A 72,089-nucleotide genomic window follows, 5' to 3' on the forward strand; every position below is an offset into this window, starting at 1 on the left:
CTCCAATTAAGTTGTGGAGATTGCCCCAACCTTGTTTGTAAAGGTCCGGTCGCCGCCTCCAAGGGCACCAATAGTGGAATCACGTCATCTCATATTGTGTGAGGGCGTGAGGAGAATACAATGGCCCTAGTGGCTTCTTGGGGAGCATTGTGCCTCCACACCGCTCCAACGGAGACGTACTTCCCCTCAAAAGGAAGGAACTTCGGTAACACATCCTCGTCCTCACCGGCTCCACTCTTGGTTATCTCATACCTTTACTTGTGCAAGCTTATATTGTGGTGTATCCTTTGCTTGCTTGTGTGCTTTTCGTTGTTGCATCATATAGGTTGCTCACCTAGTTTCATATCTAGACAACCTACTTTGATGCAAAGTTTAAATTGGTAAAGAAAAGCTAAAAATTGTTAGTTGCCTATTCTTCCCCCTCTAGTCAACTATATCGATCCTTTCATTCTCCTCGTAAGTTAGTTCAGAGCCATCAATGTAGTAGGTTTTGTCTACTACCTTCCGTACATTTTTTGAAGAATGGAAGTAAGTTGTCAATGGAAATAATCCATCAATGATTTTTAAATAAACCATATAAATTACTGAACAAATTTATTTGACAAACTCACAAAGAGGGAGAATTGGAAGCGTGTACACATCCACCCAAATGTCGATATTATCTTCAATTTCATCTTCGGGCCGAATATCGAAGGTTATTTTCATATCACTGGTACAACGAGCTGCTATACAGACGGTTTTTAATCCCTTTCCGCGACGACATTTTAAACCGTTGCCTACTGAGTGTGGACGATAAGGGGTCCGTCCCACAAAATCCAGAAACCATCGGGGATAGGCCCTCCAGTCACACACGCTGCGCAAAATGAGCTCGTGTGCGATAGGGCTAGCCATCGCATACAATTATACATGCCCAATCATTTCCACTCATAAGTACATTCCACATAATGAATCCCAGAGAAACGTTTCCCTTCGTATGTACATCCCACACGATCAATCCACAGAACACGTTTCCGTTTGTATGTACATCCCACACAGTCAATCTAAGAAGATCATTTCCGTTCGTATGTACATCTCACATGATGAATCCCAGACAAATGTTTCTGTTCGCACGTACATCACACACAATTTTCCCCATCAAATCATCTGTGATAGTGTTGCCATTACAGACGATATTAACAATTTTATCGTTTGTGTTCTTGAATGCATCACGCACTGTGTGTAGAAGAAACTGTGTGGCATAGGCTGTCCATCACACACGCTTTTTATGTGGAAAAGATTTGCATAAGATGGCCTAACACAAATAGTTTTCAAGAGGAAGTCGTGTGTGATTGTTCATTGATCCAACATGTTTTCTTCCCAAAAACTGTTTGCGTTGTCTTAGGTCATCGCCCATGGTGATTTCTCAATAATTGTTTGCAATAGAAAATCCCAGTTAGCAGGCTAATTGGCCTATTATTAACTATATATTTATTAATCAAATTGACATTTCATATTAAGCACACAATATATTTCATTTTCGTATTACGGAACTAGGATTTCGTAATGGAAATACATCATAGTACAACATCATATAGCTTAAGCACTCAGTTACACCATATAGGCATATAGCTAGCTACCCCATTACACAACTGCACCAGCACCAAGTTTCACATGCAACATTTATAACCTTTGAAATTAGCATCATAGACGATAGATAGACAGATGAATCTCCTGGAAAACTACTGAAGCAGAAGGAGAATATTGAGCCTTCATTGATGTTGAAGGTCTTTACAACTTTAGGCCAGTGTCTGTGGATGATTGACCGTCCATCCTTCATCCCCTTCAGGAAGACTTCAACATTGTACCGTGGGTGTTGTATGAATACTTTCCTCGTCTCCTGACCATATAGGTGGTTTGAGAGATAATCATCAGTGAACTGCGTTGGAAAGGCATGAAAACAAGGATATGCATAATATCTTCTCTAGATTTGAAATGGCGCAAAGGAATAAAAAGACATGGTATAATAGTTAGTACCATCATGTAGTGCAATGATGTCTTCTTCATTGTGTAGACAAAGATCTTGTTGTTTTTTGTCACTGGTTTCTTTATCCTAACAATCTTTGTGAGATTTCTTGACTTGACTGATATTCATGGACAACTCATTCCCCATATGCAAAAAGGGTCAAACAGTGGGTCAAAACCTCTCACAACAGGACCTACATGTGCAAGACCAAATTATTAAAAACCTAAATATTAGAATGGTTCCTGCAATTGCACAATAATGTGCTATTAGACAAAGGACCATGCATGTGCAAACCTCGATTGTACACCTTAGTGCTTCTCGTTGTTTCCTTGCAACACATATAAGGTAGTTATTGATTAGGTTAAGTGAGGGTTGACATACTATCAGTAAAATATGTTGATGAAAAATAAACACATTGCAGATTCAACAGATTAATTCGAGCCACATGGAAAAGCCATTTATCCAAACCAGGCATGATTAAGAACTAGGAAATATAGCAATTGATATGTTTCTCATGTATTAAGTGCAGCCGAATTCGATTTATTCCTCACATGCATAACAATACAAAATTGTACCCACAACAATTGGACATCACATTGTAGAATTGAACCAAGCAGTTCTAAACACAACAACAAATGAACCAAACATTAACTGAGCACCACATTGCACAATATAACATACTCCTAATAGAAGGTCAGACAGTTAACCAAACCAAGCATGCTTAACAACTTGGAAATATAGCAATTGTATTTGTTTCTCATGTATTTAGTATAGCCAAATTCAATTTATTTCTCACATGGCAGACAATAAAAAAAATGCACCCACAACAATTGAACATCACATTGCGGAATTGAACGAAACAGTTAACTAAACACCACAACAAATGAACCAAACATTAACTGGGCATAATATATAACATACTAGAAGATCAGACAGTTAACCAAACCAAGCATGCTTGACAACTTGGAAATATAGCAATTGTATTTGTTTCTCATGTATTTTGTACAGCCAAATTCGATTTATTTCTCACATGGAAGACAATACAAAATTGCACCCAAAAAAATTGAACATCACAGTGCAGAATTGAACCAAACAGTTAACTGAACACGATAACAAATTAATCAAACAATTAATAAGTGAGCACCACATTGCACGACATACACAACATATACACCAGAGGATCAGATTGCATGGTAAAAGTACATAGGACAATTCACTAGAATTTGTTAAGGAAAGGCAGGAGCATCACATGCAACCGGTAAAACCGAACATGCTTAACCGGCGTAGCTAGCTAACTAAACATAGGCCCTTATAGTGAGCTAATAAGACAAGCTACTCCTCATCGTCGGAGATATCGATGATGATTGGCTCCTTGGACATGGAAGAGGGTGAGGCCTCCACATCGTGGGTGACCTCCTCATAGTGGTGAGTTTCCTGAGCCGCTCTGTGCACCAACCTACTGGCTCTCAAGTTGAGGTAAGCACATGCACGCTAAGAAAACACCTCGTAGTCTTCGTTGAAGGCACCGACAGTAGCCTCGAGAAAATGCCACGAGCTATCATTTAAAGCAGCCAACCATGTCACAGCATTGGCGCGCGAGGCATTGATGGTGGCCTCAACGGCGAGGTGCTCCTCCAAGATTTGGGGGTTGGCACGAATGGCAGCCATCGTGACCTCATCCGCACGTGCGGCCGTGATTTGCTTCTCCGCTGCCAAATGCTCCTTGTGCTCCTGGCTATACTACGTGCACCATGTCTTAGGGCGTCGCTTATTTGGAGTAGGGTTGATGATTTGGGTGGAAGGTGTCCCACCGGTGGTCGGGCCATGTGGGATGTAGAAGGAGGAGGAGGATGGGGGTCGGTTGTGGATTACCTGTCTGGATCAACGAGGCCGAGCACCGTGAAGGACAGTCGCCAGCGAGGAGGCGCTGCAAGCAAGGAGTGAAGGTTTGAACTTGAAAAGGAAGGCGGAAATAGGGGAAATGTGGCTTTTGTTAAGGGGGAGGGGGCGGGGAGGTAGATATTTCTGCGGAGGCCAATTTTTTTGGCTCGATGCTGTGAAAAGCTGGCGCGCAAAGTGTCATTAGACATGGTCCCTTATTCAGCATTATGTATGATATGTGAACATCAGAAACAATTCATATAGCTTACCCCGTGTGTCATGAGTTTGAACGTGCAAATTTTGGTCTGAATTTCCCTGGTTACAGTGGTCATCCATGTCATTGCATAATTTGGGTACACAAAGGAGCCTACAACACACCGACACTTCTTAATCAAGCAACACTACTGCAGGATGCTGCTAACGCGACACTAGGATCAGAGACCCTTCGACGAAACTGTGTGCGATGCATTAATCGCAAAAGGTGGTGTAAAAAACCGTAAAAAAGGTGCAAAATGTTTGCGATGACGGATGCATCAAACACGGTTCAGATTTTAGTTGTGTGCGATGCAGGGCATACGGTTCAGTTCACTTAACTGTTTGCGATGAGGAGGAACAAAAGAAACGGGCGGCTAGATGAAGGTGTGTGCGATATACAACATAAGGTTCACTCGGATGAACTGTTTGTGATTAGGCAACACAAAAGAAACGGTCAGCCAGATCAAGGTGTGTGCGATATACGGCATACGGTTCACTTGGATGAACTGTTTGCTTTGAGCCAAGAGAACAAAACAGTTCAATTTAATAGGATGTGTGTGATACGCGGCAAATAGGTCTGTAATCAGAAATGTGTGTAAGTCGTGTGGGTTCTGGGCAAACGCTTGGTGGTATACAATTGTCAGCGATTGATGAAATCATCACCGACGGGTTCCCTAGTATGGTCCGTGTGTGATGTCATTGCACACAAAACAATATCATATATACTTATAACTTATAAGGACTTGATTCCATAAACAGATTGAACATCCAATTACATATGTGGCTAGTACACACATGCCTTTGCACACACCAAAGTATGTTCCAAAATGCCTAGAAAACTCAAATAATGTATAAAAAGGCAAAACGAACTGTGAATAATTTCATAATACTATAGTTTCATGTTGCCTCTGTAAAATAAATCAAGGCGGGAAGAGACAGCGTATGTTGTTTCGCAAATATAGGTGACAAGGTCCCTCTCAGAAGCATGAGCCTTTTTGAGAGAAGCTCCGATTTGTAAGAAGTTTGTACGAAAACTTGTCCCATATTGGACTAATTTTTTACCACAACATGTTGGTGCTATGTCATAACACCATGCCAAGTTTCATGATTTTGAGGAGATTTTTGGATTTACAGTAATTTTAAAACCAGGTTTCTCAATGTTTACTGTCGAGTCGGCACCGCCCTGGCTTTTTCCTCGTGGGTCCCAAATGATAAATACAAATCTGTCACTACCATGCATCTTTTCTTATTAAGAATTACAGCCCATTTGGTGTGCTAGCTGAAAATAAGTTTTTGGGTGCTGGTGGGCGCTAAGAACTTGCGGTTCTGTAATGAACAAAGATCTCAAGGATCCCACGAGAGTGAGGTTCTTTCCCTGTGTTGTGAATGCTTATAATATTTTTGTCTTAATTAAAGAAATGGCAAGCCATTGGCCTAGTATGAAAGAAAATGTGGGTCAAACCCTAGTTGAAAAGGTCAACAATGTCTAACTCCACCTTACAAAAGGTACAAAAGCATGCGGATTAATTATTCATCAGGTTCACACATAACCCGGATTGAACATGACAATGACATCTAACTCAACCAAAGTTTTCGGCAGTTACAATCAAATGGATCAGTCTGATCCATAAAATCAAGATCCCAGTACAATAATTCTACTGCTCCATGATGACCACAAGCTATTGTAAATAGAAGCTGAACACGATCAGAAGCCCTTAGGTCCACCTGAAACTTCTTTTTATGCTCTTCAACACTTGCAGCCGTGAGTAATTTCTGGTTGAAAAACTTAATCCTCACGGACAATAGTGCCCTCGCATTCAACATGAAGAATGTGACAAAGCTAGTGTTTGCACTGTTGGATGAATATCGTTCCAGTGTTACTGTCTTCAAACGAATATCATGAGGTCTGAGAAAATCCCCGTGCTTCATCAACCATCGATTGGTTATATCTTTTTCTCCATGTGTTGTTGCCTAAATAGAGATGAAAATTGAAAACAGTTAATGTCTAAAAAAGATTATGTTGAAAGAGTGATAGTTGAATGATTAATTATAGTACATTATATATGGGCTTTCAATGTGCATAAAATCAGCACCTTTAAATACAAATTCTAAAGACATGGAAAGCATTGCAGCAAGGCAATAATGATGTTGAGATCAAAACACCACATACTGATATATAAGCTCTTGACAGAATCCACCACCATTGATAGGATGTGTTGGGGATATAACTATTAGGTATGACCCGCCCAGGAGGGGCCAGGTTATACCAATGGTGATTCATCATCATGAAGCCCATGAAGATGTGGAAGATGGCGGTTCAGGATGAAGACATACTAAAGGGCCTAAAGCCTAGAGGCGGCTTAGGGCCCATAAGTGTAAACCGCCATATATATGTGGTTTGTATGTAAGGCAAGTATAATTATTCACAGGGCCAGACACGTTGTTTATGAGCCGGCCAGGACTCTGTAAGCCGCTGGGCGTCAACCCGTGTATAAAAAGGGATGACCGGGCGGCGGCTTAGGGCAAGAGACAACAGATCGAAAGCTAGGTCAAGCGTATTCGCTCCCTGGTAATCGAAACCCAAGCAATACCACCTCAAACTGGACTAGGCCTTTACCTTCACCGCAAGGGGCTGAACCAGTATAAACTCCTGTGTCCTTTGTCCCGCTTAACCCCTTTAAGCTAACCTAGTTGTGATGGCTCCACGACTAAGTCCTTTTGCTAGGACATCTGTCGTGATAATTCCATGACAGGATGGACAAGCGCTTCATTGAGCATAGAACATAATATTAGCACTGAAAGTGTACTCCAAGATGATACTTAACTTATGCGCACAAATAAAAAAAATGCAAATTACAAAAGTGTACGTGAATAATATACAGTACCTCAATAGGTCTGGAGGCAAACACCATCTCGAACCATTTAAACGGATCACAAATTTCACCCAAGGTCTCCAGTTTAGGCGTAGAGACCACAATTATTTGCTTAGGTTTATAACAACAATCAAGGACCAACCTTTGAAGTGAAGGGGCATCTTCGATGATGAGCTCATGTCCTTCAAAACTAATTCCAATGCTTACAAGGTGAGGCGACTTTATTTTGGGACAAGGGATATCGATTCTTGCTCCAAGAACAAGCACCAGACGCTCCACTGCAAGGTAGCTGGAGTGGATGATGCTGTGAAGTAAGGCCTCCGACAGATGAACCAACACAAGCGCAAGTTTTTTCAGCAGTGGTAGTCGAAGCATTTGTACCAGATTGTCTACTAGATGGCACCAGGTCAAGGTGGTGGTGTGGAGGGAGGACGAAAACCATGAGATGGGCATCGGTGGTGAGGGCACAAATGCAACTATTAGTGGAAACCTATCGCTGTAGTAATGGTAGAACTCAAGCTGCTAGAGTTTATCGAATTGACGGGATGTCAGCCAGGCGGCCACCATGTAGGGTATGTCCAGCAGGTAGCATGCCGGATGCAGATGCGTTGAACGGAGCCCTCATAGGAGGAGATGATGGCTCCGGGTAGTTCAGAATCATCATCAACAGATAGCTGATGACAGTCGAGATTAAGAGGCACGGTGTGCCATAGAGTGCGCCACCGAGATGCGAGGACTTGTGTGCGGCAGCCATCCTTGGTGGGGAGAAGGAAGATGATCTCCCCAAGGATGTCGTCCGGGAGATCACTGATGCAGTCCGCCAGAGATTCTACTAGTTCCTCAGGTCCAGGGGGCGCTTCTGGCCGCACAGCCGGGTCTAAGATCTACATCCGGCGGCGGCGCTGGCCGGAGCCTCATCTGTGTATACCAATCTGAAATAAAAAAATGGCACAAACATACATGTAGGACATTCAAAATCAATTCTTAAGATCTAGAAGAAAAAAGGCACAAACATATATGTAGGACATACAAAATCAATTCTGAAGATTTGGCCACGAATTATTAGCACGCAAGTTAACCCTAGTCGGATTATTAGCAAAAATCATTTGTACAGAAAAAACAATTAATCACTAATTCCATACGGATAACATTCAAACAATCAATACACCACGTGCATCTAACGGATCTTAATTACTCTGATTTCATGGACTGAGAGAACATAACATAGGATTTGTATTCCAGAAAAATTATAGAGGGGGGGAGTAACGAGAGAAAACACATGATATGTTTGCCACACAAATGGGTATATAGATGACTAACCGGTTTTCCGTCGGAGTCGCAGTCATTGCCGGAGTTGCTGTTGACCTCCGGCTCCGCCTGGGGGGGGGCACGACGGCGCCGACGAAGTCAAGGTCGTGCTGCTGCCTGCACGAGACCTCCTCGGCGGTGATGGCAACCTCAGTGCCCAGCTTCACGCGTTGCGTGGGTGCTTCACCAGCCCCGGCGTCGCCACTCCCTCTGTTGGTGCGCTTCGGCGGCATCCTCATACACTTCAGAGTCCAGACGTTGGTGACCACTATGGACCGGGGGTGTGGCCGCCTATTATGGCCGAAGGCTCGGGCGCGCAATTAATACCGACCAGTGGGAGCGAGGCAGGCTGCGGTTAAAAGCTGTTTCGCCTCCCGGTGAGCTTGTGCGGTGGACTTCTGCCATTCCTACCATCATTTCACACAGCTACTCGCACGCCTACTGTCAATACACACACCTGCACGCACACCTTCCGATATGCTTGCGCGGCGGACTGCTCGCATGCGTCCCGTCAACTCACGCCCGCTCGCATGGCAAACGGGCGTGTGGTAGCACATATATATTTTGGTTTATTGATGATTCATTCTGCCACTTTACTGCTTAACTGAAGCATGACACAGTCTAATGCACACGGTCTAAATAAATAATCTGTATGAGATATTGGTTGCCAATTTTTAATAATCTCTTGTTTGTAAGAAGATTATATCAAAACGGATCTAATTGACGAAAAAAATACAATATCATAGTCTACTAGTGTCCATATATGACACCATGATAAGTTTCATGAATTTCAACTAAGTTTTGGATTTATTGAATTTAAAAACAATATATTCTCAATTTTTTGAAATCTCTTGCATAGGGAAACATGCACCTAGGGACACATGATTTTGCAACCCATTTTGGTGCACATGTAGCTCAAATTTGATTTCTGCACATTAAATCCCTAGGAAATCAATCAATGTATAAAAACGGTCGAATGATGTCTGCTTTTTACAAAAAATTAACACGACACTCCGCCTTTCATCACATGTTCACTGCGGAAAAAGTTTGACATGCCTCAGAGTGGCTGTGGTGGTGCGGGATGTGTGTGTCTGTGTGTGGGGTGGTGGGGTCTGGCAGTACACTACGAGTCGTGAGCCTTCGTGTGGGATTATTGATCATTTTGTGAGTCATATATGCGACATCAAAGTCATGAATTGGTTATTTAAAGAATTATGCAGCCCTTTCATACATAATGTTTGGGCCACATGCATGCATTGGTGGTCCTCTCGGACACTCCCTCATGCGGTTATCAGCGACGTGCCCATTTGTTAGCCCGCAAAGGTTTTCAGTTTCCACCGACAACGAGAGGCATTTGACCAAAAGGTGGATTCATCTTAGCATGTGTGTGGTGTGGATCATGGTGGGATTCCATATCAAAGTTCGAGCACGTGCGTACACACTCCTACCGGCTTGAAGTGAGGGGGCTACACGCATCGTGGTGTAGTGCATTTCTGGTTTGTGAAGCATGTGCCACGTCAAAGTTGTGCATTGGGTATTCAAACATCACATAACACACGGGCACATGTACGCGGTGGTCTTGTCCTATGACATCACTCGTGTGTGCCTCTCTCTATGGGCCCACGAGGTCGTCGTCAACTAGTTGAACGTACAATGAAAGAGTGGTTAATTTGACCAACAAGGATGGTTCTTTTTTGGTTTGTGTTACATACGTATATGCACAGTATAGGAGTATGTACATATGTCAAAGAGGGGGCAACATGAATACTCTATATATATGTGTGTCATATCCTTGCTCCATGTGGGGACTTTTTGGTTCCCGAGGCAGGTTCCAAATCATAGTTGTACATTATATTGGTATTCAAACATCACGCAATACCATGCAGGCGGTGGTTGCCCTCTATATAGGAGCTCACTCGCGTGTGGCGTTTCCATCCGTGGGCATGCGAAGTTGTCCTCCATCACTTTGACCCAATGAGAGCGAGGTTAATTTGATCATCAAGGAATGATTCTTTTTTGTTTGTGCTATACAGTAGAAGTACATACATACCACGCGTCGAATGGGGCGTACATATAGCACATACCACACGTCATGAACCTCATGATACGTCCATTTTGCATCATGTTTTTATATCGATATTTATTGCATTATGGGCTATTATTACACATTATTTCACAATACGTATGCCTTTTCTCTCTTATTTTACAAGGTTTACATGAAGAGGGAGAATGCCGGCAGCTGGAATTCCAGGCTGGAAAAAGAGCAAATATTAGAGACCTATTCTGCATAGCTCCAAAACACCTGAAACTTCACGGAGGCAGTTTTTGGAATTAATAAAAAATATTGGCGAAAGAATCAACCAGAGGGGGCCACCCACCATCCACGAGGGTGGGCGGCGCGCCCTACCCCCTGGACGCGCCCCCTGCCTCGTCGGCTCCCTGGCAGGCCTCCGGTGCCCATCTTCTGCTATATGAAGTCTTTTACCCTGAAAAAAATCATAAGCAAGCTTTCGGGACGAAACACCGCCGCCACGAGGCGGAACCTCGGAACCAATCTAGGGCTTCGACGGAGCTGTTATGCCGGGGAAATATCCCTCCGGGAGGGGGAAATCATCACCATCAATCCTCTCAGCTGGAGGGGGTCAATCTCCATCAACATCTTCACCAGCACCATCTCTTCTCAAACCCTAGTTCATCTCTTGTATCCAATCTTTATCCAATCTTTTTCTCAAAACCTCAGATTGGTACCTGCGGGTTGCTAGTAGTGTTGATTACTCCTTGTAGTTGATGCTAGTTGGTTTATTTGGTGGACGATCATATGTTCAGATCCTTTATGCATATTAATACCCCTCTGATTATGAACATGAATATGATTTGTGAGTAGTTACGTTTGTTCCTAAGGACATGGGAGAAGTCTTGCTATAAGTAGTCATGTGAATTTGGTATTCGTTCGATATTTTGATGAGATGTATGTTGTCTTTCCCCTAGTGGTGTTATGTGAACGTCGACTACATGACACTTCACCATTATTTGGGCCTAGGTGAAGGCATTGGGAAGTAATAAGTAGATGATGGGTTGCTAGAGTGAAAGAAGCTTAAACCCTAGTTTATGCGTTGCTTCGTAAGGGGCTGATTTGGATCCATATGTTTCATGCTATGGTTAGGTTTACCTTAATACTTCTTTTGTATTTGCGGATGCTTGCAATAGGGGTTAATCATAAGTGGGATGCTTGTCCAAGGAAGGACAATACCCAAACACCGGTCCACCTACATATCAAATTATCAAAGTAACGAACGCGAATCATATGAGCGTGATGAAAACTAGCTTGACGATAATTCCCATGTGTCCTCGGGAGCATTTTCCTTCATATAAGAGTTTGTCCAGGCTTGTCCTTTTCTACAAAAAGGATTGGGTCATCTTGCTGCACCTTATTCACTTTCATTACTTGTTGCCTATTACAAATTACATTATCACAAAACTATCTATTACCAATAATTTCAGTGCTTGCAGAGAATACCTTACTGAAAACCGCTTGTCATTTCCTTTTGCTCCTCATTGGGTTCGACACTCTTACTTATCGAAAGGACTACGATAGATCCCCTATACTTGTGGGCCACCAAGATTCTTTTCTGGCGCCATTGCCGGTGAGTGAAGCGCCTTTGGTAAGTGGAAATCGGTAAGGAAAGATTTATATAGTATGCTGAAATTTACTGTCACTTGTTACTATGGAAACTAATCCTTTAAGGGGGTTGTCCGGGGTATCTTCACCGTGACCAGTAGAGTAAAGAGTTGCTCCTCAACCTACTGAACCTACTGAAAATGTTTACTTCGGAATTCCTTTGGGTATGACAGAGAAACTGCTAGCTAATCCTTTTACAGGAGATGGAACATTGCATCCCGATTTACACCTAATCTATGTGGATGAAGTTTGTGGACTATTTAAGCTTGCAGGTATGCCCGAGGATGTTATCAAGAAGAAGGTCTTCCCTTTATCTTTGAAGGGAAAGGCATTGACATGGTTTAGGCTATGTGATGATATGGGATCATGGAACTACAACCGATTGGAATTGGAATTTCATTAGAAGTTTTATCCTATGCATCTTGTTCATCGTGATCGCAATTATATATATAACTTTTGGCCTCGCGAAGGAGAAAGCATCGCTCAAGCTTGGGGGAGGCTTAATTCAATGTTATATTCATGCCCCAATCATGAGCTCTCAAGACAAATTATTATTCAAAAAATTTATGCTCGGCTTTCTCTCAATATTCGCTCGATGCTCGATACTTCTTGTACTGGTTCTTTTATGATGAAGACTATTGAATTCAAATGGGATTTATTGGACAGAATTAAACGCATCTCTGAAGATTGGGATCTCGACGAAGGTAAGGAGTCAGGTATAACATCTAAGTTTGATTGTGTTAAATCTTTTATGGATACCGATGTTTTTCGTGAATTTAGCACTAAATATGGACTTGACTCTGAGATAGTAGCTTCTTTCTGTGAATCCTTTGCTACTCATGTTGATCTCCCTAAGGAGAAGTGGTTTAAATATAATGCTCCCATTGAAGTAAAATTAGTTGCACCTATTAAAGTTGAAGAAAATACTATCACTTATAATGATCATGTTGTTCCTACTGCTTATATTGAGAAACCACCTTTCCTTGTTGGAATAAAGGATCATGCTAAAGCTTCAACTGTGGTTCGTAAGAGTAATACTAGAATACCTACACCCCCCTGAGAAAATTAAAGTTGAACCTAGTATTTCTATGGTTAAAGATCTCTTGGCCGATAATATTGATGGGCATGTTATTTACTTCTGTGATGAAACTGCTAGAATTGCTAGACCCGATACTAAAAATAAACATAGACCTGTTGTAGGCATGCCTGTTATTTCTATTAAAATAGGAGATACTTGTTATCATGTCTTGTGTGACATGGGGGCTAGTGATAGTGCAATACCTCATTCCTTATACAAAGGAATTATGCATGATATTGCACCTGCTGAGATAGAAGAAATTGATATTACAAGTAAGCTTGCCAATAGAGATACTATTTCACCAGTTGGGATTGTTAGAGATGTTGAAGTCTTGTGTGGGAAAGTTAAATATCCTGCTAATTTTTTGTTCTTGGTTCCCCACAAGATAAGTTTTGTCCCATTATATTTGGTAGACCCTTCTTGAACACTGTTAATGCTAGGATAGACTGCAAAAAGGATGTTGTTACTATTGGCTTGGGTGATATGTTTCATGAGTTTAACTTTGCTAAGTTTCGTAGACAACCCCATGAGGAAGAATTGCCTAGTAAAGATGAAATTATTGGTATTGCTTCTATTGCCATGCCTCCTAATGATCCTTTAGAACAATATTTGCTAGACCATGAAAATGATATGTTTATGAATGAAAGAAGGGAAATAGATGAAGTATTATTTAAACAGGGACCCATTTTGAAACACAACTTGCCTGTTGAAATCCTACGGGATCCTCCTCCACCCAAGGGTGATCCCGTGTTTGAGCTTAAACTATTACCTGATACTCTTAAATATGCTTATCCTGATGAGAAAAGGATATATCATGTTATTATTAGTGCTAACCTTTTAGAGCAGGAAGAAAAGAAATTATTGGAAACTCTGAAGAAGCACCGTGCTAATATTGGATATACGCTTGATGATCTTAAGGGCATTAGTCCCACTCTATGCTAGCACAAAATAAAATTGGAGAAAGATGCTAAAGCTAGACTCATTAGATGGGTTCTCCAACTACAAGAATTTGATTTGCGTATTATTGATAGAAGGGGAGCTGAGAACCCCGTTGCAGACAACTTGTCTAGGTTAGACTATGTTCTTGATGACCCACTACCTATTGATGATAGCTTCCCTGATGAACAATTAGCTGTCATAAATGCTTCTCGTACTGCTCCATCGTATGCTGATTATGATAATTAAATTGTTGCTAAATTTATACCACCTAGTTTCACATACCAGCAAAAGAAAAAGTTTTTCTATGATTTAAGACATTACTTCTGGGATGACCCATACCTTTATAAAGAAGGAGTAGATGGTGTTATTAGACGTTGTGTACCTGAGCATGAACAGGAACATATCCTATGCAAGTGTCACTCCGAAGCTTATGGAGGACACCACGCTGGAGATAGAACTACGCATAAGGTATCGCAATCCGGTTTTTATTGGCCTACTCTTTTCAAGGATGCTCGTAAGTTTGTCTTGTCTTGTGATGAATGTCAAAGAAGTGGTAATAATAGTAGACGTCAAGAAATTCCTATGAACTATTCACTTGCTATTGAACCATTTGATGTTTGGGGCTTTGATTATATGGGACCGTTTCCTTCCTCCAATGGGTATACACATATTTTAGTTGCTGTTGATTACGTTACTAAGTGGGTAGAAGCTATTCCAACCAGTAGTGCTGATCATAATACCTCTATTAATATGCTTAAAGAAGTTATTTTTCAGAGGTTTGGAGTCCCTAGATACTTAACGACTGATGGTGGTTCACATTTCATTCATGGTGCTTTTTGTAAAATGCTTGCTAAGTATGATGTTAATCATAGAATTGCATCTCCATATCACCCGCAGTCTAGTGGTCAAGTAGAACTTAGTAATAGAGAGATCAAATTAATTTTGCAAAAGACTGTTAATAGATCTAGAAAGAATTGGTCCAAGAAACTCGATGATGCATTATGGGCCTATAGAACTGCATATAAAAATCATACGGGTATGTCTCTGTATAAAATGGTCTATGGAAAAGCATGTCACTTACCTCTCAAACTAGAAAATAAGGCATATTGGGCCATTAAAGAGCTCAATTATGATTTCAAACTTGCCGGTGAGAAGAGACTATTTGACATTAGCTCACTTGATGAATGGAGAACCCAGGCCTATGAGAACGCCAAACTGTTTAAAGAAAAAGTTAAAATATGGCATGCCAAAAGGATACAAAAGCGTGAGTTTAATGTAGGTGATTATGTGTTGCTATTCAACTCTCGTCTAAGATTTTTTGCAGGAAAACTTCTCTCTAAATGGGAAGGTCCTGACGTTATCGAGGAGGTCTATCGTTTCGATGCCATAAAGATCAACAACTTCGAAGGCACAAATCCAAAGGTGGTGAACGGTCAAAGAATCAAACATTATGTCTCAGGTAATCCTATACATGTTGAAACTAATGTTACTGAAACCGTAACCCCGGAGGAAAACATAAGGGACACTTTCCAGAACGTTCAGACTCTGAAAAGGAATAGGTATGTGGTACGGTAAGTAAACCGACTCCAAAACAGTTCCAATGGTATTTTTTCTCCGTTTTGGAATATTTAAGAAAATAGGAAAAATAAAAAGTAGTCCGAGAAGGACACGAGGCGTCCACGAGGGTGGAGGGCGCACCCTACCCCCCTGGGCGTGCCCCCTGCCTCGTGGGCAACTCGTGTGCTCTTCGGACTCCGTTTTCTTGCATGATACTTCTTTTGGTCGGTAAAAATTCATTATATAATCCCCTGAAGGTTTTGACCCTCGTATCACGCAAATATCCTCTATTTTTGTTTCGAGCTACTTTCTGCCAAAGTTGTCAAGGCCAGGCATCATGTCGTCCCCCTCCTCCAACAATCTGGGCAACGATGCTTGGCTAATGAAGATAGAGCTGAAGAGAGAAGAACCCGGGGAGATCAACAAGGATGATGGAATCAAGAAGGCCATGGAGGATCAAGCTCCGGCAGCAAAAGAAGAAGACATCCGTCAACCTCATCACAATCTTCTTACCCCAACTGAGATTGAAGCTTTCAAGATGATTGAGTTAGCTCGTATACAAAACAAGTATCTCACACGTGAAAATATTTTGTTGCAGGAGCATATCACCGCACTCAAGGGCATTATCCACAAATTGGAGGATCTCCTACGCTCGATGTGCGACTATCCATCATCACCACCATCTTCTTCACCAGCAAAAGAGACATAATCACATGGGTATGGGCACTCCCCTTGGCAACTGCCAAGCTTGGGGGAGGTGCCCCGGTATCGTATCACCATCACACTCATATCTTTACCATTTTTCTTAGTTCGATCCTTTTAGTAATATCTTGATCTAGTAGAATAAAGTTTTGGTATGATCTAGTTTTGAGTTTTGCTTTATGATCCTTCTATGTAATCGAGTCCGTGAGTTATATATAATAAAGATTAGTTTTGAATCAAGGGCTTGATTATCTTGCTATGATCTTGAGGGAATAAAAGAAAAAGAAAGAACAAAAAGAATTAAAGAGATCATATTGATCTTATGGAGAGTAATGACTTCACATATAAAGAGTATGATGAATAAAAGTTGTTGAGAGTTGACAAACATAGTTTTGGTCATCGTTGCAATTAATAGGAAGTAATAAAGAAAGAGAGGTTTTCACATATAAATATACTATCTTGGACATCTTTTATGATTGTGAGCACTCATTAAAAGATGACATGCTAAAGAGTTGATGTTGAACAAGGAAGACAATGTAATGGGTTATGTTTTCTTATATCTGAAATAAAGTATATTGTCATGGATCATCCAACATGTTGAGCTTGCCTTTCCCCCTCATGCTATCCAAATTCTTTGCACCAAGTATAGATACTACTTGTGCTTCCAATTATCCTTAAACCCAGTTTTGCCATGAGAGTCCACCATACCTACCTTTGGATTGAATAAGATCCCTCAAGTAAGTTGTCATTGTTGCATGCAATAAAAATTGCTCTCTAAATATGTAGGATTTATTAGTGTGGAGAAAATAAGCTTTATACGATCTTGTGATGTGGAACAATAAAAGTGACGGACTGCATAATAAAGGTCCATATCACAAGTGGCAATATAAAGTGACGTTATTTTGCATTACCATAAAAGCACATGAAAACCTCTGCTTCCCTCTGCGAAGGGCATGTGTTTTACTTTTGTCTTATACCTTATGCAAGAGTCATGGTGATCTTCACCTTTCCTTTTTTACATTTTATCCTTTGGAAAGCACCTTGTGTTGGAAAGATCCTGATATATATATCCAATTGGATGTAAGTCATCACGAACTATTATTGTTGACATTACCCTTGAGGTAAAAGGTTGGGAGGCAACACTATAAGCCCCTATCTTTCTCTGTGTCCGATTAAAACTCCATACCCATAAGTATTGCATGAGTGTTAGCAATTGTGAAAGACTAAATGATAGTTGAGTATGTGGACTTGCTGAAAAGCTCTTATATTGACTGTTTCCGATGTTATGATAAATTGCAATTGGTTCAATGACCGAGATTATAGTTTGTTAGTTTTCAATGAGGTTTCTGATTCACACTTTACATTGTGAATATATTATTTACTTGAGCATAAGAAATCATATGACGATATTTATATATGTTGTTGTTATAAGACTAATCATGATGCCCTCATGTCCGTATTTTATTTTATCGACACCTCTGTCTCTAAACATGTGGACATATTTTTCGTTATCAGCTTTCGCTTGAGGACAAGTGAGGTCTAAGCTTGGGGAGTTGATACGTCCATTTTTCATCATGCTTTTATATCGATATTTATTGCATTATGGGCTGTTATTACACATTATGTCACAATACATATGCCTTTTCTCTCTTATTTTACAAGGTTTACATGAAGAGGGAGAATGCCGGCAACTGGAATTCCGGGCTGGAAAAGGAGCAGATATTAGAGACCTATTCTGCACAGCTCCAAAAGTCCTGAAACTTCACAGAGGCAGTTTTCGGAATTAATAAAAACTATTGGCGAAAGAATGTACCAGAGGGGGGGCACCCACCATCCACGGGGGTGGGGGCGCGCCCCCTGCCTCGTGGGCTCCCTCGCAGGCCTCTGGTGCCATTCTTCAACTATATGAAGTCATTTACCCTGAAAAAAATCATAAGCAAGCTTTCGGGACGAAACACCGCCGCCACGAGGTGGAACCTTAGCGGAATCAATCTAGGGCTCCGGCGGAGCTGTTCTGCCAGGGAAACTCCCTTTGGGAGGGGGAAATCATCACCATCGATCCTCTCAGCGGGAGGGGGTCAATCTCCATCAACATATTCACTAGCACCATCTCTTCTCAAACCCTAGTTCATCTCTTGTATCCAATATTTGTCTCAAAACCTCAGATTGGTACCTGTGGATTGCTAGTAATGTTGATTACTCCTTGTAGTTGATGCTAGTTGGTTTATTCGGTGGAAGATCATATGTTCAGATCCTTTATGCATATTAATAACCCTCTAATTATGAACATGAATATGATTTGTGAGTAGTTACGTTTGTTCCTGAGGACATGGGAGAAGTCTTGCTATAAGTAGTCATGTGAATTTGGTATTCGTTCGATATTTTGATGAGATATATGTTGTCTTTCCTCTAGTGGTGTTATGTGAATGTCGACTACATGACACTTCACCATTATTTGGCCCTAGGGGAAGGCATTGGGAAGTAATAAGTAGATGATGGGTTGCTAGAGTGACAGAAGCTTAAACCCTAGTTTATGCGTTGCTTCATAAGGGGCTGATTTGGATCCACATGTTTCATGCTATGGTTAGGTTTACCTTAATACTTCTTTTGTAGTTGCGGATGCTTGCAATAGGGGTTAATCATAAGTGGGATGCTTGTCCAAGGAAGGACAATACCCAAGCACCGATCCACCTACATATCAAATTATCAAAGTAACGAACGCGAATCATATGAGCGTGATGAAAACTAGCTTGACGATAATTCCCATGCGTCCTCGGGAGTGTTTTCCTTCATATAAGAGTTTGTCCAGGCTTGTCCTTTGCTACAAAAAGGATTGGTCCATCTTGCTGCACCTTATTCACTTTCATTAATTGTTGCCCGTTACAAATTACCTTATCACAAAACTATTTGTTACTGATAATTTCAGTGCTTGCAGAGAATACCTTACTGAAAACCGCTTGTCATTTCTTTCTGCTCCTCGTTGGGTTCGACACTCTTACTTATCGAAAGGACTACGATAGATCCCCTATACTTGTGGGTACGTAGTCCTATATAGGATAATCACTGGCGTGCGATGCACGCTTCGCTTCTGTGTTGGGCCCGCAAGTTCGTCGTCCATCACTTTGACGCAACGAGAGAGAGGTACGCGTTTGACGAACAAGGAGGATTAATTCTTTTAGGGTTGTGTTACTAGGTGTATATATAGTACGTGTCGAGGGGGGGGACCAGCTGGGTAAATCACTTTCACCGACAGCGTGAGAGAGCTTAACTAATTTGACTAACGAGGGGATTAATTTTTTGTTTTGTCTTGATATAGATCATGATGTGAGATTACATATATATATATATAATAGCGCATCTGTACACATGAATCCATCCCGCTGGATCGAAAGGGGTGGGGGCGAGCACACGACACGTCATGAACAACATCTTGCTCTGTGTGGGGACCTATGTGATTTTCAACGCATGCACCACATCAATGTTGTGCATTGGGTTGGGTATTCAACACATATGCATGCATCATACACCTCCGTAAATATGTTTGGGACACACACATGCAATAATGGTTGTCTTTGGACACACTCTCACTCGCTTGGTTATGGGCGGCAAGCCTATATATATTTGTGGGCCCGCGTGGACGTCCACCATTTCGACCAACGACGAGAAAGGTTACCAAGGTGGATATATTCTTCTTCTTTGCTTTGAGTTACCGTATAGTAGGCCGACCCATTCTATACCTACTAATAAAGCAAGGTGCGTTTCTTCGATTTTTTTTCATCCGTTCACCAACGAAAAGATTTTTTTTCTATTCGAGGTGGTACTGTTTTTTGTTCGTTTGTCTATTAGAAAAGAAAAACGCGAGATCTCGTACATGGGCTGCCCACAGTATGGCCCAGCAAAGCCATCTAGTTATTTTCGTGTCCATGCTAAAAAAACCTATTTATCGCGACGAGCATTACATAGTCGTAAATTCGCACTGGGCGCCCAAGCTGTGCTGAATTTTTTGTGTGTTATGTTTCTATTTTTCTTTTTCCATTTCTTTCTCCTTTTCTTTGGTCTTTTTTTCCTTTCAAGTCTACTTTTCCCCCTTTTTTCGTAAATTCAAAATTTTCAAAAAACTTCGTAATATCATAAAAATTCAATTTTTTTAATGTTCAGAACTTTAAAATATGTTTCTATTTTTCTTTTTCCATTTCTTTCACTTTTCTTTGGTGTTTTATAGTTTCAAGTTTATTTTTTCTCCCTTTTTTTGAAAATTCAAAATTTTCAAAAAACTTCATAATATCATAGAAATTCGATTTTTATAAAAATGTTCAGACCTTTAAATATATTCCGTTTTGAAAATTCTTAGAACATTAAATATTTGTTCTCATTCCAAAGTAGTCACAAATTCGCATAGGGCACACGAGCTGGGTTGAACCGTTTTTTTTTGTTCTGTGTTAGTTTTCTATTTTTCTTTCCTTTTCTTTTTTCTTTTTTCTTTCAAGTTTATTTTTCTATCTCCCTTTCTTTCGTAAAACCAAAATTTTCAATAAAACTCATAATATCACAAAAATTCAATTTTTTTAAATGTTCGGGATTTTAATATATATTCCGTTCCAAAAAATGTTCAGACATTAAATCTTGGTTCTCATTCCAAACTTTGTTCAGATTTTAGAAAATGTTCCATTTTTTCTTTGTGTTTTCCAAAGTGGTTTGAGATGTTCCCAAAAAATGCATTTAAAAAATGTTCCAAATATGAAAAATATTCTTGTTTTATTAAAAAATGTTCGCAAATTCAAAATAATGTCCAAGTTTATAGAAACACATTTTCAAAAATTATTCTGAATGTTCAAAATACGTTTCCTTTTTGAAACAAAATCACAAATTCAAAACATGTCCATGTTATTATAAAAGGTTTATGTTTTCAAATAAATTTGTGAATTTTGAGGGTTTCAAATTTTGTTGTGTATTTCTGAAAATGTAAAGAATCTCAAAAAGTGTTTGTGATTTTCAAAATTATTCTTGTTTCCAAGAATATTAGCAATACGACCAATTAGCAATTTGCAAAACAAAACAAAACAAAGGGAACGGCCAGGTGCTCCATCAAAGGGAACAATTTTTTCTTTGAATCCACCTCTAATTTGCTGCAAGTCTACAACAATCACAAAACAGAACATTTGAACCTATTGTTGTTTTTTCTTCTTCTCCAATATACATTGAACTGCTGAGGTGGCAAAGTTGAACGGTTGAGGCACTGCGACGCGGGCTGTAGGTGGTGGGCCTCAATGGCAGCGGTGCGCACGACGAGGTGCAGGTCGAGACTTCTCCCAGCTGCAGGTCGAGACCTCCCCCATCTGCAGATGGAGCCACTCGAAAGCAGCGGCAAGATGATAGATAGGTCTTTCCACAAACAAAAGTGAGAGAGACATTGTTTGCTCCTTAGGCATTACATCGAACAGCTGTGGAGCGCCATCTTTGGCCACTGAAAAACAAAACCCAACAAAGATCAGGCATGGACACTTCGCTACAGCACATGGTACATCGGTGTGAAAATTATGAGCTTGTGGATCATTTTACCTGTGGATCTTGAGGGGTTGCCGTAGAATTGGAATTTCGTCCATCCGCAGCTATAGCTGGTGAACTTCGTGCGGCGGCGCAGTCAACCTGCAGGAGCATGGCGGGGGAGACCGAAAATGGATCCCTAAATGTGGCATCCAACAAGGCATGGATATATTCAATTAGGACTGTAAAATAAATTCACCCTATTTCTGCCAGCCAATATTGTGACACATTTAGGGATCCATTTTCGGTCTCCCCCGCCATGCTCCTGCAGGTCGACTGCGCCACCGCACGAAGTTCACCGGCCATAGCTGCAGTTGGACGAAATTCTAACTCTACGGCAACCCCTCAAGATCCACAGGTAAAATGATCCATGAGCTCATAATTTTCACACCAATGTACCATGTGCTGCAGCGAAGCGCCCATGCCTGATCTTTATTGGGTTTTGTTTTTCAGTGGCCAAAGATGACGCTCCACATCTGTTCGGTTTAATGCCTAAGGAGCAAACAATGTCTCTCTCACTTTTGTTTTTGGAAAGACCTATCTATCATCTCGCCGCTGCTTTCGAGTGGCTCCATTTGCAAATGGGGGAGGTCTCGACCTGCAGCTGGGAGAAGTCTCGACCTGCACCTCGTCGTGCACGCCACTACCATTGAGGCCCACCACCTAAAACCGGCATCGCAGTGCCTCAACCATTCAACTATGCCACCTCAGTAGTTCAATGTATATTGGAGAAGAAGAAAAAACAACAGTAGGTTCAAATGTTCTGTTTCGTGATTGTTGTAGACTTGCAGCAAATTAAAGGTGGGTTCAAAGAAAAAATTGTTCCCTTTGATGGAGCACCTGGCCGTTCCCTTTGTTTTGTTTTGTTTTGCAAATTGCTAGTTGGCCGTATAGCTTCAGTAGTGGTATAATGCTTTATGTTCCTGACTATGGGTCTTGATGTTTGGACGTACTTGAGGTTCAGCTTGGTAATGTGTACGGGAGCAGTTTGGATTTGTTATTTGTTTTGTGTAGGTACGAGGGACTCGCGCGTGGCCTCCTACTGGATTGATACCTTGGTTCTCAAAAACTGAGGGAAATACTTACGCTACTTTGCTGCATTATCCTCTCCTCTTCGGGGAAATCCAACGCAAGCTCAAGAGGTAGCAAGAAGAATTTCTGGCACCGTTGCCGGGTAGTCTACGCAAAAGTCAACATACCAAGTACCCATCACAATCCCTTATCTCTCGCATTACATTATTTGCCATTTGCCTCTCGTTTTCCTCTCCCCCACTTCACCCTTGCCGTTTTATTCGCCCTCTCTTTTTCGTTTGCTTTTTTCTCGCTTGCTTTTTGTTTGCTCGTGTGTTGGATTGCTTTCTTATCGCGATGGCTCAAGATAATACCAAATTGTGTGACTATACCAATACCAACAATAATGATTTCCTTAGCACTCCGATTGCTCCTCTTGCCAATACTGAATCTTGTGAAATCAATACTGCTTTGTTGAATGTTGTTATGAAAGATCAATTCGCTGGCCTTCCTAGTGAAGATGCCGCTACTCATCTAAATAGCTTCGTTGATTTATGTGATATGCAAAAGAAGAAAGATGTTGATAATGATATTGTTAAATTAAAGCTATTTCCTTTTTCTCTTAGAGATCGTGCTAAAGCTTGGTTTTCGTCTTTGCCTAAAAATAGTATTGATTCTTGGAACAAGTGCAAAGATGCTTTTATCTCTAAGTATTTTCCTCCCGCTAAGATCATCTCTCTTAGAAACGATATTATGAATTTTAAGCAACTTGATCATGAACATGTTGCACAAGCTTGGGAGAGAATGAAACTAATGATATGTAATTGTCCTACTCATGGTTTGAACTTGTGGATGATTATACAAAAATTTTATGCTGGATTGAATTTTTCTTCTAGAAATCTTTTAGATTCGGCCGCGGGAGGCACTTTTATGGAAATCACTTTAGGAGATGCTACTAAACTACCAGATACTATTATGGTTAATTATTCTCAATGGCACACTAAAAGATCTGCTAATAAAAAAGTGCATGCGATAGAAGAAATCAATGTTTTGAGTGGAAAGATGGATGAACTTATGAAATTATTTGCTACTAAGAGTGTTTCTTTTGATCCGAATGATATGTCTTTGTCTACTTTGATTGAGAATAATAATGAATCTATGGATGTGAATTTTGTTGATTGGAATAATTTTGGCAACAACGCGTATAGAGGGAATTTTAATCCTAGGCCTTATCCTAGTAATTCTTCTAATAATTATGGAAATTCCTACAACAACTCTTGTGGAAATTTTAATAAGATGCCCTCTGAATTTGTGACTATTGTTAAAGAGTTTATGAATTCGCCAAAGAATTTCAATACTTTGCTTGAAGAGAAATTGCTTAAAGTTGATGAATTGGCTAGGAACGTTGATAGAATTTCTCTTGATGTTGATTCTTTAAAACTTAGATCTACTCCTCATAAGCATGATATCAATGAGTCTCTCAAAGCCATGAGAATTTCCATTGACGAGTGCAAGGAAAGAATTGCTAGGATGCGTGCTATGAAAGATGCCTTTATTAAAGCGTGTTCTTCCAATTCCTATGAAAATCAAGATGAAGATCTAAAAGTTATTGATGTGTCCCCTATTAAATCTTTGTTTTGCAATATGAATCTTGATGAAACTGAATATGATCCACCTTTACCTAGAAGACGTTCCAAAAATTCGGAGTATTTAGATCTTGATGATGAAATTGATAAAAGTGGGATTGAAAAGAATAAAACCCTAGATGTTGCTAAACCCACTATATTGGATTTCAAGGAATTTAATTATGAAAGTTGCTCTTTAATTGATTGTATTTCCTTGTTGCAATCCGTGCTAAATTCTCCTCATGCTTATAGTCAAAATAAAGCGTTTACTAAACATATCGTTGATGCTTTGATGCAATCTTCTGAAGAAAAACTTGAGTTGGAAGTTTCTATCCCTAGAAAACTTTATGATGAGTGGGAACCAACTATTAAAATTAAGATTAAGGATCATGAGTTTTATGCTTTATGTGATTTGGGTGCTAGTGTTTCCACTATTCCCAAAACTTTGTGTGATTTGCTAGATTTCCGTGATTATGATGATTGCTCTCTAAACCTGCATCTTGCGGATTCCACTATTAAGAAACCTATGGGAAGAATTAATGATGTTCTTATTGTTGCAAATAGGAATTATGTGCCCATAGATTTTATCGTTCTTGATATAGATTGCAATCCTTCTTGTGCTATTATTCTTGGTAGACCTTTCCTTAAAACGATTGGTGCAATTATTGATATGAAGGAAGGGACTATTAGATTCCAATTTCCATTAAAAAAAGGCATGGAACACTTCCCTAGAAAGAAAATAAAATTACCATATGAATCTATCATGAGAGCCATTTATGGATTGCCTACCAAAGATGGCAATACCTAGATCTATTCTTGCTTTTATGCCTAGCTAGGGGCGTTAAACGATAGCGCTTGTTGGGAGGCAACCCAATTTTATTTTAGTTTTTTGCTTTTTTGCTTCTGTTTAGGAATAAATAATCCATCTACCTTCTATTTATAGGTGGTTTTATCTTTTATTTAGTGTTTTTGCCAAGTTAAACATATAGGATCTTCTTGGATGGTAGTTATTTGATCTTGCTGTAATTTCCAGAAACTTTCGGTTCACGAAAACAATTATTGAAATTCACCAGAACGTGATAAAATAGTGATTCAAATTGCTGCTAATCAATAAACAAATTGCCTAGGTCTTCCTTTTTTGGCTGAATTTTTGGAGTTCCATAAGTTTTCTTAGTTACAGATTACTACAGACTGTTCTGTTTTAGACATATTCTGTTTTTCGTGTGTTGTTTGCTTATTTTGATGAATCTATGGCTAGTAAAATAGTTTATAATCCATAGAGAAGTTGGAATACAGTAGGTTTAACACCAATATAAATAAATAATGAGTTCATTACAGTACCTTGAAGTGGTCTTTTGTTTTCTTTCGCTAACGGAGCTCACGAGATTTCTGTTGAGTTTTGTGTTGTGAAGTTTTCAAGTTTTGGGTGAAATCTTTTGATGGATTATGGAACAAGGAGTGGAAAGAGCCTAAGCTTGGGGATGACCATGGCACCCCCAAGATAATCCAAGGACACCAAAAAGTCCAAGTTTGGGGATGCCCCGGAAGGCATCCCCTCTTTCGTTTACTTCCATCGGTAATTTTACTTGGAGCTATATTTTTATTCACCACATGATATATGTTTTGCTTGAAGCGTCTTGTATGATTTGAGTCTTTGATTCTTAGTTTACCACAATCATCATTGCTGTACACACCTTTTGAGAGAGCCATATATGAATTGGAATTTGATAAAATACTCTATGTGCTTCACTTATATCTTTTGAGCTTTATAGTTTTGCTCTAGTGCTTCACTTATATCTTTTAGAGCACGGTGGTGGATTTCTTTTAAAGAAACTATTGATCTATCATGCTTTACTTAGATTATTTTGAGAGTCTTAAATAGCATGGTAATTTTCTTAATAATAATAATATGCTTGGTATTCAAGATTTGTAAAACTTTCTTTTGAGTGCGTTGAATACTAAGAAAAGTTTGATGCTTGATAATTGTTTCGAGATATGAAGATGGTGATATTAGAGTCATGCTAGTTGAGTAGTTGTGAATTTGAGAAATACTTGTGTTAAAGTTTGTGATTCTCGTAGCATGCACGTATGGTGAACCGTTATGTGATGAAGTCAGAGCATGATTTATTTATTGATTGTCTTCCTTATGAGTGGCGGTCGGGGACGAGCGATGGTCTTTTCTTACCAATCTATCCCCCTAGGAGCATGAGCGTAATACTTTTCTTTGATAACTTCTAGATTTTTGCAACAAGTATATGAGTTCTTTATGACTAATGTTGAGTCCATGGATTATACGCACTTTTCCTTCCTTCCACCATTGCTAGCCTCTCTAATATCGTGCACCTTCCGCCGGTATCATACACCCACCATATACCTTCCTCAAAACAGCCACCATACCTACCTATCATGGCATTTTCATAGCCATTCCGAGATATATTGCCATGCAACTTCCCACCGTTTCATTTATTATGACACGCTCCATCATTGTTATATTGCTAGCATGATCATGTAGTTGACATCGTATTTGTGGCAAAGCCACTATTCTTAATTCTTTCATACATGTCACTCTTGATTCATTGCATATCCCGGTACACCGCTGGAGGCATTCACATAGAGTCATATTTTGTTCTAAGTATCGAGTTGTAAGAAAAATAGAAGTGTGATGATCATCATTTTTAGTGCATTGTCCCAAGTGAGGAAAGGATGATGGAGACTATGATTCCCCCGCAAGTCGGGATGAGAATCCGGATGAAAAAATAAAAATAAAAAAAGAGGCCAAAGAAAAAAAGGAGAAAGGCCCAAATAAAAAAATGAGAGAAAAAGAGAGAAGGGACAATGTTACTATCCTTTTACCACACTTGTGCTTCAAAGTAGCACCATGATCTTCATGATAGAGAGTCTCTCATTTTGTCACTTTCATATACTAGTGGGAATTTTACATTATAGAACTTGGCTTGTATATTCCAATGATGGGCTTCCTCAAAATGCCCTTGGTCTTCCTGAGCAAGCGAGTTGGATGCACACCCACTTAGCTTCTTTTGTTGAGCTTTCATATACTTATAGCTCTAGTGCATCCGTTGCATGGCAATCCCTACTCACTCACATTGATATCTATTGATGGGCATCTCCATAGCCCGTTGATACGCCTAGTTGATGTGAGACTATCTTCCCCTCTTTTGTCTTCTCTACAACCATCATTCTATTCCACATATAGTGCTATATCCATGGCTCACGCTCATGTATTGCGTGAAGATTGAAAAAGTTTTGAAAATGTCAAAAGTATGAAACAATTGCTTGGCTTGTCATCGGGGTTGTGCATGATTTAAATACTTTGTGTGGTGAAGATAGAGCATAGCCAGACTATATGATTTTGTAGGGATAACTTTCTTTGGCCATGTTATTTTGAGAAGACATAATTGATTTGTTAGTATGCTTGAAGTATTATTATTTTTATGTCAATATGAACTTTTGCCTTGAATCTTTCGAATCTGAATATTCATACCACAATTAAGAAGATTTACATTGAAATTATGCCAAGGAGCACTCTGCATCAAAAATTCTCTTTTTATCATTTACCTACTCGAGGACGAGCAGGAATTAAGCTTGGGGATGCCTGATACGTCTCCAACATATCTATAATTTTTGATTGCTCCATGCTATATTATTTACTATTTTGGACCATATTGGGCTTTATTTTCCAATTTTATATTACTTTTGGGACTAACCTATTAACCGGAGGCCCAACCCAGAATTGCTGTTTTTTTGCCTATTTCAGTGTTTCGAAGAAATAGAATATCAAACGGAGTCCAAACGGAAAGAAACCTTCAGGAACGTGATTTGCTCATCAGATAAGATCCAGGAGACTTGGACCCTCCGTCAAGAAAGCCACGAGGCGGTCACGAGGGTGGAGGGCACGCCCCCCTAGGGCGCGCCCCCTGCCTCGTGGGCCCCTCGAAGCTCCACCGACGTACTCCTTCCTCCTATATATACCTACGTACCCCCAATCAATCAGATACGGAGCCAAAAACCTAATTCCACCGCCGCAACCTTCTGTACCCACGAGATCCCATCTTGGGGCCTATTCCGGAGCTCCACCGGAAGGGGAATCCACCACGGAGGGTTTCTACATCATCACCATAGCCCTTCCAATGAAGTGTGAGTAGTTTACTTCAGACCTTCGGGTCCATAGTTAGTAGCTAGATGTCTTCTTCTCTCTTTTTGGATCTCAATACAATGTTCTCCCCCTGTCTCGTGGAGATCTATTCGATGTAATCTTCTTTTTGCGGTGTGTTTGTTCAGACCGATGAATTGTGCGTTTATGATCATGATTATCTATGAACAATATTTGAATCTTTGCTGAATTATTTTATGTCTGATTGGTTATCTTTGCAAGTCTCTTAGAATTATCAGTTTGGTTTGGCCGACTAGATTGGTTCTTCTTGCAATGGGAGAAGTGCTTAGCTTTGGGTTTAATCTTGTGGTGTCCTTTCCCAGTGACAGTAGGGGAAGCAAGGCACGTATTGTATTGTTGCCATTGAGGATAACAAGATGGGGTTTATATCATATTGCATGAATTTATCCCTCTACATCATGTCATCTTGCTTAATGCGTTACTCTGTTTTCATTAACTTAATACTCTAGATGCATGCTGGATAGCGGTCGATGAGTGGAGTAATAGTAGTCGATGCAGGCAGGAGTCGGTCTACTTGTCTCGGATGTGATGCCTATATACATGATCATACCTAGATATTCTCATAACTATGCTCAATTCTATAAATTGCTTAGCAGTAATTTGTTCACCCACCGTAGAAATACTTGTGCTCTTGAGAGAAGCCACTAGTGAAATCTATGGCCCCCGGGTCTATTCTCATCATATCCATCTCCAATCACTTTATATTTTTTTTGCTTTTTACCTTTGCCTTTTATTTTATCTTGCATCTTTATATCAAAAATACCAAAAATACTATCTATCATCTCTATCAGATCTCACTCTCGTAAGTAACCGTGAAGGGACTGACAACCCCTAATCGCGTTGGTTGCGTTGAGCTATTTGTTTTGTGTAGGTACGAGGGACTCGCGCGTGGCCTCCTACCAGATTGATACCTTGGTTCTCAAAAACTGAGGGAAATACTTACGCTACTTTGCTGCATTATCCTCTCCTCTTCGGGGAAATCCAACGCAAGCTCAAGAGGTAGCAAGAAGAATTTCTGGCGCCGTTGCCGGGGAGTCTACGCAAAAGTCAACATACCAAGTACCCATCACAATCCCTTATCTCTCGCATTACATTATTTGCCATTTGCCTCTCATTTTCCTCTCCCCCACTTCACCCTTGCCATTTTATTCGCCCTCTCTTTTCCGTTTGCCTTTTTCTCGCTTACTTTTTGTTTGCTCGTGTGTTGGATTGCTTGCTTGTTGCGATGGCTCAAGATAATACCAAATTGTGTGACTATACCAATACCAACAATAATGATTTCCTTAGCACCCCGATTGCTCCTCTTGCCAATACTGAATCTGGTGAAATCAATACTGCTTTGTTGAATCTTGTTATGAAAAATCAATTCGCCGGCCTTCCTAGTGAAGAAGCCGCTACTCATTTAAATAGCTTCGTTGATTTATGTGATATGCAAAAGAAGAAAGATGTTGATAATGATATTGTTAAATTGAAGCTATTTCCTTTTTCGCTTAGAGATCGTGCTAAAGCTTGGTTTTCGTCTTTGCCTAAAAATAGTATTGATTCTTGGAACAAGTGCAAAGATGCTTTTATCTCTAAGTATTTTCCTCCCGCTAAGATCATCTCTCTTAGAAACGATATTATGAATTTTAAGCAACTTGATCATGAACATGTTGCACAAGCTTGGGAGAGAATGAAACTAATGATATGTAATTGTCCTACTCATGGTTTGAACTTGTGGATGATTATACAAAAAATTTATGCCGGATTGAATTTTCTTCTAGAAATCTTTTAGATTCGGCCGCGGGAGGCACTTTTATGGAAATCACTTTAGGAGATGCTACTAAACTACTAGATAATATTATGGTTAATTATTCTCAATGGCACACTGAAAGATCTACTAATAAAATTGGGACATCTTCGCCTGGCATCCTTCAGACATGCCAGGAATCCCACGCAGGCTGGCCAAGCATAGCCTTAACATTCTAAGGGGGTTCAAGCCAGTCAAGCAGACTCTTTGGCGTTTCTCTGAACCTAAGCGACAAGCCATGGGAGAAGAGCTAGCCAAGTTACTGGAGGCCGGATTCATCCGAGAAATAAAACATCCGGACTGGTTAGCAAACCTGATGATGGTACGAAAGAAGGACAAATCGTGGCGCCTATGTGTCAACTTCAAGGACCCTAACAAGGATTGCCCCAAGGATCCCTTCCCCCTCCCTCGCATCGATCAAATTATTGACGCTACCGCAGGACACGACTCATTGTGTTTCCTCGACGCATACTCCGGATACCTTCAAATTAAGATGGCGGAGTCCAATCAAGCCGCAACAGCATTTATCACTCCATACGGCCCCTTCTGTTTTAAGACCATGCCTTTCGGGCTCAATAACGCCGGTGCAACCTATCAACGCATGATTTAGACATGCTTGGAGACACAGATTGGCAAAAACAATGGAAGCATACGTAGACGATGTGGTCATTAAAACCAGACACGTCGAATCCTTAATAGACGACTTGAGGCTCATGTTCGACAATCTCCGAACATACGACATTAAGCTCAATCCGGAAAATGCGTCTTCGGCATGCCCGCCGGAAATCTCTTAGGCTTCATCGTCTCCAACAGAGGAATCGAAGCAAATCCGGCTAAAATTAGAGCTCTGTCACAGTTGGCCATCCCAACAGACCTCAAGCAAATCCAGAAACTAACTGGATGCGGCTGCCTTAAGCCGCTTCATCTCCCGATTAGGAGAAAAGGCACTACCGCTTTATCGCCTTCTTTGACGCACCGAACACTTCTAGTGGACGGACGCGGCCATGGCCGGACTAGAGGAAATAAAAGCCGTTTTGGCCACAAACCCAATCTTGGCCGCGCCAAATGTCGGTGAACCAATGTTGTTATATATAGCAGCAACACACCATGTTGTAAGTGAAGTGCTCTTCGTCGAACGTGAGACGGGCGGACATAAGTTCCCGCTTCAAAAGCCGGTATACTATGTATCCACTGTCCTCACTCCATGCACATCACAGTACCCACATTATCAAAAGATAGCATAAGCGGTCTTCATGGCATCCCGGAAACTACGACACTACTTTCAAGAGTGTTCAATTATAGTGGCCTCTGAAGTACCACTCAACGCCATAATAAACAACCGCGAGGCCACGGGCCGGATTGCTAAATGGGTTATTGAGCTCCTCCCGTTCGACATAATATACAAACCATGTTGAGCCATTAAGTCACAAGTACTGGCTGATTTCGTTGCCGAATGGACAGAAGCCGAACTCCCTAAAGAGTATGGCGTATACTCCAATTGGATCATGCACTTTGACGTCTCTAAAATGCTGGCTGGTCTGGGGGCTGGTGTCGTCCTGACACCCCCCACCGGAGATACAGTCCAATACGTGCTCCAAATACTATACATAGACTCCAACAATGCAGCAAAAAACGAGGCCATGTTACACGCTCTCCGGATGGCAGTCTCCATGGGCATTCAACGCCTAGAGGTGCGTGGGGATTCGAACCTTGCAATATCTCAAATAAATGGAGACTTCGACGCCAAGGATCCAAAAATGGCAGCTTATCACAACGCCGTCCTCAAAATGTCAGCTCGATTCGAGGGGCTTGAATTCCACCATGTGGTCCGAGAAAACAATCAGGCGGCAGATATCCTTGCCCGCATCGGCGCTAAGCACGACCCGGTCCCACCTAATATCTTCTTGGAAAGGCTGTTTAAGCCATCTGTGGTATGGGAAGGAGAGACCGGAAATAATAGCCCGGACCCGGACACAATGCCAGATCTCAAACACCCTGGCGTAATCAGAGGCTCTACCACCGAAATAACACCTTCCGCCCACATGATTATGGCTGTCATCGCCCCGTTGACAGAACCCTTCTTGGCCTACCTAACTAGGCAGAAACTACCTGAGGACCCAAACGAGGCACGTTGCATTGTGCGACGGTCTAAACCCTACAAGGTCCACGAGGGAGAGCTTTATAAGAAAAGCGCTACCGGAGTCGTTCAAAGGTGCATCTCCGAAGAGGAAGGACAACAACTTTTGGCAGAAATTCATGCTGGACTTGGCAGCCACCACGCTGCAGCCCGGGCGCTGGTAAGCAAGGCCTTTTGTACAGGTTTTTACTGGCCGATGGCCCGAACAGATGCACAGGATCTCGTTCAATGATGCGTCGGTTGCCAGCTTTTTGCAAATCAAAGCCATATGCCGCCTACCGCTCTCCAAACAATCCCCATCACTTGGCCCTTTGCGGTCTGGGGGCTTGATATGGTCGGACCCCTCAAAGGGGGAAGCCATAAGAAAAAATATTTATTGGTCATGGTGGATAAATTCACCAAATGGATAGAAGCCAAACCAGTTAAAACGGCCGAGTCCGGACCGGTGATAGACTTCATATCCGGGGTTGTACACCGTTACGGCGTCCCCCACAGCATCATCACCGATAATGGCTCGAACTTTACAGCCGACGAGGGAAAAATTTGGTGCAGCAACATGGGCATTAAGCTCGATTATGCTTCTGTCTATCACCCGCAAACTAACGGTCAAGTCGAGTGAGCAGATGGTCTTATCATGAGCGGCATTAAACCCAGATTAGTGCGATCCTTAAAGGAATCAGATACGCATTGGGTAGAGGAGCTCGACTCCGTACTATGGGGGCTGCGGACCACGCTGAATCGCACTACCGGATACACACCGTTTTTTATTGTGTACGGCGCAAAGGCGGTACTGCCCTGCGACATAATTCATGACTCACCTCGAGTGCGCATGTACGAAGAGAAAGAAGCCGAGCTTGATCAGCAGGACAGTTTGGACGCTCTGGAGGAGGAGCGTGACATGGCAAAAGCCCGTTCTGCATTTTATCAGCAACAGGCTCGAAGGTATCAAAGTAGAGAAGTGCGGGCCAAAACTTATAACGTTGACGAACTTGTTCTATGCCTACCGGAGAAGAAAAAGAACAAGCTCAAGCCCAAATGGGAAGGTCCCTTCGTTATTGACCAAGTTCTGACCAGTGGAGCTTATCGTCTGCGGGATGCATCGGACAATTGACTCGAGCCAAACCCATGGAATGCAGCCAGACTCCGAAGGTTCTACGCCTAGTGCCGGACTCTATGTTCGTCTCCTTACCTCGAACAATTTTTTTATATCCGTTATCTGTCTTTTATTTCTTTCTTTCTTTCTTCCCTTTTTCTTCAAGGCCTTAAAAGGCTAAAATTTGTCTTGACTACACAATCTTGACGCGCTAGCCGCGCTCATTATACCCGGGGGCTTCTTATACAAAAGCTTAACATAACTATTTTTCGGGCTCTATGCCCCACACATGTGTTATTCTTCCACATGTACCTTTTTTCACCATTATATGCATCGATATGACTTAAGTTTTGGCCAAGCCGGCTTGTCTGGCTCTTGTTTTATGCCCTACGTTCCCGTTAATTCGGCTAGGGCATAAGGGGAGCACCTCTGTGATTGTTACTGCTGGGTCAGCCGGATGTGTACCTCAGAGTGGGTGAAGCCGAAAGCTAGCGTTCTTAAGGGAATATTCGGTCGGTGAACCAAAGATGACCTTTATTTATTGTAATACATGCCCCCAGATGTTTATATCCTGCGTCTCTTTTCGCAGCTCGGACATGCACATTAGGGCATGCGTACCCAGGGAAAGGAACCCTTAACGGAACTATTCTCCCTAGAAGATGTTTCTTACTATCCATGTAATATAACATAGCTAGTTGGGTACTTGTCTGTACAAGCACTTATGACCCCTACGCCTGGTTTCCACGCGTACCCCGGTTTTTACATAACTGAGCGGGTATTCGGATACACTCTGGACTGTCGGGTCCAGAGGTCGAAGCGAAAAGGCCCGCCATGAAAAATGATTTACAATCCGGCTAGGGACAATACATGTCACTTGAAGTACACAGTCACTTGGACTGACTAAATTCTTCTTCAATACCATCCAATAGGCTGTCTAGCCTACAATCCTGTTGGGAATACTTTGCAGCTAATTCTACCTAACCATACACTAAACTGACAGGGATCTCTTTCCCATCAGACCCCACGGGTCCGACCTCGGCCATGTGGTTCGGGCCAGCCTCGGTATATCGCGTGTTCACCATGGCCCAGGCTTCCCTTGCACCTTGTCGACAAGCTGATATCTTCCATAATCGGAAGCGCCGCCGCGCTCCCTTCAGCTTCTCTACAAGCTCCCCCATGCCTCCTGGCAGGGAGTCGGATGGCCACAAGGCTTGGGCAATGCCCTGCATCACCTGCCGAACATGTTCGTGCAGTTGTGAGAGCTCTGGCAGAAGATCACTCGCAGACCTGGGCATCTCCTCCGCGGGACGACCCATCAGCATACCTGCAGATATAACTCTGTCAGCCGGTTTCTTCGCCAAACTCTTTAAAAGTTCGCTCAAGCACTTACTGAAAATGCTGCGTTGAAGCCTCTTATTCTCCTTTACAGAGTCAGCAAGCTGGGCTCGAACATCTTTCAGTTCCACACCCAGCCGGATATTGGCGTCTTGGAGATCGTTTTTCTCCCGCCTAACCCGTGTAAGCACGCGCTCGCCAGCCTTTAGCTGTCATTGAGCATGCGGCTCATCCCCTACCACGACCTCCGGATTCACTCCGGAGTCATCTGCAGAATCTATTGTTAGATTTCCATGTATGCCGCATACTACCTGGTACATGTCATTCTTTGCAATAGAAATAAGTGTTACCAGATGGGGCCTTCTCGGACTCCTTTACTGCGGCACTTGCGGCCTGAAGCTGGGCTTTGCACTCCTCCAGCTCTTGAGACAACCGGGTATTCTTCTCCGTAAGAACCTATGCAAAAAATGATACTTAAATCAGTTGTGCCAACTGTTTCAAGTCTCAGGGGCTACTGATATACATAATTATTAGATTTTCTTACCCGTATATCCTTTACATACTGGTCCGTGGCTTTGGCAAGACCATTTTGAGCAGCTCGGATGTACGCATCTCCTGAGTTAAAGGCGTCGAACCCCTCTTGGGAGAAACAAGCGTCGCGGAGTACGGCCCGGCGGCGCCTGTGATTCATGGCACTCTCCACTTCGGAATTCGTAGCGGACAGCCTATCCGCATCCTCTGTACAAGGAACATCCGGTGTTGGCCCCATGTTAGCGTCTACCTCTAGGTCCGGCTCTAGAGCCCGGCTGGTGGAGGTGTGGCCGGAAACCTCTCCGGATATAGTCCGAAAAGCGTTTTTCCTACTAGGAAACATGGACGTTATTATATTTTAGAAGACGACAACCACGGAGCAGGGTTCTGTTTCATACCTCTGCGACGGCGTCTCAGTCCTGACCGCCTTCCTTTTAAGCCTACCCGGCTTCGGTGCCCCTTGCTGGTGAGTCACTGCGGGTTCGGCATGGCGTCCCGAGGGCCTTCCCTGTAAGACACCAGATGTGTGCGGTAGGTGAAGTGTAGAAAAAGGGATCCTTCTCGGAAGTTGGGACTCCGGTTTTACTTACATGCAATGCAGGGAGGAGTCCAGGATAATCGGCTATGATGGCCACCATGGCATCATCGCAGCTCAATTGATAGAACGTCCTGTCAATAAGCTCCACAAATGTGTCCGGATCCTCTTCGAGTCCGGGGTCGAGGGCCCGGTCAGGGTCCTCTGGTTGTGGAGGCGGACTGTGGACCTCCCTCACAGCTTTTCGCAGTTCCTGCTATGAAATAGCAAGGTAAATATTTGTGACAAAGAATGCGGGAAGGTCTGGAGTAAAAAGTAGCAGCTCACCCAGTTTGGAGGGTTGTACGTGGAGAATCCATCCCGTGGCTTGATACGGATGAACTCCTCTTCCTCTCCTTTGTATAAATCGGATAGTAATTTCGCTAGAGCAGCGATGGAGTCCGGACCTTTACGACCGCAGCGGGTGGCATCGTCTTCTCCATTGAAGTGCCACATGGGTTGTCCCCGATATTGAAGTGGCTGCACCCCCCGCATTATACATATTGACATAACCTCGACTATTGTCAATCCTGATTGGGCCAGCGTTTGTATCCAGCCCATCAGGTAAAGGACCTCTCTGTTATCTTCCTCCTGGGGGCTCCGAGGGCGCCAGCTGCGTCGTTTCTTCAAAGGGGCGTTATTAAACTCAGGAAGGCCCATCCGAACGGGTCCGGAAGGGGGACGTCCTCCATATAAAACCACTCCGAAGGCCAGTCTTCGGATGTCTTCTCCGGAGTACCGGACAGATATCCAGTCCCGCCGATGCGCCATATCTCGGCTCCGCCCACTTGATATATCGACCCCTCTTGTGTACGGGGTACGAGGCAGAATAGCCTCTTCCATAGCTCGAAATGAGCTTCACAGCCCAAAAACAGCTCGCAAAGGGCGACATAGCCTGCGATGTGTAATATGGAGGCAGGAGTAAAATTATGCAGCTGGAGGCCGTCGAACTCCAGGAGCCCACGGAGGAACGGATGGATTGGAAATTCAAGTCTCCTTAACAAGTACGGGACAAGGCATACCCGCTCCCCCATGGATGGGTTGGGAAAGCTCTCTGCTTGTTCCCCGCCATTGTAAGTGGCTAGTCCAGCTCGGACGGGGACCATATACGCAGGTGGAAGAAACCCCTGGGTTCGTAACTCTACTAACTGTCTGTGGGAGACGGAACACTTTTTCCAGTTGCCTGGCTTAGGGCTACGAGAGCAAGAGGAGGAGCTGTGACGACCGGCCATGATAGGATGGATTTTTCCGGGCGCGCTCCGATGGATACTCGCTGAGGGAGGATGGTGTGATCTGGATCTGAGGATCCCCGGTCCCTTAAATAGATGATTTACTCACATGGTTAGGGTGGCAAGTGCAAAAATGCCCCGACTTCTCGCATTCGCTCGACACGTGGAGGATAGCCATTATTAGGCGCAAAAGCCGAGGAGTGCAACATTCATGGGAAGCCGGACACTACTCGACAGGTACTCAGGACTTGGAGAAGAACTGTGATGCCCCCGATTCAATCGTACACTGATCACACACGCAAACGTGTACGATCAAGATCAGGGACTCACAGGAAGATATCACAACACAACTCTAAAATAAAGTAAGTCATACAAGCATCATAATACAAGCCAGGGGCCTCGAGGGCTCGAATACAAGTGCTCGATCATAGACGAGTCAGCGGAATCAACAATATCTGAGTACAGACATAAGTTAAACAAGTTGCCATAAGATGGCTAGCACAAACTGGGATACAGATCGAAAGATGCGCAGGCCTCCTGCCTGGGATCCTCCTAAACTACTCCTGGTCGTTGTCAGCGGCCTGCACGTAGTAGTAGGCACCTCCGGTGTAGTAGGCGTAGTCGTCGACGGTGGCGTCAAGCTCCTGGGCTCCAGCATCTGGTTGCGACAACCAGGTAGAATGGAAAGGGGGAAAAGGGGAGAAAAGCAACTGTGAGTACTCATCCAAAGTACTCGCAAGCAAGGATCTACACTACCTATGCATGGGTATCTGTGCAAAGGGGCAATATCAGTGGACTGAACTGCAGAATGCCGGAATAAGAGGGGGATAGCTAATCCTGTCGAAGACAACGCTTCTGGCAGCCTCCATCTTGCTGCATGTAGAAGAGAGTAGATGGTAAGTTCAGCAAGTAGCATCGCATAGCATAATCCTACCCGGCGATCCCTTCTCGTCGCCCTATTAGAGAGTGATCACCGGGTTATATCTGGCACTTGGAAGGGTGTGTTTTATTAAGTATCCGGTTCTAGTTGTCATAAGGTCAAGGTACAACTCCAAGTCGTCCTGTTACCGAGGATCACGGCTATTCGAATAGATAAACTTCCCTGCAGGGGTGCACCACATAACCCAACACGCTCGATCCCATTTGGCCGGACACACTTTCCTGGGTCATGCCCGACCTCGGAAGATCAACACGTCGCAGCCCTACCTAGGCACAACAGAGAGGTCAGCACGCCGGTCTAAATCCTATGGCGCAGGGGTCTGGGCCCATCGCTGATTGCACACCTGCACGCTGCGAACGCGGCCGGAAGCGGAACTAGCCTCCCTTATACAAGAGTAGTCGTTCCAGTCCAATCCGGCGCGCGTCGCTCAGTCGCTGACGTCACGAAGGCTTCGGCTGATACCACGACGCCGAGTGCCCATAACTGTTCCCGCGTAGTTGGTTAGTGCGTATAGGCCAGTGGCCAGGTTCAGATCAAATACTAAGATCTCGTTAAGCGTGTTAATTGAAGTATCCGTGAACGCCGACCAGGGCCAGGTCCACCTCTCACCTAGGTGGTCTCAACCTGTCCTGTCGCTCTGCCACAAAGTAACAGTCGGGGGCCGTCGGGAACCCAGGCCCACATCTACCGGGATGGAGCCACCTGCCCCTTCGGCCCTCATCTCCGAACAGTATCATAAGTAATGTAACAGTATAAAGTATATAGCATATGCCCGTGATCACCTCCCGAAGTGATCACGACCCAGTAGTATAGCATGGCAGACGGACAAGAGTGTAGGGCCACTGATGGAATACTAGCATCCTATACTAAGCAAGTAGGATTGCAAGTAAAGGTAATAATAGTAGCATCAATGACAGGCTATGCATCAGAATAGGATTAACCGAAAGCAGTAACATGCTACACTACTCTAATGCAAGCAGTAGAGAGAAGGAATAGGCGATATCTAGTGATCAAGGGGGGGGGGCTTTCCTGGAATCTCGACAGAGAAGGACGGGTCGTCGTCGACATAGTCAAACTCAGTGGCACCGGCAACTGTCTCGGTCCCGGTGTCTATCGGAGAGAAGAGGGGGGAAGAAACAATATTTATAAAGCAATCATATCATCACAAAATATAACAAGGCAATGCGCGGTGCTAGATGTGACCTAGCGCAGTACTAGGCGATACTGGCGAAGGGGGAAAACATACAGGAAAGTATTCCCAATGTTTGGCTTATTTGAACAAACAGACTGGAGGGAGACGGTTGCATGTTCGCTATGCTAGGGACATGTAGCAGACGAATGGAGAGTTTATCCGTATTCGTCTCGCCGCTCTGAGCAACTTTCATGTTCAAAACTTTTTCATCCGAGTTACGGATTATTTTATATTAATTTTCAAAGTTTTAATAAGATTTTCTGCAATATTTTAATTCAAGAATAAGTATCTAATTACTTTTGTCACATGGGGCTGTGTAGCAAGGGGGTATGACAGTGGGGCCGGTGGGTCTAGTCAGCAGTAGTTGACCATTCAAAGCTGACTGGTCAACTGGGTCAGTGGACCCACATGTAAATGACACATAGGCAAGTTAATTAGTCTAAACTAATTTAAATTAGTGGGGCCACATGTCATGGACACATTAGGCTATTTAACATATAAACTAGCCCTAAACTAATCTAATTAACACTAATGAATTTGGATAGGGCCGGCCACATCCAAAGTGCCAACCGGCCACACACATGGCCATGCACACATGCACATGGCCATGACCACACACGGCACATGAGTAGTGCTAGCGGTCTCAACCTCCAGCATCAGTAGTAGCATCGCAGCATAAGCAACAGTAGTTAGCAGTGGCAGCAGCCAGCGCGGGCAGCATGAGCAGCATGCAGCAGCCAGCAGAGCAGGGAGCAGCAGGAATAAGCAGTAGTAGTGAGCACGCAGCAGCGGCAGAAAGCAGCTGCGGCGAGCCGGCGACCAGCAGCGCGGAGCAACAGCGGGCGGCAGCGGCTGAGGCCGAGCGCAGCAAGGCGGTTGCAGGCGCGCCACGGCACGCGGAGGCATGGCCAGGGCGAGGCGCAGGCGTGGGGGGAGCAGCAGCACGGGCACGCACGAGAGCTCGAGCTCGGTCATGGCGGCCACGAACTAGGGGACGACGGCTACGACGATGAAATCAAGAGGGGGAAAGGGGGTTTTGGTAGAGGAGCTCACAATGGTTCCAACTAAAGCGACGGGGAGGCCGGAGGTGGACTGGAGACGAGGCAATCATCGACGGCGGCCGGTGATGTACGCGGTGAATAGGAGCTCGATGGCGAGCGCACGGGACGGCTCCGCTCGATTTGATGCTCTGGATGGACGAAGTCGACGGTGGCAGTCCTCCTGGACTAGTCAGTGCGGCCATGGAGCGGTCGTGGCCGTGGCAACGGCGACGACGCGGTGACGACAGCGAGCGGCGGCGCTCGGGTGAGAGGGCATGGGGGTGCGAGAGGAAAGGGGTGGCCTAGGGTTCGAGGAGGGGCTAGGGTGGTCTTATCCCATCTATGGAACCGCAGGATCAACGACCCGTGTGCATCGGCGGCGTCGACGTGCGTGCTGCGTCCACGGCGCCTCTGGTGAACAGGGGAAGGAGATGACCGCTATGGTGGGCTGGGCCGGTACTATAGCTAGTGGGCTCAAGTGCACGGTGCCCTTTAGCTCTTTTACTATTCTTATAGTTCTGTAACTTTAATTCTTTCTGTTTTGACTTTAATTTTAATAGCAAACTAGTTTTATAAAATGTGAAAGTTGGTCCATAAATAGTGTTGCTAATTTAGACTCTGCCACAAAAAGGTTTGGGAGTTACTTAAATGTTTTGACATTTTATAATTTGGAAAAGCATTTTAAGTTACTGTTTTGACCCTGTATTAATTATTTTTGGGCATTTAAATACCTTATAAAATGTTGGTTAGTATATGTTAATTACTTAGAGAATATTTGCAACCCAACGAACATTTTATCTTTTAAATTTTGAAGAAAACAATTTGACATGCAATTTGAATTTGAATTTGAGTTTGATTTGGAACCAAGTGATGATTGACAAACTAATTGTGATGACTTGGCAGTCATTAGCAGGGGATTACTGTAGCCTAATTATCCGAGCGTCAGAAGAACCCGCCTTGCAATGCCGAAGACAATCTGCGCGCCGGACTCATCATCATTGAAGCGTGGAACGGGGGCTACTGAGGGAGTCCTGGATTAGGGGGTCCTCCGATAGCCGGACTATATCCTTTGGCCGGACTGTTGGACTATGAAGATACAAGATTGAAGACTTTGTCCCGTGTCCGGATGGGACTTTCCTTGGCGTGGAAGGCAAGCTTGGCAATACGGATATGTAGATCTCCTCCCTTGTAACCAACTCTGTGTAACTCTAGCCCCCTCCGGTGTCTATATAAACCGGAGGGTTTAGTCCGTAGGACAAAAATACAATCATACCACAGGCTAGCTTCTAGGGTTTAGCCTCTACGATCTCGTGGTAGATCAACTCTTGTAATACTCATATCATCAAGATCAATCAAACAGGAAGTAGGGTATTACCTCCATCGAGAGGGCCCGAACCAGGGTAAACATCATGTCCCCCGCCTCCTGTTACCATCCGCCTTAGACGCACAGTTCGGGACCCCCTACCCGAGATCCGCCAGTTTTGACACCGACAGGTATTACCTCCATAGAGAGGGCCCGAACCTGGGTAAACATCGTGTCCCCTGTCTCCTGTTACCATCGACCTTAGACGTATAGTTCGGTACCCCCTACCCGAGATCTGCCAATTTTGACACCGACAGTGGGTCGCCGAGATTACAGATCGAGAGACCCACACCAGCCGGTGGCTTGGTAGCTTCCACACGGCCGAGCTCGCGGCCATGGAGTACGACCGCTGGCAGGTCCGCTACCACCGCGTGGCGTCTAGGCTCAATTTCCCCTTCGGCACACGTCCGTTTGACCTCATTCCGCCAGAGCCAGGGGTGGTGAGCTCGGCTATGGCACGGGAGGACCGCGAGGCGTGGGAGCGCCTCGAGGCCGAGGCCGTCGACAAGGCCTACATGCAAGAGCTCCGCCGGCAGCACCCAGAGCTCGTGGAGGCGGAGCGGGCGATCTTTTCCGGCGTGGAGGGCGGCGAGGTTATCGTGCTCTCCTCCTATGATGATGTCGAAGGCGGCGAGGACTGTAGGTGTCAAAACCGGCAGATCTCGGGTAGGGGGTCCCGAACTGTGCGTCTAAGGATCGAAGGTAACAGGAGACAGGGGACATGATGTTTACCCAAGTTTGGGCCCTCTTGATGGAGGTAATACCCTACATCCTGCTTAATTGACTTTGATGAGTATAGGGGTTACAAGAGTTGATCTACCTCGAGATCATGATGGATAAACCCTAGATGTCTAGCATGTATGATTATGATTGCCTCTACAGACTAAACCCTCCGGTTTATATAGACACCGGAGGGGGCTAGGGTTGTATAGACTCGGTTTACAGAGAAAGGAATCTTCATATCCGAACACCAAGCTTGCCTTCCACACAAAGGAGAGTCCCATCCGGACACGAGAGAAGGTCCCCGATCTTGTATCTTCATGGACCATCAATCCGGCCCACGTCACCCAGGCCGGATCCCCGAGGACACCCTAATCCATGACTCCCTTAGTAGCCCCCGAACCAGGCTTCAATGACAACATGTCCGGCGTACAGATCGTCTTCGTCATTGCAAGGCGGGTTCCTTCTCCGAGTACTCCAAAGCAATTTGAACAAAAAGAACCGCATTCGACCTTTTGACGATGACACATTATCTGGCTTTTATACCTTCGGTCTTACTAGGTGAGCCTTCTATGATACTCCGGACGGGTTCGGCTTCGCATTAAAACAACATATCCTTCGGCTTCCATGCCTCAGTCGCCTCAGCTTCCATGTGTCAGATGAATACGAAAGGTCCAAGCATTTTTACAGATAACACCCTGACGGCGTATGGAAGGCGTCTATTTAAGGAGATCAGATCTCACATGCCATTTCACACCAGGCAAAAATCTCAGAGCTTGTCACAAGAAACCACGCAAACATGGCCAGCGCTCCTAGTTCTTCCTCCCGTCCCCACGGTCCTCAAAAAGGTGATTCGTAAAGCTGCTCGATATCCCATGCCCATTTGACCAAGCTTCAGGTGCAGGGATATCTCCCTCCCGCGGATCTAGTCCCCATTCGGGCAGGATTAACTTCCTTCGATGGCGAAGCCCAGGCGGAAAACTTCCCCAATCCCTCAAAAGGGGAGCGAGTGTGCTTTGTTTCCTTCCTTTCAAGAGGTGTTGGATTTCCAATCCACCCTTTCCTCCGAGGTCTCCTAGAGTACTACGGACTCCAGCTGCATAATCTCACGCCATGTTCTATACTGCACATCTCGGGCTTCGTCGCCCTTTGTGAGATGTTCCTAGGCTGCGAGGCTCATTTTGAATTATGGAGAAAGCTTTTCTGCCTCGTCCCCCGCTCCCAAAAGGGATCTATATTCGAGGTGGGCAATGTCGAAGTGTAGCCCATAGCCGGGACAGGATACTTATCTGGCACTCCAAAGAAGGCACCCGAAGAGTGGCCCTCAGAGTGGTTTTATATAGAAGACGTTGTTCTCTCAGACCCAATTCGACGAGGCCTACCCGAATTTTCCAACACTTCTTTAAAGAAGCGCCACAGCTGGCACCCCCGGAGCCTCGAGGAGGAAGATAGTGCTGAGGTTAAGAATTTAATGGACAAGATAAAGATACCCGCCCAATCTGGACTGTCTATTATGGAGGTAATGGCGATTTCAATGACGCGAGGCGTTCGGCCACTCCAATCCAAAGGACTCCCCATGTGGCACTACAACGGGGAAGATGACGCATCGCGCTGCGGGCGCAAGGGTTCGGAAAACTTCGCCGCCTTGGCCGCCATGTTGGATGATCTTTTTAAAGGGGAGAAAGAAGATTTCACTCGCCTTAAGTGCCAACAGGGCTTTTCAATGTACAACCCTCCTAGCTGGGTAATCCTTCGCTCCATAACCTTACTCAATCCATTTCCTGAGTCGTACCTGGTTAAACTTAATCCGACCATTTTCAACACGAATGGAGGAAGGTCGCCGCGGGGATCTACAGCCCTGCACCGCAGCCAGAGGACCATATTCGGGACCTGGATCCTAGATTTGAAGAGGATCCGGATATATTCGTAGAGCTCAAGAAGGGGGTCTTCTATCAGGCGAGCTACGACGGCACAGAAGTGGCCATTATAGCCGATTACCCTGGCCTTCTCCCCTCCTCCCACGTAAGTACGCAGGAAACATCTCCTCCAAAAGGGTTTTCTCATTGCGCCTCACCTACCGCACTATCTCGTGCTTCAAAGGGGTGGCGCTCGTCTCGCCACGCCGCATCAGAAGCGTCCCTTAAGAAGGCGACACCTACACTGGGCGGGTCTTCAAAAAGAAAGGCGGACGGCGATACTGCCAAGCCCTCACCTTCATCAAGAAGGTATGGTTTTTAATATGCCCTCGGCAAAGGCACCGAATTTTGACATTTCCCGCTGCCTCACATTTGTAGGAAAAGCATATGGCAGACTGTGTCCGGGGACCTTGCCGGTCATACATCACCCCATCCGACCCCGAATCCCGCCCCAAGGACTAGGGCTGACATAGGTGAAATACCGGATTGTCCTCTCCCTGAGGATTCAGAAAATGTATCCGTTACCAATTCCGAAGTGGAGAGTGCAATTAACCATCGGCGCCGGAGAGCGGCTATGCGCGACCCAACCTTCACCAAAGAGGCTTTTAACGCCTTGAGCTTAGCAGATGCATATATCCGAGCAGCTCGGGATGGACTCACTGGAGCCACTCAACAACTTTTCAAAGACATGCGGGTAAGATCATGTGTCAGTAGCCCCCGAGACTTAAAGAAGTTGACGCAACTGATTTAAGGATCGTTGCATAATCAGGTACTCACAGAAAAGAACAACATGCTGTCTCAGGAGCTGGAAAAGTGCCGGACCTAGCTAACTATTGTTACTGCCGAACTGGCGAAGTCCAAGGAGGCACCGACTGGTAATATCCGCTACTGTCCGGAAAATATAATCATGAGCCAGCAAGGCCTTTTTTTAAATAAACACTGATGTATTTTCGATGCAACATCGCCGAATCAGCTGGAAGAAAGACTGAAGACCGCGCAGGTGGATAAACAACATGCCGAAAGGCAAGTAGCTGTTGGTCAGCATATACTAATGCATACTAGGGATGAGAAAAATAAGCTACAAGATGCAAACATCAAGCAGGCTGAGGAGCTGAAGGATGTACGAGCCCAACTGGTGGATGCCTTGAAAGAGAACAGAAGGCTGAAGGGCGTCATATTCAGTATGCTATTTAACCGTACTTCCATACAGTCTTCGAATTTGAAGTGTAACAAGTTTGTTCTGTAGGTGTGCTGACTGGGCGGCCCGAAGGAGAGGTGTCCGGATTCCAAGGCTACCTACTACAAGGGTTATCAAAAGTGCATGAGCGAGCCCGGAAGGCACTGAGAAACATTTCTAAGGCTTTATGGGCGGCTGATTCTCCTCCAGGAAGTATGGAATAACTCGTGAATTTATTCAAGGGATCTCGGTGCCGCTTTGGACTGTGGAAGATATCAACATGCCGAGAAGGGGCACGAGAGGCCTGGGCCATGGTGAAAACACGGTACACCGGATTTGATTCGAATCATATGGCCCAGGTCGGGTCTCGAGGATCAGATGGACAAGAAATTCCTGTTAGCTTGGTATATGACCAAGTAAATATAGCCGCCAAGTTTTCGGAACAGGATTGTAAGCTAGACAGCTTATTAGATGGTCTAGAAAAGGAGGAAGTTTTCGAGTCCAAGTAGTAATGTACTTTTATCGATAAACATATCTCCAACCGAATTATAAAACAGTTGTCATGGCAGACCTTCCGCTTTAACCTCCGAAATCCAAAGTTTGGAGTGTTTCTGAATATTGTACTGGTGGGAAGCACCGAAGTATGTTCGGAAACCAGGCAGTCCGATCATAGTTGCTTGAACAGACAAGTTGTATTCGGGGAGTTATGTTATAATACATTTGATCGTAAGAAACATCTTCCAGAGAGAATAGTTCCGTTAAGGGTTCCTCTCCCTGGGCTAGCATGCGCTGTGCATGCCTGAGCTGTTGTCGGTGTACTAGAGTAGGGGTACCCTAGTATCCCGAACTTGTGCACGGGCAGTCGCAGCATCCTGCGGCAAGGCTTGCCGGGTGACCGCCAAGGTCCTCTGTGGTTCCTTTGGAGCAATTCAAGGACAAAGTATCCAAGCCAAGGAGACAAGACCCCGGCAAGAGGAGCTTGCCGGGAAGGCCAACCAAGGCATCTCAAGGAACTTCCCGCGACGCGCCACGCGTCCCGGCAAGACTCGGTGAGCGGCAAGCTCCCGGACGCGACAAGACAACGACCGCGGCAAGGCGCTTGCCGCGGCAAGCCACCACTCTGTGTCCGTGCTCCAGCACATCCACCAACGTGTCGCTCTGGGACCCTTCCAGGCGTACGTGGCGGGAGGCTGTGCAGCCAGCGGTGCGCGGTGGCAAGCGGCGCTGACAAGATTGCCATCGTGGCGAGCGGTGGCGTCCCTGACGGTCCCTTTTGCACTATTTAGGCGACGCAGACGGGCATTTAATGCCCTTGTCCCCTGCCGTCAGGGTTAGGTATGATACACTGTAGCAGGTAGCTATACCAACTGCAACACCTTTCCATTTTTACCCTTGTCTACGTTGCCACCTGTCGGTGACCCCTTGAGCATATAAAAGGAGGCCCATGCGCAACGTAGAGGAGGGGGGAGGGGAACACTCACGCTCGGTCTCGTTAGCTGCTGGGATGTACTGTAGCACTCCGTGCTCCCGAGCAAGAACTCAATACAAACCACAAAGAAGGAGTAGGGTTTTATGCATCCGTGTGGCCCGAACCTGGGTAAACCGCTCGTGTGCTTCGCCTCGATCCGCTCTTCGTGCGACCCTCGCCCCCGCCGAACCGAAAGGGACTCGGTCCGCCGGTCCCATAGGTGCTCATGGGTTAGTCCCCCGACAGCTGTGATGCTAAAAATCACAATACACGTTGTATGTTGGGGGCTCTTATCACAACGAGGACAGTCCATCTTATGTCAGTCGAACTATTATTCCCTTAAGAAAGCTAGCTTTCGGCTTCACCCATCTGAGGTACACGTCCGGATAACCCGGCTGTAACAATCGCAGAGGTGCTCCCTTTATGCCCCAGCCGAACAAGCGGGGACATAGGGCATAAGCACAGGAGCCAGGCAACCCAGCTTGGCAAGTCATAAAGGTGCATATAATGGCGCAGAAAGACATGTATGAGAAGACAACACATATATATTGTGAGCTTGATGCTCGGAAAATAATAATAAGCTTCTGTGACAAGAAGCCCCCAGGTACTGGGGGTATGCACATTTAAGGATGTATACCCCTTAAGTGTGCTGTTTATCCAAACACGGGCTAGAAGTCGTATAAAAACTAAAAGAAGAAAGATAAAAAAATACAAAAAGGTAACGAACAGTGAGTTCGGACTTAGGCGTAGAATCTTCAGAGTCTGGCAGCGTTCCATGGGTTTGGCTCTAAGTGATTGTCCGATGCATTACGAAGGCGATAGGCTCCTCCAGTGAGAACTTCATCTATAATGAAGGGACCTTCCCATTTGGGCTTGAGCTTGTCCTTTTTCTTCTGTGGTAGGCGTAGAGCGAGTTCACCGACATTGTAAGTCTTTGCCCGCACTTCTCTGCTTTGGTATCTTCGAGCTTGTTGTTGGTAGAATGCTGAACGAGCTTTTGCGACATCGTGCTCCTCCTCTAGGCCGTCTACGTCATCTTGCCGATCGAGCTCGGCCTCTTTCTCTTCGTACATGCGTACTCGAGGTGAGTCATGAATAATATCGCAGGGAAAGACAACCTTTGCGCCATACACCATGAAGAATGGTGTGTATCCGGTCGTGCGATTGGGCGTGGTCCGCAGCCCCCAGAGTACGGAGTTGAGCTCCTCAACCCAGTGCTTATCTGACTCCTTTAAGGACCGCACTAGTCTGGGTTTAATGCCGCTCATTATTAGGCCATTAGCCCGTTCGACTTGACCATTTGTTTGAGGGTGATAGACAGAGGCATAATCGAGCTTAATGCCCAGATTAGCACACCAGGTTTTTACTTCGTCGGCTGTGAAGTTAGAGCCATTATCGGTGATGATGCTATGTGGGACACCATAATGGTGTACGACACCAGATATGAAGTCTATCACTGGTCCGGCTTCGGCCGTTTTAACTGGTTTGGCCTCTTTCCACTTAGTGAGTTTATCTACCATGACCAACATATATTTTGTCTTATGGCTTCCCCCTTTAAGGGGTTCGACCATGTCGAGCCCCCAAACCGCAAAAGGCCAAGTAATGGGAATTGTTTGTAGGGCAGTAGGCGGCTTATGGCTTTGATTGGCGAAAAGCTGGCATCCTACACACCGCTGGACGAGGTCTTGCGCATCTGCTCAGCCGTAGGCCAGAAAAAGGCAGTTCGGAAGGCCTTACTTACAAGGGCCCGAGCTGCGGCATGTTGACCGCCAAGACCAGCATGGATTTCGGCCAAGAGCAGCCGCCCCTCTTCTTCAGAGATACACCTTTGAAGGACTCCTGTAGTAATTTTCTTGTAGAGCTCTCCTTCATGAACCTTGTAGGATTTCGAGCGTCGGACGATGCATCGAGCCTCATTCTGGTCCTCGGGGAGCTCTCGCCTATTGAGGTAGGTGCTACCTCTTGAGCATGTGTTGGTTTTCCCTTGAAGAGGAAAGGGTGATGCAGCAAAGTAGCGTTAGTATTTCCCTCAGTTTTTGAGAACCAAGGTATCAATCCAGTAGGAGACAGCGCGCAAGTCACCTAGTACCTACGCAAACAATCAAGAACCTTGCAACCAACGCGATAAAGGGGTTGTCAATCCCTTCACGACCACTCGCAAAAGTGAGATCTAATAGAGATAGTAAAGTAAATATTTTTGGTATTTTTGTTGTATAGATTGGAAAGTAAAGATTGCAAAATAGTAAACGAGATGCGATGTATAAAAAAGAGATGCAATATAATAATAAAGAGATCCGAGGGCCATAGGTTTCACTAGTGGCTTCTCTCAAGATAGCATGTATTACGGTGGGTGAACAAATTACTGCCGAGCAATTGATAGAAAAGTGCATAATTATGATGACATCTAAGGCAATGATCATGAACATAGGCATCAGGTCCGTGTCAAGTAGACCGAAACGATTCTGCATCTACTACTATTACTCCAGACATCGACCGCTATCCAGCATGCATGTAGAGTATTAAGTTCATAAGAACGGAGTAACACATTAAGCAAGATGACATGATGTAGAGGTATAAACTCAAGCAATATGATATAAACCCCATCTTTTTATCCTCGATGGCAACAATACAATACGTGCCTTGCTGCCCCTACTTTCAGTGGGAAAGGACACCGCAAGATTGAACCCAAAGCTAAGCACTTCTCCCGTTGCAAGAAAGATCAATCTAGTAGGCCAAACTAAACTGATAATTCGAAGAGACTTGCAAAGATATCAAATCATGCATATAAGAATTTAGAGAAGAACCAAATAATAATCATAGATGATCAAGATCATAAATCCACAATTCATCGAATCTCGGCAAACACACCGCAAAAGAATTACATCGAATAGATCTCCAAGAACATCGAGGAGAACTTTGTATTGAGAATCAAAGAGAGAGAGAAGAAGCCATCTAGCTAATAACTATGGACCTAAAGTTCTGTGGTAATTAAACTACTCACGCTTCATCGGAGAGGCTATGGTGTTGATGTAGAAGCCCTCCGTGATTGATTCCCCCTCTGGCAGATCGCCGACAAAGGCCCATAGATGGGATCTCACAGGTACAGAAGGTTGCGGCGGTGGAAAAGTGGTTTCATGGCTCCCCTGATGTTTCTAGGGTATACGAGTATATATAGGTGAAGGAAGTAGGTCGGTGGAGCTACGAGGGGCCCACGAGGGTGGGGGCGCCTACCCCCTGAGCGCGCCCACCTACCTCGTGGCCACCCTCTTCTGGTTTGCTTTCAGTCCAAGAAAGATCCTCACGAAGGTTTCATTCCGTTTGGACTCCGTTTGATATCCCTTTTCTGCGAAACACTAAAATAGGCAAAAAAACAGAAACTGGCACTGGGCCTCTGGTTAATAGGTTAGTCCCAAAAATAATATAAAAGAGCATATTAAAGCCCATTAAACATCCAAAACAAATAATATAATAGCATGGAACACTCAAAAATTATAGATACCTTGGACACGTATCAAGCATCCCCAAGCTTAATTCTAGCTCGTCCTCGAGTAGGTAAATGAACAGAATTTTTGATGTGGAATGCTACGTAGCATATTTATCAATGTAATTTTCTTTACTGTGGCATGAATTTTCAGATCCGAAAGGTTCAAGACAAAAGTTTAATATTGACATAAAAATAATAATACTTCAAGCATACTAACAAAGTAATTATGTCTTCTCAAAATAACATGGCCAAAGAAAGTTCATCCCTACAAAATCATATAGTTTGGCTATGTTCCATCTTCGTCACACAAAATAATCAAATCATGCACAACCCCGATGACAAGCCAAGCAATTGTTGCATACTTTAGTAATCTCAAGCTTTTTCAACTTTCACGCAATACATGAGCATGAGCCGTGGACATAGCACTATAGGTGGAATAGAGTGGTGGTTGTGGAGAAGACAAAAAAAGGAGAAAGATGGTCTCACATCAACTAGGCGTATCAACGGGCTATGGGGATGCACATCAATAGATATCAATGTGAGTGAGTAGGGATTGCCATGCAACAGATGCACTAGAGCTATAAATATATGAAAGCTCAACAAAAGAAACTAAGTGGGTGTGCATCCAACTTGCTTGCTCACGAAGACCTAGGGCATTTGAGGAAGCCCATTGTTGGAATATACAAGCCAAGTTCTATAATGAAAATTTCCCACTAGTATATGAAAGTGACAAAATAAGAGACTCTCTATCATGAGGATCATTGTGCTACTTTGAAGCACAAGTGTGGAAAAAGGATAGTAGCATTGTCCCTTCTCTCTTTTTCTCTCATTTTTTCTTTTTTTTTCTTTTTTTGGCCTTCTCTTTTTTTGGCCTTTCTCTCTTTTTTTATTTCCTGACATAGGACAATGCTTTAATAATGATGATCATCACACTTCTATTTATTTACAACTCAAATATTACAGCTCGATACTTAGAACAAAATATGACTCTATATGCGTGCCTCCGGCGATGTACTAGTATGTGCAATGAATCAAGAGTGACATGTATGAAAGAATTATGAAGGTGGCTTTGCCACAAATACGATGTCAACTACATGATCATGCAAGGAAATATGACAATAATGGAGCATGTCATAATAAACAGAAGGTGGAAAGTTGCATCGCAATATATCTCGGAATGGCTATGGAAATGCCATAATAGGTAGGTATGGTGGCTGTTTTGAGGAAGATAATTGGTGGGTTTATGGTACCGGCAAAAGTTGCGTGGTACTAGAGAGGCTAGCAATGGTGGAAGGGTGAGAGTGCGTATAATCCATGGACTCAACATTAGTCATAAAGAACTCACATAATTATTTCAAAAATCTACAAGTTATCAAAACCCATGCACTACGTGCATGCTCCTAGGGGGGTAGTTTGGTAGGAAAATACCATCACTCGTCCCTGACTGCCACTCATAAGGAAGACAATCAAAGAAACACCTCATGCTTCAAACTTGTTACACAACGGTTACCATACGTGCATGCTACGGGACTTGCAAACCTCAACACAAGTATTTATAAAATTCACAATTAATTCACTAGCATGACTCTAATATCACCATCCTCATGTCTCAAAGCAATCATCAAGTATCAAACTTCTCATAGCATCCAACGCACTTTATATGAAAGTTTTTATTATACCCATCTTGGATGCCCATCATATTAGGACTAGTTTTATAACCAAAGCAAATTACCATGCTGTTCTAAAAGACTCTCAAAATAATATAAGTGAAGCATTAGAGATCAATGATTTCTATAAAATAAAACCACCACCGTGCCCTAAAAATATATAAGTGAAGCACTAGAGCAAAATTATCTAGCTCAAAAGATATAAGTGAAGCACATAGAGTATTCTAATAAATTCTGATTCATGTGTGTCTCTCCCAAAAGGTGTGTACAGTAAGGATGATTATGGTAAACTAAAAAGCAAAGACTCAAATCATATAAGAAGCTCCAAGCAAAACACATATCATGTGGTGAGTAAAAATATAGCCTCAAGTAAAGTTACGGATAGACGAAGACGAAAGAGGGGATGCCTTCTGGGGCATCCCCAAGCTTAGGCTTTTGGTTGTCCTTGAATTTTTCCTTCGGGTGCCTTGGAATCCCCAAGCTTAGGCTCTTGCCACTCCTTATTCAATATTCCATCAAATCTTTACCAAAAACTTGAAAACTTCATAACACAAAACTCAACAAAAAATCTCATGATCTCCGTTAGTATAATAAAATAAACCACAACTTTAAGGTACTGTCATGAACTCATTCTTTATTTATATTGGTGTCAAACCTACTGTATTCCAACTTCTGTATGGTTAACCCCCCCACCCCCCCCCCCCCCTACCACCCCATACCTATCCATAGATTCATCAAAATAAGCAAACAACACACAAAAAACAGAATCTGTCAGAAACAGAACAGTTTGTAGCAATCTGTAAGTTTCGAAATACTTCTGTAACTCCAAAAATTCTGAAAAAATAGTAAGACCTGACAAATTTTTCTATTAATTTTCTGCAAAAAGAATCAACTTAAAATCACTCTCCAGTAAAAAAAATGGCAGCTAATATCGTGAGCACAAAAGTTATGTGTTTTACAGCAAGATCGCAAGGAGTTCACCCAAGTCTTCCCATAGGTTCTACTTGGCACAAACACTAATTAAAACATAAAACCACATCTAAACAGAATCTAGATGAATTATTTATTACTAAATAGTAGCAAAATCAAAGAACAAAAATAAAATTGGGTTGCTTCCCAACAAGCGCTATCATTTAACGCCCCTAGCTAGGCATAAAAGCAAGAATAGATCTAGGTATTGTCATCTTCGGTATGAAATCCGTAAGTGGCTCTCATAATGGATTCATAAGGCAATTTAATTTTATTCCTAGGAAAGTGTTCCATGCCTTTCCTTAACGGAAATTCGAATCTAATATTTCCTTCTTTCATATCAATAATTGCACCAATCGTTCTAAGGAAAGGTCTACCAAGAATAATAGGACATGTAGGATTGCAATCTATATCAAGAACAACGAAATCTATGGGCACATAATTCCTATTTGCAACAATAAGATCATCATTAATCCTTCCCATAGGTTTCTCAATGGTGGAATCCGCAAGATGCAAATTCAAAGAACAATCATCAAATTCACGGAAACCTAGCACATCGCACAAAGTTTTTGAAATCATGGAAACACTACCACCCAAATCACATAAAGCATAGCACTCATAATCTTTAATCTTAATTTTAATAGTAGGTTCCCACTCATCATAAAGTTTTCTAGGGATAGAAACTTCTAGCTTAAGCTTTTCTTCATGGGATTGCATTAAAGCATCAAGGATATGTTTAGTAAAAGCTTTATTTTGATTATAAGCATGATGAGAATTTAACACGGATTGCAACAAGGAAATACAATCTATTAAAGAACAATTATCATAATTAAATTCCTTGAAATCCAAAATAGTGGGTTCATTGCTACGTAAAGTTTTGACCTCTTCAATCCCACTTTTATCAATTTTTGCATCAAGATCCAAAAACTCTGAATCATTGGGATGACTTTTAACTAAAGTTGACTCATCTCCAGTCCCATCTTTATCAATATTCATATTGGAAAACAAAGATTTAATAGGAGACACATCAATAACTTTTAGATCTTCATCGTTATTATCATGAAAATTAGAAGAACACACATCCTAGCAATTCTTTCTTTGCACTCATCAATGGAAATTCTCATGGATTTGAGAGATGCATTGATATCATGCTTAGGAGGAATAGATATAAGTTTCAAAGAATCAGCATCAAGAGAAATTCTATCCACGTTCCTAGCCAACTCATCAATCTTAGGCAATTTTTCTTCAAGCAAAGCATTGAAATTCTTTTGTGAATTCATAAATTATTTAACACTAGTCTATAAATCAGAGGGCCTCTTATTAAAATTCCCATAAGAGTTGTTGTAGGAATTACCATAATTATTAGAGGAATTACTAGGAAACGACCTAGAATTAAAATTTCCTCTATACACGTTGTTACCAAAATTGTTCCTACCAACAAAATTCACATCCATAGATTCATAGTTATTCTCAATAAAAGTGGACAAAGGCATATCATTAAGATCAGAAGAAAAACTTTTATTAGCAAACAATTTCATAAGTTCATCCATCTTTCCACTCAAAACATTAATCTCTTCAATCGCATGAACTTTTTTACTAGTGGATCTTTCGGTGTGCCATTGAGAATAATTAACCATAATATTGTCTAGGAGTTTAGTAGCTTCTCCTAAAGTGATTTCCATAAAAGTGCCTCCCGTGGACGATTCTAAAAGATTTCTAGAGGCAAAATTCAATCCGGCATAAAAAAATGTATAATCATCCACAAATTCAAACCATGTGTAGGCAATTATGTATCATTAATTTCATCCTCTCCCAAGCTTGTGCAACATGCTCATGATCAAGTTGCCTAAAATTCATAATATCATTCCTAAGGGAGATGATCTTAGCAGGACGAAAATACTTAGAGATAAAAGCATCTTTGCACTTATTCCATGAATCAATACTATTTTTAGGCAAAGGAGAGAACCAAGTTTTAGCACGATCTCTAAGAAAAAACAGAAATAGCTTCGATTTAACAAGATCATTATACACATCTTTCTTCTTTTGCATATCGCACAAATCAACAAAGTTGTTTAGAGGGGTAGCGGCATCTTCACTAGGAAGGCCGGAAAATTGATCTTTCATAAAATGATTCAACAAAGCGGTATTAATTTCTCAAGATTTAGCATCGGTAGTAGGAGCAAATCGGAGTGCTAATAAAATCATTGTTGTTGGTATTCGAAAAGCCACACAATTTAGTATTATCTTGAGCCATCATGACAAACGATCAATCCAACACACAAGCACACAAGAAGCAAGCAAAAAGAGATGAACAGAAAAGGGGCGAAGAAAAGGCAAAAGTTTTCGAAAATCATTTTAGAAGTGGGGGAGAGGAAAACGAGAGGCGACTAGCAAATAATGTAATGCGAGGGAGAAGAGTTTATGATGGGTACTTGGTATGTCTTGACTTGGCGTAGATCTCCCCGGCAACGGCGCCAGAAATCGTTGTTGCTACCTCTTGAGCATGCGTTGGTTTTCCCTTGAAAAGGAAAGGGTGATGTAGCAAAGTAGCGTAAGTATTTCCCTCAGTTTTTGAGAACCAAGGTATCAATCCAGTTGGAGACAACGCGCAAGTCACCTAGTACCTGCACAAACAATCAAGAACCTTGCAACCAGCGCGATAAAGGGTTGTCAATCCCTTCACGACCACTTGCAAAAGTGAGATCTAATAGAGATACTAAAGTAAATATTTTTGGTATTTTTGTTGTATAGATTGGAAAATAAAGATTGCAAAATAGTAAACAAGATGAGATGTAAATAAAAGAGATGCAATATAATAAGAAAAGACTCGAGGGCCATAGGTTTCACTAGTAGCTTCTCTCAAGATAGCATGTATTACGGTGGGTGAACAAATTACTGCCGAGCAATTGATAGAAAAGCGCATAACTATGATGACATCTAAGGCAATGATCATGAACATAGCATCACGTCCGTGTCAAGTAGACCGAAACGATTCTGCATCTACTACTATTACTCCACACATCGACCGCTATCCAGCATGCATCTAGAGTATTAAGTTCATAAGAACGGAGTAACGCATTAAGCAAGATGACATGATGTAGAGGGATAAACTCAAGCAATATGATATAAACCCCATCTTTTTATCCTCGATGGCAACAATACAATACGTGCCTTGCTGCCCCTACTTTCAGTGGGAAAGGACACCGCAAGATTGAACCCAAAGCTAAGCACTTCTCCCGTTGCAAGAAAGATCAATCTAGTAGGCCAAACTAAATCGATAATTCGAAGAGACTTGCAAAGATATCAAATCATGCATATAAGAATTCAGAGAAGAACCAAATAATAATCATAGATGATCAAGATCATAAATCCACAATTCATCGGATCTTGGCAAACACACCGCAAAAGAATTACATCGAATAGATCTCCAAGAACATCGAGGAGAACTTTGTATTGAGAATCAAAGAGAGAGAGAGAAGAAGCCATCTAGCTAATAACTATGGACCTGAAGTTCTGTGGTAAACTACTCACGCTTCATCGGAGAGGCTATGGTGTTGATGTAGAAGCCCTCCGTGATCGATCCCCCTCCGGCAGGTTGCCGGAAAAGGCCCCAAGATGGGATCTGAAGGGTACAGAAGGTTGCGGCGGTGGAAAAGTGGTTTCGTGGCTCCCCCTGAGGTTTCTAGGGTATAAGAGTATATATAGGCAAAGGAAGTTGGTCAGTGGAGCTACAAGGGGCCCACGAGGGTGGGGGTGTGCCTACCCCCTAGGCGTGCCCTCCTACCTCGTGGCTGCCTCGTTGCGTCTTTGACTTCATCTCCAAGTATTCTGGTTTGCTTTCGGTCCAAGAAAGATCCTCACAAAACTTTCATTCCGTTTGGACTCCGTTTGATATCCCTTTTCTAGGAAACACTAAAATAGGCGAAAAAACAAAAATTGGCACTGGGCCTCCGGTAAGGTTAGTCCCAAAAATAATATAAAAGAGCATATTAAAGCCCATTAAACATACAAAATAGATAATATAATAGCATGGAACAATAAAAAATTATAGATACGTTGGAGACGTATCAATCACACTCGATGACCACGACCGAATTACTACACTACAAAATTATCATCAGGAGTGCATTATGAGGTATCACCCTCGTCACTCGATAGTAGCTCTGAAGAGTCGAGCAACAAAAGGGGCGTGATGTGATGTGAGGTGTCAGGCTCTGGTCATCAATCACGTTGATCGAGTCGTCGATGATGAAGCAGGCTACAAGGATAAGGTGGGGTCATTGATGGATCACTAACCAACCTATCCTAAGCAGGTAGGTAACAATAAGTATGTTACAAAAGCAGGCTATGCATCATAATAGGAGCAATCAATTACAGTAGCAAAACTTAATGCAAGCATGAGAGAAAGGAATGGGCGATATCGGGATGATCAAAGGGGGGCTTGCCTGGAAGCTCCACTGAAAGGGAAGAAGGGTCGTCGGTGACGTAGTCAATCACAATGGCATCAGCAACGGTCTCGGGGTCTACCGGAGAGAACAGGGGGGAGAAACAGTAAATATAAAGCACACAGATACATGACATGACAATAAGCGGTGCTAGGGGTGTTCTAATGCGGCACTACACGCTACCGGTGAAGGGGGACAACATCTGGGAATGCTTTCCAAAAGTTTGACATTTTTGGACAGACTAACCAAAAGGGGAAGGTTGCATGTTTGCTATGCTATGGACATGTGGCGGCTGAATAGACTACGTAGCAGATTTGTCTCGTCGTTTTGAGCAACTTTCATGTATAAAACATTTTCATCCGAGTTATGGATTATTTTGTATGAATTATTAAAGTTTTAGCCATTTTCAGAAATTATTACTAATTAATAAAAATCGACGGAAAAAAGAATAATGATGTTAGCATGAGGTCGAGTGATGTCAGCAGTCAACTTTGACCTGTTAACCAGTCAAACTGACAATGGGGTCCCATTGTCATAGACTGTTAACTAATTAACTAAGTTAGCTAGTTTAATTAGACAGGTTAATTAAGTTAAGTTAATTAACCTAAATTAATTAAGTTAATTAAATCGTTAATTAATAAATTAATCTATTTAATTAACTTTAATTCTTTGGGGGGTGTTGGGCCCACATGTCATAGGCCCTGCCGGGAGCGGGTCTGCGGGCACGCGGCCATGGACAAAAGGAGCCCCGGGGGCGCCGGACCCGGGTGTCGCCGCTGGGAAGCAGCTGGCCGGCGGGGATCGGCAGGGGCGAGCGGGAGCTGGCAAGCGCGGTGGTGCGGACGCGGCAGGCGGTGGCGGGCGGCTGCAGCAGCGTAGTGCAGCAGCACAGGGCGGCTACGGAGGTGAGGCCATGGCGGGTGGGGCGATGCGGCAGGAGGCGGCGGTAGCGGCAGAGCTGCTCGGGCGACTACGGCGCGGGTGGAGCACAGCCGCGACGTCGGGGTAAGCAGAGCAGCGAGGGAGGGAACAGGGCGCGAGCGGCGACGGCGCGGCCGAAGTGGCAAGGCGGCCGGCGCAGGGAGGGGCTTGCGGGCGCGAGCGAGGTCGGCGTGGCTGGCGAGCCGCTGGTGCGGGGCAGTAGCACGCGGCGCTCGGGGGGTGCGTGGGTACAGGGATTGGAGCTGATGGCGGGCACGAAGACGAGCAGCAAAAGAAAGAAGGGGAAAGAAAGCTCACCGGGTGGCTCAAGAAAGGCTGGCGACAGTTTTGTAGCAGCAGTCGGTGGCGGGATTCATCGGAGAAGAGACGGCGGCCGAACACGAGGACGAGCTCGATACCGTCACTGCCGTGCACGCCGTCTCCAGAGGATGGCACCATACGAAGAGGAAGAAGCAGACGGAGCTCGTGGACAAGATCTACGGGCGCGGGAACGCCGGTGGCCGCGTGACCGGAGCGGCGTGGCCACGGCTGTGTTTGGGTGATGGATCTGGAGGAGGGGATGGAGAGGCGGAGAGGGCGAGGGGAGAGGGCCAGGGAAAAATATCTGCGCAGGGGGTGAAGTAGAGCTGACGAGGCAGAGAGGGAGGGCTCATCCTTATCCCCGGCGCTGCCGGCAAGGGGGTTCGGCGGTGATTAGCCCCTCGGTCGGATGAGCAGTGTCGGGGGAGGGGACGACCGCAAGGGGGAAGTGGGATGGGCCGAATTTAGTGGGCTAAGGCCCATGGAACAGGGGGTGTTTTATTTTCTATTTTTCCTTTTTCATTTGTTTCTTTTTTATTTGTTTTAGGGCACTAAGCCACTTTATAAAAAGTTGGTTAACCACCAATATTAAGAAGTGAATATTTGTCACATGATCAACATTTTAGTTTGCATGTTTGACAAATTTTGAATTCTGACTAAACTCGGTTTTAATTTGAATTGCGGTTTGGATCAAACGGAGATTAGCAATAGTAACATCATGACATGGCACCATCAACAGGGTTTTACTGTAGCATAATTATCCGAGCGTAATTATCCATTGCAGCATAACAAAATAATACTGAACCGAGACCACTTACAAGACAGTTCAAGAAAGGTTAGCCTTGCAAGGGAACTGCTGCGCAAGCTACTAAGCAAGGCTGTGTGACCGGCCTAGCATGTCGGTCATAGCTTCCAGGTGTAGTTGTTTAGCAATGAGGTTCTCAATGGTGTTCTCCGCAATCTTTCTTAGAGATAGGACTTCAAGTCGAAGTTGAGTTGCAGAATGCCTTTCTGCTAGAACTTGGGACTGAAGAAGTCGAACTGATTCAGACAACGAATTCTGTGAGCTTGTCTAACTGTTAGTCTCAAGTAACTTGAACACTGCATCAAGACAAGACTTTGGGGTTGTCTCGCTATCTTCAAGATGTTTTGCCTTCTTTGCTGCAATATATGTTGGGTTTATCTCACAGCCTTTAGCAGACTTGTGCATGCCATCAGGCATATCACCCTCAAACAAAGTAGAGAGATGAGAGGTTTTGCACGTGTATAAACAAAGATGATAACTATTTTGTCAATTCTATCCAATTTCAAATTAGAAAATAAAGAGTAAGTTCAAAATATCAATAGCATAATTTGGCATTGTTCATAATGCGGGGAGCTTCACCACATTAATGGATTACCATGTCAACATAACAAGCATAGATGAAGGGCAAAGAAAATCATTGTATCTATTTTGGATAATGTGCATGGCATGTTGTTCGTATCATCAGCCACATCAGTAAGATAAAACAGGAGATGACAAGGTGCAAACGTGGGCTGCTTCACCACACACTGGATTATAGATCCACAAAAACAAGCATACATATAGGGAGTATTAAGTAATGTGCATGGTATGAATAAGGAATTTGGTTTTACAAGTAAAACTTAGAACTTACGGTTCTTACGAACATGCATTCTGGTAGAAACAACAAACTAAACAGCAGTAAACAATAGGGAGTATGAGAAAATTAAACAGCAGTTCAGGATACAGGCTTTAGAAGGACTCACTTACATTAATAGTTAACACTGGCTTTATAATGCCCTTCTCCATGTCAAGGGAAGGATAAGTCAAGAATTTCAGCATAGAATCTTCTTCATAAGCATTGCCTGTACTCTACATTTTGTAGAGAGTAATTATAGATATGATAATACTGGAAGGGATAGAGGATAATGAAGATAAGATGCAGATTGATGCTACATAATCAGCTACCAATCCCCGGAAGTACAAGCGTTACAGGACAAAATGTACTGACAAGAGCAATGGGCTACACTTCTGCACTGGCATTGTCTGTGTATTCTACTTGTTGGTAAGATTAAATATAGATCTGATCTTTTTTAGTAAATGGTGGGCGGGGGAGATAAGATGCAGAATGCTACAAAATGAACCAATCCCTCTTCCCATAATACAAGAGTGTTTTGAACACTGGTGTACTGTACAAAACGTTCTTATATTATGGGACGGAGGGAGTAGCTGTTAATGTAAGTACAGTGATAGACCACGTTCAGTCCTTACAAGAGGACTGCAGAGCTAAACCTCTTCAAAAGCATTGGGTTGATTCTAAATTTTTGTAAGAGTCCATACAGATCTTATAATGTCCACCAAATGGACGATTACGAGGCTAACATGTGCAGTGATGCTACATAATCAAACATCTAAAGTAAGTATGGTCATACAGGGCAAGAGGTACTCACAAGAGCAATGCAGTGTGCAGTATAGTTGTGAGATTCTGTGGTCCCTTGAGAACGAATGTTCTTCTGCTAAAAGTTTTCGTACAAGTGAGACATTAAGGCAAATGCAGAAATGTAGTTCAAATTGTGATGTGATATCATAGACAGTACCTTACGCTGCAGCCGAGACCAATGGGTAACAAGATTTTTCCAGTCAGCGTCGGATAAATGTAGCACCGGAGACTTTACAAAAATCGTTCAGAGGCTTGCCATTGAAGTGCTCTTGCCTTAGGTAGGAACAATACTTCATCAATGAGTGCTTGAAAAGCGCAACCAACCCTTGCTCGTCATCACAATCCAGTTTGCTCCTCGCCTATTTAAAAGAATGAAATCTTGTGTCTTCTGTCAGCAGAAACATATGCAGTAATGACCATGAATAACATTAGTACATTACTTACGCATAAGTTACGGAGGAAGACTAGAAATTGTTCTGTGTCTGTGGTATAATCTTTCCATGAAGGAAAGATGCGCACAAAGTTCCTGACAACAACATAAGCTTTGTCTTCTAAACTGTGAAGAAATGGAACAGGGGTCCTATTTGCTGCAATTGGGGCTCTCTCTGGTTCGAAAAGGGATTTGGCAACTGGATTTGGTGTACTCTTTGCTGGAATGGGGGTTTTGTGTCATACAGCTGGTGCTATGTCAATTGGCATAATCATACTGTTTGATGCAATTGGGGTCTGCTAAGTTGGGGCATCAGAAATGACCAGTGTAGTAGGGCTAGAGTCTGCTAGAGTTGGGGTATTTTGTGGGTCAGGTGATATTGCAACTACACCTAATGGGCTATTTGATTTATCAGGTGCCACTACCTTTTCCAAATGCTTTGCTTGTGCTCCTCCACGATCAGCAATCGCCCTCTTCCTTTTGAATGTCTGATACACAAGAACAGCATTTGAATGGATAAATATGGTATGATGACAGATGGAATATGTACTGAAAATGGATAGGCAGGGCGTATTCACATACATGATGTGTAAACTAAGCTAATGGCAGTTCAACAAAGTAGAAGCAATGCAAAGCATCAGTTGCAAGATATGTGCGAGCAATGTAACCTTGGAAAGTTAGAGCAAGTACCTTGATGGGTGAATAAGATGGGGCATCTTCCTTTGACTCCTCCAGTAGGGAGCTACATTGACTTAGGTCTCCCTCTAGCTCAGAATCACTGTTAGGATCATATTCTGAGCATGAGTCTGTAGGTGGAGAGCGTTTGCATTGCATTGCATCCAGACTTGATTTCAATCCCTTGATGCCAAGTTTGACAGCCATGGCATTGTTCTGCTTTATTCTTTTCATGCACGCAAGCTCATAATCATTATGATGCTGTTCAGAATCTGAGATTCATGAAAACATAAAAAGTAGTCAGATTATCTATGGAATGCATTGCGGATTCAACTTGGAGAGTGTCTCCCTATAAACCCCTGCATATGCAAAGTTCACCTCCCCAACTGTGCTGACCAGACCACACACAGAAATACAAACCCCTTATGTCTCTATAACAGGCAGGCTCACATTTCAAAACTGAAGTAGGAACATTAGAATCATATGAAATTCATATTTGAACAAATAAACTAAGCAATTATGAGTGGCGTAATGTTTAGCTTCAAGGGTGGAGTGTTGGTGGTGCGACACAAAGCAAGTAGGCAGATTGTATTCCATGTAAAAGATCGAAACCTATGTAAAAGCTAGAAATGACACTTTCTTTCTATACAATGCAGTCACTAAGTCACTAGTAGAAAACAGGGCTTTGGTCCAGGCCGGGTCAGCCCATTAGTCCCGGTTCAGTCCAGAACCGGGACCAATGTGGGCATTGGTCCCGGTTCGTGAGCCCAGGTGGCCGGCCGGGCCACGTGGGCCATTGGTCCCGGTTCATCTGGACCTTTTGGTCCCGGTTGGTGGGATGAACCGGGACCAATGGGCCTCGCTCCTGGCCCACCACCATTGGTCCCGGTTGGTGGCTTGAACCGGGTCCAAAGGCTCCCCTTTAGTCCCGGCTCATGTTGAACCGGGACCAAAGGCTCCCCTTTAGTCCCGGCTCATGTCACCAACCGGGACCAATGAGGTGCCTATATATACCCCTCGCTCGCGAGCAGAGCACCCCAGTGCTCTGTTTTTCTCTGGCCGAGGGGGAGAGGGCTTTGTGGTGCTCTAGCTCACCTCCTATGCACATGAGGTGTTCGATGGAATGCCCGAGCCACACTACTTAAGATTTCTCCTCTCGAAGCTCGACCTCCAAGCTCCATTTTCCTCGAGATTTGTCTAGATTTAGCGGTCTGTCACGCCCCATCCCCGTCTTCACCGCCGTCGATCACCCGCGCCGATCTCATCACCGACACCACCGTGGTGAGCCTCTTGTTCTTATCTTCTTTCTGAAAGGAAAAATATTCTTACTTGTATGTTTAGATAGATACTTGTATCATTTTATTACATTTATTATTGCATCTTATATAGTGCGATGGTTTTGGTATCCGCCCCCGTCGGCCCTCGTCCTGTCTATGATTCGGATGTGGTATCTTTATAACTATTGGTTCATTTATTGTTTATGAAAATTATGCCAACCAACGTGACATAGATTTTATTTATCTAGGATGTATGTGAATCGGAAATGCCAACCGACCCTATTGTCGAGAGGTTAAATTTAGTTGAAGAAGAAAACAATTTGTTGAAGGAAAAACTAAAAAAATTGAGGAGGAGAAGATGATATTGGAGTTGCATGTTGCGAATGTCGTCGATGATCACAAGATCAAGATGGATGCAATGCGCTTGAAGATTAGAAAGATTAGAAAATATGCCATTCATACCGAGGCTTGGTATCATTATGCCATTGGATCAATTGTTACCTTGGTTGCGATTATGACCGTTATGACCGCATTTGTTTTCGCATTGAAATGTTTTACATAGTTTCAATGTATGGTTTAATTAATTAGATGCTCTGGAGAGCTATATGTTGTTAGATGAGAACTATGTATGCACTTTGGTTTTAATGTGATGATGAACTTCTATTAATTTGGACACTTAATTATATATAATGCACGCAGATGAACCGGCAATGGATGTACGGTGACAGACACACCCGCGAGTACATTAAGGGCGTGCATGAGTTTCTCGATGCGGCTGAGGCAAACAAGCAGAATGGTTTTATGTGTTGTCCATGCACTGAATGTGGGAATACGTGGTCTTACTCTAACCGGAAAATCCTTCACTCCCACCTGCTTTACAAGGGTTTCATACCACACTATAATGTTTGGACGAGGCACAAAGAAATAGGGGTTATGATGGAAGACGGCGAAGAAGAAGACTACGATGACAACTATGTGCCCCCTGAATACGGTGATGCTGCAACGGGGGGAGCTGGTGAAGATCAAGAGGAACCAGACGATGTGCCCAATGATGCTGCAACGGGTGAAGCTGCTGAAGATCAAGAGGAACCAGACGATGTGCCTGATGATGATGATCTCCGCCGGGTCATTGTCGATGCAAGGACGCAATGCATTAGTCAAAAGGAGAAGCTGAAGTTCGATCGCATGTTAGAGGATCACAAAAAAGGGTTATACCCCAATTGCGAAGATGGCAACACAAAGCTCGGTACCGTACTGGAATTGCTGCAGTGGAAGGCAGAGAATGCTGTGGCTGACAAAGGATTTGAGAAGCTACTGAAAATATTGAAGAAGAAGATTCCAAAGGATAACGAATTGCCCGACAGTACATACGCAGCAAAGAAGGTCGTATGCCCTCTAGGATTGGAGGTGGAGAAGATACATGCATGCCCTAATGACTGCATCCTCTACCGCGGTGCATACAAGGATCTGAACGCATGCCCGGTATGCGGTGCATTGCGGTATAAGATCAGACGAGATGACCCTGGTGATGTTGACGGCGAGCCCCCCAGGAAGAGGGTTCCTGCGAAGGTGATGTGGTATGCTCCTATAATACCATGGTTGAAATGTCTGTTCAGAAACGAAGAGCATGCCAAGTTGATGCGATGGCACAGTGAGAACCAAAAGAAAGATGGGAAGTTGAGAGCACCCGCTGACGGGTCGCAGTGGAGAAAAATCGAGAGAAAGTACTGGGATGAGTTTGCAAAGGACCCAAGGAATGTATGGTTTGCTTTAAGCGCGGATGGCATTAATCCTTTTGGGGAGCAGAGCAGCAATCACAGCACCTGGCCCGTGACTCTATGTATGTATAACCTTCCTCCTTGGATGTGCATGAAGCGGAAGTTCATTATGATGCCAGTTCTCATCCAAGGCCCTAAGCAACCCGGCAATGAAATTGATGTGTACCTAAGGCCATTAGTTGAAGAACTTTTACAGTTGTGGAATGAAAACGGTGTACGTACGTGGGATGAGCACAGACAGGAGGAATTTAACCTTAAGGCGTTGCTGTTCGTGACCATCAACGATTGGCCCGCTCTCAGTAACCTTTCAGGACAGACAAACAAAGGATACCACGCATGCACGCACTGTCTAGATGACACTGAAAGTATATACCTGGACAAATGCAGGAAGAATGTGTACCTGGGGCATCGTCGATTTCTTCCGACCAACCATCAATGTCGAAAGAAAGGCAAGCATTTCAAAGGCGAGGCAGATAACCGGAAGAAGCCCGCCATGCGCACCGGTGATCACATGCTTTCTATGGTCAATGATTTACACTACATAATCTTTGGAAAGGGTCCCGGTGGACTAGCTGTTCCGAATGACGCTGAGGGACACGCAACCATGTGGAAGAAGAAATCTATATTTTGGGACCTACCCTACTGGAAAGACCTAGAGGTTCGCTCCTCAATCGACGTGATGCACGTAACGAAGAACCTTTGTGTGAACCTGCTAGGCTTCTTGGGCGTGTATGGGAAGACAAAAGATACACCTGAGGCACGGGAGGACCTGCAACGTTTGCACGAAAAAGACGGCATGCCTCCGAAGCAGTATAAAGGTCCTGCCAGCTACGCTCTTACGAAAGAAGAGAAAGAAATCTTCTTTGAATGCCTGCTCAGTATGAAGGTCACGACTGGCTTCTCGTCGAATATAAAGGGAATAATAAATATGCCAGAGAAAAAGTTTCAGAACCTAAAGTCTCATGACTGCCACGTGATTATGACGCAACTGCTTCCGGTTGCATTGAGGGGGCTTCTATCGGAAAACGTCCGATTAGCCATTGTGAAGCTATGTGCATTCCTCAATGCAATCTCTCAGAAGGTGATCGATCCAGAAATCGTACCAAGGCTAAGCAGTGATGTGGCACAATGTCTTGTCAGTTTCGAGCTGGTGTTCCCACCATCCTTCTTCAATATCATGACGCACGTCCTAGTTCATCTAGTCGACGAGATTGTCATCCTGGGTCCCGTATTTCTACACAATATGTTCCCCTTTGAGAGGTTCATGGGAGTCCTAAAGAAATATGTCTGTAATCGCAGTAGGCCAGAAGGAAGCATCTGCATGGGCCATCAAACAGAGGATGTTATCGGGTTTTGTGTTGACTTCATTCCTGGCCTTAACAAGATAGGTCTCCCTAAATCGCGGTATGAGGGGAGACTGACTGGAAAAGGCACTCTTGGAAGAGACTCAATAATATGCAGGGACGGATATTCTTGGTCTCAAGCACACTACGCAGTTCTACAGAACTCTACCTTGGTGACCCCGTATGTCGATGAACACAAGAACAGTATGCGCTCCAAACACCCAGAGCAGTGCGACGACTGGATTACATGTGAACACATCAGGACTTTCAGCAGTTGGTTGGAAACATGTCTCAAAGGTGACAACACTGTTTGTGATGAGTTGTACTTGTTGTACAGGGGACCATCTTTGACTGTATTGACTTAAAAAGGATACGAGATAAATGGGAATACATTTTACACGATCGCCCAAGATCAAAAGAGCACCAACAAAAACAGCGGTGTCCGCTTTGATGCAGCAACCGAGAGCGGAAAGGATACATATTATGGTTACATAGTGGACATATGGGAACTTGACTACGGACCTGATTTTAAGGTCCCTTTGTTTAAGTGCAAACGGGTCAATCTGTTAGGCGGCGGGGTACAGGTAGACCCAAAGTACGGAATGACAACAGTGGATCTGAAAAATCTTGGGTACACTGACGAACCGTTCGTCCTAGCCAATGATGTGGCACAGGTTATCTATGTGAAGGACATGTCTACCAAACCGAGAAAAAGAAAAGATAAGGAAGCGAATACATCATACGATGAGCCAAAGCGCCACATAGTTCTTTCAGGAAAAAGGGACATCCTGGGAGTGGACGGCAAGACAGACATGTCTGAAGATTATGAAAAGTTTCATGAAATTCCTCCCTTCAATGTCAAGGCTGACCCAAGCATCCTGATAAATAATGAAGATTATCCATGGTTATGGCGCAATAAGCAAATGACGCAAGCGAAGAAAAAGTGAAGACTTTCTCCCGCAACTTTGTAACACACGAACATGCTACCATTGTCCGTTTTGTACATGCACATGCTATGTGGGTGAAATTATGATACCATCCCAACTTTCAACTTTTTCAGAGTTCATTTGAAATGCTTTCATGTCTTATGGTTCGGCCCTCGTAATACTAATGGCACTAACAAAAAGTTTATATTTTTTCTAAAACTAATGGCACTAACAGAAAGTTTATAATTTTGCTAACCTAAAAGCAAATAGAATTAAAAATTAAAGCAAAAAACAAAAGAAAATAAATAATGCAAAAAACAAATCAAAAAACAGGAAAAAACTATTTTTATAGTAAAGTTAATCACAAAATAAAATAAATAAAGCAACAAAGAAAACAAAAAAACTAAAAAAGTGTTTTCAAATTTGAAAACTAATGGCACTAACAGAAAGTTTATAATTTTTCTAAAACTAATGGCACTAACAGAAAGTTTATAATTTTGCTAACCTAAAAGCAAACAGAATTAAAAATTAACGCAAAAAGCAAAAGAAAATAAATAATGAAAAAAAAATCAAAAAATAGGAAAAAACTATTTTTATAGTAAAGTTAATCACAAAATAAAATAAATAAAGCAACAAAGAAAACTAAAAAACTAAAAAATTATTTTCAAATTTGAAAACTAATGGCATTAACAAAAAGTTTATAATTTTTCTAAAACTAAAAGCATAAAGGATTAAAAAATAAAGCAAAAAACAAAAGAAAATAAATAAAGCAACAAAAAGAAGAAAAAAATGCCACCTACTGGGCCACCACGGCCTGAATACGACTAGAAACCCTACCATGGGCCAGGATTCAGGCCCGCAGTAGGCCCAGTAGGCCCACAGGCATTGCAGTGACAGATTAGGCCCGAAAGCCTGCAGTTGAGAGGAGCTCTGGAGGGTGGGCGCAGCAGCGCTTATAAACCACTCCTGAGCCCTCTCAACTAGCGAGGTGGGACTAAACTTTTGGGCGCGGGGCAGCACAAGGCCATTGGTCCCGGTTGGTGGCACCAACCGGGACTAAAGGGGGCATTGGTCACGGTTCGTGTCACCCCCCTTTAGTCCCGGTTGTGCCACCAACCGGGACCATAGGCTTCTACTTCCCGCCCTTTCGGCTGCTGAAAAGAGACCTATGGTCCCGGTTGGTGCCACCAACCGAGACCAATGCCCCCTTTAGTCCCGGTTTGTGCCACGAACCGGGACCAAAGGCCTGGGTATATAAGTAGCACTTGGGAAAATTTGACGAACTCATCGCCAGTTGCCCCCTGGCCCGCCCGACGACGCCGAGCTCATCGACGCCGCCAGGCTGCCCAGATCGACGCCGATCCGCTGCCCTGACGCCGCCCGCCGCCCAGACGCCATCCGCGCCCCGTCCCGACGCCATCCGCGTGCCCCCGTCGTCGCCCCTGCCCCGTCGCCGCCAGGCTACCCCGAAGCCGCCCGCCGCCCCCGCCGACGCTGTCATCATCGCCCGCACCGATTCTGGCCGGCGACCTCGACCCCTCCCCGCGCTGTGAGCCCCTGCCTCCTCCCCTTTTCCTTCTCATTGCCGTCCCCGCACGTCATCCGTAAGCGCGCGCCACCGCCAACCATCGTCGCTGTCACCGTATAATGCTCATGTATATGCTCACTGTATGTATGTATGTATGTATGTATGCATGTATGTTCACTGTATAATGCTCTGTATATGTTGTATATATAATGCTCGCTTTTGCATTTTTTTACCAAGAAAAAGGTCTATTTTTTGTTGATATGTATGTTCATATGCTCATTAATATTTAAAAAAATGTTCATATGCTCATTTAAGAAAATGTTCATATGTAACATTTAAGAAAAAAAGTAAATGTATGTATGTTCATATGCAAAGAATTATTTTTGGATGAAATGAGATGAGATGAGATGTGTTTTGTGTTGGAGAAGAAAAGAGGAAGAAGGAAGAAGGAAGAAGAAGTAAAAGAGGGTCGAGGGGGGGGGGTCGATATACTCCCTCCCCGATAACAATTTTTTCCATGTATATATGCAAAAGTTACATTTTTAGAAAAGTTTTATATATCTAGATAGAAAGAAGGAAGAAAGGAGAAGAAGAGGAGAGGAAGAAGGGGAAAAATAAATAAGAAAAAGAAAAAAAAGAGGAGAAGAAGAGAAAATAGAATATATTCCCTCCCCGATAACAATTTTTTCCATGTATATATGCAAAAGTTACATTTTTAGAAAAGTTTTATATATCTAGCTAGAAAGAAGGAAGAAGAAGAAAAAGAAGGAGAGGAAAAAGGAAAATAAGAAGAGGAAGAAAGGAGAAGAAGAGGAGAGGAAGAAGGGGAAAAATAAATAAGAAAAAGAAAAAAAAAGAAGAGGAGAAGAAGAAAGGAATAGAGGAGAAGAAGAGAAAATAGAATATATTCTATTTTCTCTTCTTCTCCTCTATTCCTTTCTTCTTCTCCTCTTTTTTTTCTTATTTTTTTCTTCGATCTTCTCCTCTAGATATTCCTTTCTTCTTCTCCTCTTTTTGTTTCAGGGTCGTTTAGGGGTCGAGGGTTCCAGGGTCATCGAGGGGTCGAGGATCGCCGAGGGGTCGAGAGAGGTTTCCTAGTGTCAAAGTATTGAAGAAATCCATGGCTTCATCATTAGCCGGAAGTAACCAGGGCATGACGAAGTCCTCCAAAGTTATTTTGGAATGCTGTCCCGGATAGGATAATTTGCCTTTTTGTATGAATTTCAGCAAAGGCCTTCCAAATAACGATATTTGGAAGGTTCTTGCTGAACTTTGTACCAAAAAGCGAATTATCCTATCTAGGACTCCGTTCCAGAATAACTTTGGAGAGCTTTGTACCATCATGCACCTGTTACTTTCGCCTAGTGATGAAGACATGGTTTTGTTGAATCCTTTGACACTAGGCAACCTTCCGACCCCTCGGCGATCCTCTAGAACATGAGAGGAAGAAGAGGATAAAAAAAGAAGAGGAAGAAGAAAAAAAAGAGGAGAAGAAAGAATAGAGGAGTTCTTCTCCTCTATTCTTTCTTCTCCTCTTTTTTTTTCTTCTTCTTCCTCTTTTTTATCGGGAACGAGGGTCGTCGAGGGACATATAGATGTAGTGTCGTTGTTGTCGATATATACCCCCTCCCGATAGCTTCAACACGTGGGGGGGGGTCGAGGCCACTAATTAATATATATGATTCCTTACTATGATTAGGTAGCTAGTTCTACGTTTGGCACTAATATATCCATCTGTCATGTTTGAATAATAATTGCCATGTTGTAAATATTTGTAGAAACTATGGACACCGCCCTAGACGAAGCAAAAGAAGCGTTGTTGAGGGACATAATCGCAGAAGGAAGTGATGCCGTCTCGTTGTTTCTCAACGACACCGATGGTCTGGAAGGAGAGGGTGAAGAAGCTGGCTATGGTGACCTAATGCCGGTGCAAGAAGAAGAACATGAGGACGGCTCCGGTGACCCAATGCCGGTGCAAGAAGGAGACCGTGATGACGGCTCCGGTGACCGAACCGAGTCCGGCCAGGTATATATATTAGTTAAGCATGTGCTGACTAGCTGATTGATGCATTCATTGTTTTGGTATGTACACATATTAATTAAGTCTTTGTTCTTTTTTCTAGCCCTCCGGATCGAGCACAACTTCGGTAAAGAGACGAGGCCCAAAGAAAAAGTTGAGCTCGGATGAAAAGTTTGAGATCATAGCAATCGCGCCCGACGGCCAACCGATTGAACCCCTCCGGACAAAGAGCGCATTTGTTGCTTAGTGCGGGGTTCTGGTTAGGGACAAGATCCCGATAAGCATCCAGCAATTGTTTAAGCTGGCTACAGAAGACCCTGAGGTGTCTTATGTCAATGATATGCAGAAAAATGATCTTTGGACTGAGCTGAAGTCAAATTTCACCCTACCGCCAGAGGATAATCCAGAGAACCCAGTTAAAGAGCAATTAATCAAGTCTTTTGCTCTTAAGAGGATGGCAGAACTATTCAGGAGGTGGAAGAAAGAGCTGAATAAGTTTGTCAAAAATAATGAGACACCAGAATTCAAGGGCAGATATGAGAAGATCAGAGATCACTGGCCCGCATTTGTGGCCCACAAGACATCAGAAAAGAGTAAGAAGATGTCGGCGACAAACAAGCAAAATGCCGCGAAGAAGATGCTTCACCATCGCACGGGGTCAGGTGGCTACCTCGTAGCCCGGCCTAAGTGGGCCAAGACTGAGAATGATCTGGT

The sequence above is a fragment of the Triticum urartu genome, chromosome 6 (assembly GCF_003073215.2).
Source record: "Triticum urartu cultivar G1812 chromosome 6, Tu2.1, whole genome shotgun sequence".
NCBI lineage: Eukaryota > Viridiplantae > Streptophyta > Magnoliopsida > Poales > Poaceae > Triticum > Triticum urartu.